Raw genomic sequence first — 72089 nt, forward strand, 5'->3', positions numbered from 1 at the left:
GCATAAGACCCTCCATTATATACAATCTTTCTTGCCTAACCCCCAATGGATTGAATGCTATTAGTGGAAATGGGGGCAACATGGAAAAAAAATCACTTTTTTGGCATCCCCTTTACTTTTCAAACCTCCCCTGTGGAGACGTGGGATTCGGTCCTTGCACGGATTGAAAAAAAGTCAAAGTAATGGATCTCCAAACCTCTTTCCCTTGCCAGTAAGTTTCATATTTTCTCCAAGGTAGTGGTTATGATGCATGTGTATATTCATCTTGTTGGGCTCCTTTGAAATCCTCATACCTCAAACTTGAGCATCTTTTGAGGGACTTCTGCTAGGCCTCTAATGCTTTGCATCATGGCTTTCATAGAGTGTCCTGGGATTTCTATTGCCTACCCAAAGACTCTAGTGGTTTTGGGCTACTTTCTATTCAAAAGCAAGGCATTTCCCTTTGTGAAAAGTGGCTAATTCAGGCTCTCACTGGTGACGAGGCCTAGAAACTTTTGTTGTGTCACTACATTTCTTTAGGCTTTGCTGTTAACTGACCAACCTACAAAGCCATCAAGCATAGCTTCGTTGAGTAGGTGATGGGTTCAGAGATGGGCTCTCCATGAACCAACAAAACTTGTGTTGGTTGCCTTTGTTTTCTATCCAAGGTATGCCTCTAGCCAAAATCTAGGAAGCTAGTGCTCTACGTTTATTTAGACAGGGCATCAAGACACCCAAAGATCTCTTTTCTAGAATTATTGTGAGTCTTTGCACATGGGAGGACCTGTAGGTGCAATTTTGACTTATCCATCTAGAATTCCAGATAATTGATCTTCTATTTTTTGTGGTGCCTCCTCATATGTTGCACAAGCTTGGTATTTAGTCATCTCGCCCATGGTGGAAGGATTGGAAGTGGTACCCTACCTCTCCTATGACCAACTAGAAACCCAAACTAGGTTACTGGTGGATGGTTCCCCACCTTCCTATGGTTGAGGTCCTCAACTAGCATTGGCATTTGTAGTCCTCTCATAAGACTTGGAGTCTTATATTTGCCACAGTATGGAAAGCTATCATGAAGCTGATGATAACTCACTTTTCTTAGTGTATTCTCTTCCAAGGGCTGCCTTTGGGCCCTCAACTCTAACATTTGGGTGTCCCGGACCCCAGATGTCCTTTTTGTGGGTTACTAGAAAACTTCCTTCTTTTTTTTAGTTCTACAGGCATGCCCAAAATTATTGGCACTAGATTCATGATTTTTTAAAACCTTTTCACCCAAAAGCCTTTTCTTGGCATATGATTGTTCTAGGAGATTTAGTCAGGCTCCCTTTTAAATATTCCTAGATTTGGCATATTTTCAAAATAGAGATTTTGTTTACTATTTGGAAAGACCACAATATAGTTTTATTCTCTCACAACTTTCTTGATATAAATGTTGCTATGTATGCTAAAGGATGTATTTTTAATAATGTCATGATGTAGATACAAGTACAAATATACAAAGTGGTGTTGGAAGTAGCCCACATGCGAGAGGTTCTAGCTCATTGGGAAAATGTTCCTTGCACGATTGCAAAGGTTCCATTAGATACTTTATTTGATGATCGTATTCCTCCTCGTGGTCACTGGAGAGGTCATAGTAGCTCCACTTACCACTCTCATACTCCTAGGTTATTATCTTCATGTCACTCTCCTAATGGTAGTTTTGGTGGTTGTTGCCATTTGACATTGCCTCCATAGAGGTTAGGTACAATATGGTCCTCGGTGGCTCCTCCTACTACTCCTGATGTGGGCTAGCCCTTTGTTCACAAGGACCCTTAATGGGCACTCCCCTGGTTGGATCTGGCTATCTCCCCTCCTAGGCTAGAGGGAGAAAAAGAAAAAAATGATGCAATTGCTACTGGTGTTGATGGGTGGGCTCCCCCTGAGCCATCCACCAACCTCGTTGATGCATGGACTTCTGATGATAGAGATCCCCCCTTGGCTGGCACTTCTCTTGCAACCTCAGGGCTTTCTTCTTATTTTTTTTTCTATTGCTCAGTCTTCAACCTTTGGACTTTTATGTTTTTTTGGTGAATAGTTGACATTTCTAGCCATGTGTCATTTGAACTTGCAGGGTGATCTCGTATCCCTTGGCCCTTTTTTTGTGAATATGTAACTTTAATATTTAATTAATAGAGAAGGGACTATTCATTAAAAAAATGTATTCAAGAATGGAGGTGTGTTATTCATCTTCCCATCCTAGGGATAGTTTCGTGCAATGGCATCTAGACCAAATATATCTTAGCCTTGAAGGTGTCTCATTATCATGAATGTGACATGTCTATGTTGTAGAATAATTTTGTTAAAATATAGTTTGAATAATGTTAGGAGAGTAAATAGGTAGTTACCTTATATAGAACTCACTAAATTGGATTATAAAGTATTGAGTGCACAAGAGAAAAATATTTTTAGTAAATCAAAGTTTGTTGGATTTTAGTTGATTTTTAGAATTATGTTTCTTTTTTTATTTTACCTTCTTTCAATGGAGAATGATGTTGATTCAATTGAATCTTTACATTAAAGATAATGAGGTTTACTTGGATGTATTATTTATAGTATCCAAGTGGGTTAGAAAGCTATGGGTATAGAGTACAAAAGGATTGTCTAAAATAGACAATACTAGCGATAGGGGGGAGGGGTTGAATCAGTATTGCAACACTTTTGCACCAATTAATAATCTCAAAAATTAACTACAAGAATCTTCAAAGAACAATAATGAAAATTTTTAGTGACCGCATAGACCCTGATTTAAAAAGTCAAAATTTGGATCTCCCACATGTCAATCCTTGTTCAGATGAATATTATATCTATTATGTTCAAAATGGTTCAACCAATTCAAAGCAGTTCTAAAGGTTCTACACGTTTCTGCAAATGCACTTGAGTTTAATATGTTTCATAATTAAAGTTCAAGATTCCAACATGTAAATTCAGACTCGAATTCAGGTTCAAACTTGAAGTAGTTTAGATGCAATAGTCCAAAGGTACACTAGTTCCTATGGTCATGATATTTCAATTGCCCAATCTGGTACAATTGATGCTTTCAGTTCAGACAGGGTTTAAGAAATTCAAAGTTTGAAATGTCCTCAGTTAAAACCTTAATATCTAGATCCAAGTTCAAATTTAGAGGACCAAGCTAGAGAGATCTAAATTGCAGGTTCAAAGGCTTAACCCATCATTTTAGAGACATAATCCCTTCGTTTGAATTTCTCAGTTCATGGGTGTGATTTCAAATCCAGAGTTCATGAATCCAAATAAAAGGTTCAATTAATTAAAACCTGCAACTTTAGGACACATTCAAATTCTATGAATTGCCCCAATGTTGGAGATGTATTGCATATTGCTATAAAACAATTCAAGGCAATAAACAACTACTCATTGATTGTATATCATAGGAATCAAATTCAAAGTGGATATTCTTGATAGGAAAGCAGTAAGTGATTTCTCTATCTTCCTAATGTTGAAGGTATTATACAAATCATCTAAGATTATCCCACAATATCAGGCATCAGATCTCACAGTCTGTCACGACCCATTTTGTGTGACCCCTACTATGTAGAATGAAGTTGATAGTTTTTTGACTCAGTCGATTAGGTTGGTTGACCTCAATCAGAGAATTTTATCTTTACATCAATTTGTGTGAGCTAGACATTAAGTTGTTATGTGTTCAACTTAAAACTATAGTTGATATGTTCTTGGTCGATATGTGTTCTAACTATATAACTTGTGGTTTTGGTTTCTTTATTTTATATGATGAAGACCTTGTTCAATTACGAGTGTTGATTTACTATGTATGGCTCAACTTGAGTTGAATGCCTTTATATTTTGTTTAGACTTTATTAGTCAACAATATTAGATGGATAAATTTAAAAGTTGCTATATTTATATTTGATTATGAAAAATGATTGATTAAAATTCATGTTCAAATTCGTGTGTAGATGGAAATTGAATGCTTAAAATTCATATTATGTAAATGTTGAGGAAATCATGAATTACGATATGAGATGTTTAGTTTAGTTTATTATGTAATCTTATTGATTGATTGACACTACTAATGCGTTGGTATGTTTGAGGTTGTGAGTGTGCAAGTACTGAAGGTGGAAGGGTGGTTGAGGTAGACGAGTTTAGCTCCTTAGCAGGGTTGGCCTAGAATTTGTATGGTTTAGTCACACAAACACACATAGTTATTTTATTTTATATTAAATCTATTTTATTGTGAATTTTAAATTAATTTAAATTAGTAATTAATAGTTTTCAATTTAAAAACTTGGTCATGAATTAGATAGAAATATTTAATGAGTTTTTACTAAGTAAATGTTTAATTATTATGATTATACTATTTTGACATATGTTTCATCGTGCAAACTATGAATATAGAAGAGTGGGCAATGAACTATTATTCTATTTAAAGTTTTTATCACATTTGATAGCCTATCAATTTTCTCCAACCGAACTATGAGAGGAATTAAAAACTTACATTGTTTGTGGCATAAAAATGGTGGAAAAGGGGAGAATTGTGAGTATTATAAGGAGGAGGAAGTTTTATGTTTAAGGAGAAAATTTTCATTAAGGACACATGTTTTTGGTTTTAAAAGGAAGAAACATTTAATAGGGAAGCCGCAAGAGAAAAGGAGACATGTGGTGGGAGAGGTAGTGATTTAGAGAAGGGGATGTGGAAGCCAACTGGGGGTTCTAATCTACATAAAACTAAGAAGTTTTCTTTTAGGGTCTGTTTGGTTTCTGGAAGATGATAGGAATTGGCTTTTTCAAAACCTGGATTTGAAAATTTGTGCGTTTGTTTCAAAATTTGGAAAATGGAATTAGCATACAAGACTTCCAATTTTGCCTCAAACCCAAGTTTTCCAACTTTCTACTAGCAAATAGGAATTGAAAATCAAAACCTGGTTTTGTTTTTTAAGGAGTGTAAAAATAATAGATTGGACTACTTTTTGAAATTTTCCTTCAACTCCAAGCTTATGCACATCACATGCATCTTCTGAGTGAAACAAACAGTTTCAGTAAAATCCAAAAATCAGAATGAAGATATGCAAAACCTTGATTTGGCTTAACCAAGGTTTGTAGAAATTTGGGTTTTTTAAATTCCACAAACCAAATGGACCCTTAAATAAAAAGATGTGATTGAATATAAACATGCCAAGCATGATGAATGTGAATAGAATTATAAGATGCCAAACATATAAAGTTAAGATAGCTCGAATAAGGTGCAAATTGGTAAGCTATACATGAAGTTATAGATTGAATCAATGCATCCAAAGGGTATAGTAATTTCCAAACTGGCTTTCCAAAAATTTTTTGTGGGGATTCTTTCTTAATTTATAGTGGCAATAGTCTTATCTAACATGTGTCACCAGTCACATAATGCCAATGCCATGATAATGTAGCCATCTAGAAAATAAAAGAGAAGAGGGGGTATGATCTACAAACAACGGATAAACAATTTCTCTTCTAATCAGTTTTTCAATGCCATCTGTCCAAGATGGAAGTTGAAACCTTTTAATATGATACAAAAATGTACTTGTATCCATTGATTATTAAGACTATAAAACATTAAGTTGAGGAGAAAAATGAGTCAACTTTTATGACATAAGGGAAATATGTATTTTCAAGTATTAGTCTTAATAACTAAAAAGAAACTTACCGAAAGAGAAATAAGTAGGTCTCAGAAAGCCAATGGGAGGGTTATCTTCTTTTTGGGAAAAATCTTTCATGCTAGGGGAGGAAAGAGGGTTGATGTTGATTTTTTGATTGTAATGCATAGGGAGAGGGCATGTTTACTTTTCATGTAGCTTTGTTGTGCAAGGCTTGAGCCTATGAGCTCACTCTTTTTGGTATTGAATAAACAAAGGAGGCATTCTAGAATTTTTGAATTTGTCACTATCTTCTTCGGATTATATTGAACTTTGTCTTGAATATAATATTTCTCAATGCCATTGGCAATATGAGTTTGGTTAATTTTGGAACTTAGTTTTCAAATTAAGCTACTTACTAAAAGGAAAATGTGTACTCTTTGTATTTTCTCTTTTAGTTGTAAGTGTTCATTTATCTTTCTATTTAGATATTTCACATCTATTCTGCATTTACGGGTAGATATTTATTTGCCTTAATTGCTTTCAGGTTAAAAGCATCTCTGTAAGTAGTTTTGTGAATTCGTTGGAAGCCTCACATGGGGACTTGTACCTAGGACAATTAAGAAGGGAGGTAATATTTGTATATCTTGCCCAACTATTAGTATCATTTTTACTTCTATTTGGACATTATAGGTCATTGTGTGTTGATCTTTTCGAAGTGCAAATCTTCTCAGTAACAAAAAAAAAAGCACACACAATAATGAAATCAGAACACCATGATTTGTTTTCAAGGAAACTTTGGCCAAGGGAAAGTCTTAGTGGGATGGTACCCAAAATTATGTACTCATTTGGAAATACCATGTTAGGATTTTTCACCTTATTAGAAGTCATTACATACATTAGTCCTTATTAGAGGACTTGATCTTTTTAGAGGTCTCAAACTTGTTAGAATTTGCATTACAATAAGAGCTCACTAATCAATAAGGACTCACTATCCAATATACAAAGGATAATAGCTACAATACCAAATTTATTGTTATGATGTCACAATGCCTAATTAGTCCTTGGTGTATTGTGCATATGATTTGACCAAACATTAAATCTTGCATCTGACCATTAATACATAATCATAGCATCATCAGTACATCATATACAAAGCTCACATGTCATATCTGATGGAAATAAAAGAGGAGTAACTGAGAGGGGAGGGGTGAATTAGTTGCTCCAAAAATAAATCCCAAATCCCTTAGATGTCAATACAAATAAAAACTCAGTGTAAACACAAATCTATTGTAACTCGAAAAATACACAGGTACTTAGTTTACATTAACAAATGTTGAAGCTAGGTAAATACTAAAATATCTTGATAAAATCTTATCATGAAAACCTTAAGATATTATATGTGATTGATATTACATTAACTTCATTGGAAATATATAAATAAAATAACATGAACACATTTGACACCAAGATTTTAACGTGGAAACCCAATTTGGGAAAAACCACCAATTGCAACTAGTTATTGATTTTCACTCTTTTGAAGTGAGCCCTGTTAGGAGCCAACTGAATTAAAGGTTACAAAACACACTGTTAGGTGTAACCCTATTAGAGGATTTAATCACCCTATTAGGAGTGGCCTTGTTAGAGGTCTTTAGACAATTCAATAGAAATGCCACCTTGTTAGAGGATTTACAAATGGCTATCAAGCCAACTCTATTAAGAGATTTAGATCACTACTACAATGGTTAGTGAGTAAAAATGAGATGACCTTATTTCTAATGCAACTAAATTGTTGATTACAAATCTCAATTCTGGCTTGTATACTTGATCCTTCCTGATCACATTCATCTTTGCAACTCACCAAGGATATTCTGCTTATCCTTTTAATTCACTTCCTCTAAGCATCATTAAATCTTCAATTATGTTCTTCTCATTCAATCCTCAACTTGACCTTATATTTATATCTTACACATTGTCAAGTTGGCTTGAATACAACTTAATTAATATTCATCTTCTTAGTCAGCTAGAACCAACAAACAATTCAATTTAACTTAATATACCAAAACAAGAAAATCCTTCGTTAGCCAACCCTTCTTGGTAGATACTAACTCAAAGCAATTTTCATGTGTTAACTAAGTGAACTTAGTTAACACTGCATATTTAAAAAGTCCCTTTGGTAACTGAGTGAGCTTGGTTAACAATAGTTCCACTCAAGATTTCCTTCATTAATTGAGTGAGCTTGATTAACACTCAACTTCTATAAACTTTCCTTTGTCGCCTGAGTGAACTCAGTAGACACTATCTTTTGAACTAGGCAAAGTTTGGAATGCTTAGTAGACATAGGAAATTGTCTTCAATGCCTGAGTGAGCTTAGCATACACTAACTAGTAATGATATGACATTTTGTGTAACATCAAAGACAATGCACAATTAATCAATTGTTTCCAACAATCTCCCTCTTTAACATTGATGGAAACATAAGATGTCATAATGCAATAAAATTTTAGAGCTAGAATAAAGTAAGGAGCATATCCTTAGTTTTAGTCTAATTCTTATCCATGAGAACTCCCTCTACCTTTAGTTTCTCCCTCTGTCAACAAACTTTTGCCTTTGATATCTCCCTCTTTGTCATCTCTTGAAGTGATAAAATTTCTATGAGATATGACAACAAACATCTCCCTCTTTGAAATCTCATGCCAAAGACAATATTTAGTATATATCAACGTACCTCATATACTGATTCATTTTCAATGTTCCTTTGTCAATACTACATAAACTAATTGATCTTCAACATGCTCTGGTTGATGCATCACTAAACTTCATTTAGTGAGATTTGGATAAGGGAATGACCCCTAGCTTACTTCATGGATACAAAAATGCATCCTTAGGTAATGTCTTATTAATATGTCTGCAATTTGCTCTTTAGTATTCACATATTCCAATCTGACATTTTTTTCTTGTACTAATTCTCTCAAAAAATGATATTTTATAGCAATGTCTTTGGTTTAAGTATGCATCATAGGATTCTGTGATATATTAATTGCACTAGTGTTATCATAGTATATAACCACTAGATCCTTAATCTCTATTTTCATACTTGCCAACAGTTGTTTGAACCAAACAATATTAGAACAATTAACTGCTACTGCCACATATTTTGCCTCTGCTATGGACTAAGAAATACAATTCTATTTCTTGCTTGTCCAGGATACTAGTCTTTTATCAAGAAAGAATGCTCCACCACTGGTACTCTTTCTATTATCAACACTTCCTACCCAATCAAAATTTGTGAATATTTTTAAATCCAAATTGCCTCCTTTTTTGTACCATGAACCATAGTCTTCAGTACCTTTCAGACATCTCATGATTCTTTTGATTGTCATCATGTGATTTTCTTTGGGATTTGCTAAGAATCTTGCCACCATACTGACTGCTAATGCAATATCAGGCCTTGCATGCACTACATACTACAATTTTCTAATCATTGATCTATATGTGGTCTGATCTATCTCCTTGAAATCATCATTTTTGGAAAGCTTTTGTCTAGTAGACATCAGAGTTCCAACTGGTCTTGAGTCTTCCATTCCAAATTTCTTTAATATCTCCTTGACATATTTCGATTATGTAATGTAGATACCATATTTCTTCTACTAGATCTGCAATCCAACAAAGAATTTATTTCTCCAAACATAGACATCTCAAATTCTTTACTCATTTCTTCTGAAAATGCCTTGCATAGGACATCATTTCTTGTAAATAAAGTGTCATCCACATATATTTCTGCCAACACAATCTTCTTGTGTGGTCCTTCTTTGGTGTACAAAAGACTGTTATCATTTGTTCCCTGAAAACCAATCTTTATCAAGTAGTTATGAAGTCTTTCATACTAAGCACTTGGAGCTTGCTTGAGACCATACAGAGCTTTGTGTAATTTGCAAACCATATCTCTTTTTCTAGGATCTACAAAATCTCCAAGTTATTCAATGTAGACTTCCTCATCAAGAATTCCATTCAAGAATGTAGATTTTCCATCCATTTGATATACTTTAAATTCTTTATGTGTTGCATATGCTAGTAAAGTTATAACACCTTCTAATCTTGCAACAGGAGCAAAAGTTTCACCATAATCAATGCCTTCTTGAGAATAACCTTTACATACTAACCTTGCTTTATTTTAGTAAACTTCTCCATCTTCATTTAGCTTATTTCTAAATACTCACGTTGTACCAATTATATTTTTATCCTTGGGTCTAGGAACAAGAGTCAAAGTTTTTTTCTTCTCTATCTATTCTATTTCCTCATTCATTGCTTCAATCAAACTTTCATGATCCAAAGCATCTTAACATTTCTAGGTTCAAATTCAGAAAGCAAACATATACCTTTCAATTTGTTTCTTGTCATTGTTCCATCTATCTTGTCTCCAATGATCTGATCAGGTGCATGATGCCTTATGACATATATTTCTAACATAGGTACTTTGGATTTGGATTTTGTTCTACTGATCTCTTCATGATCTTCTTGTTAGTGTAGTTTTTTATTTTTTCTATTTTGCTAGGTATTTCCTACACTTTTAATAATCTCGCTTAGGTTAATAAAGCATGTCTTATTAGGTGAATGGTTGTGAGGTGTCACCTTCCTACATGTGAGCATCCATTAGCTATCTTGGGAAGATACTTTGCTATCTTTAGTTCGATAGATGGTTTCTCCTCATTGGTTGGTGTTGCCACCTCCTCCCTCTTCTTAGCCTATATAAGCATGCTACCTAGCTTGTATTTGCATCTCTTATTTTTGTATCCTCGTAATGCTATTTTGCTTCTAGCATTTGCATTACTCTCTTGGAGACTAACTCTATGTTGCTATTTTGATTTTGTATCATTTGCATTCATAGTTTAGATATTTACTCTTTGCACTAGTTTTTTGGGTTGTTAATCTTTTCAGATTCTAACATGGTATCAAAGCTTTTTTATGTGCAAGAGTAGATTTTAGTTTCCTTTTTGAGAGATTCGGGGGGGGGGGGGGGTGGCTAATAAATTTTATTGTAATTTTTGAAAAATGAAGTATGCTCTTCTCTTGCATCTTTGGATGGTCCTGAGAATAAAAAAAGTTTTGACAAAAATGATTTTTCTCTGGGGTTTCAATCTCAAATCTGACAACCAACTTGCATATTTGGAGTTTTCAATCAGTATTGCAGGTTTCAACATGCCATTAATGGACTTAGGAAGCTGATCTAGCATTTGCATGTCATATTTTGGTTGCTGGGGTTGTTTCTTGATTTTTGGAGCCGTTATTTACTGTTAAAAGCATTTGATTTACACTACATCAACATCTTTTGTACATCAGCAAGGAAAACGCTTTCTGGGTTTCATTTGCAGCCTCGAAAAACCATCTGGGTATCTTTTAGATTTTGCATGCAAGCTGTATATTTTTCAGAATCAAGCATGAAAGGCTACAGCCATACCCCTCTCCGTTGGCAGTCGCAGAATTGAATGCAGTTTTCAAATGTCTCGTTCTTGCTCATACGGACTCCAATTTTGATGATTCTTGTTATAAACTTGGCTATTTTTTTGTCCTTTATCCACTAGTGGAGTTATTTTTTTATTTTCATGCATGAATTCTTTAGAAATTGCAGACTCTCAGCCATGACTATGCACAGTTCTCATTTTGGAAACTTTGGAGGATCATAACTTTCTCATATGACCTCGTATCGAGGCGATTCTTTTTTTGAAAGTGCATGATTTTTTGAGTAGATCACAGTGGTGCTATTTGTTTCCTTGATTATTGTGCCCAAGTTTCACTTTTAGCATATACTCTTCATGAGGGTTTGTAATGCATTGAAATCAAGACCACTAAGTATTTCTTTCTAGTGGTAGTTGTAAACGCACTAAAATAAAGTGCCAAATCATATTTCTTTTGGTGGTGGGGGGGGGGGGGGTTGTTCTTTTATTGAGTAAAAAGGGGGGGGGGGGGGTGCATTGTCGTGGCTGGGTTCTCTTCTTTTTAGCATTTCTTTGCATCTCTTCATCATGGATCAAACAAATATGCCCATCCTAACTCCATACAATTACTTTGAGTGGAAATCATGCATGACAATTCACTTAAGGAAAGCTGTATTAAATAGGATAACTATGGGACTTGAAACTGAACCTGCTAAAGATGAAGACAAGCATAAGTGGTTTAACAAATGTGATGAGGCATATGCAAAATTGTGTTTGTCTTTTTCTCCTGACTTGCTATTTGACATTGAGTCTTTGGATACACCAAATGAAGTATGGACAAAGCTAAAAACATTATTTGGCACACAAGATTCAATGAGGGGTCATATGTTGGAAAATGAATTAATTAGTTTGAGTCCAAGCAATTTCAACACAATCCAAGATTTCTTCACCAAATTGAAATCACTAAGGCTACAATTAAAACAATGTGGAATTGAAAAGAAGTATGAACAACTGATTCTCAGTATTCTCTCTAAGCTAAGTTTAGAATATCCTGTGTTTGTCTCTAGCTTCTATGCTACTAAGGGTGCACTTGGTACTCAATTCACGATGCCATCTCTAGATGATTTTGTTGTCAATCTCACTCGAGAACAGGACAAGCTAATCCAGATGGGCACTCTTAAGTCCTCTAAGTCACATGCCTTAGCAACCAACCAAGGCACAAAAGAACAAAAAGGACAAAGTAGTAACAACAATAGTAAGGATGAGAAACAAAATAATAGTGAGGAAAAGAAGGATCAGATACCAATTGCTTCAAAAGCAACTATTGATACCTCATCCTCTAAGGGCGATAAGCCTAAGAAAGAAAAGGTTAAATGTGCCTACTGTAAAAGACCCGGTCATGATGAACATAAATGTTTGAAGAAACAAATTGATCACTTGACATACATTCTTGAGAAGAATAATATTAGTGTTCTTGAGTCTATCAAACAAAGTTCTAATGAAGAGTCGAACAAGGCAAAAGAAAACAACAAGGGGAAAGGAAAGGGCAAAGCTCTTGTTGTAGTTGCTTCCTCACCATCCACTTGGGTTCTTGATTCGAGTGCTTCGCACCACATGGCTTCATCTAAGGAAGAACTTGCATCCTTGGAGCCATGTACTATGCCTTCTATTTGATGGGTGATGACACTCCTATTGAGGTGTGTGGGAGAGGGTCTGTTGATGTGGGGGATGGCACATTCCATGATGTTCTTTGTGTACCCTCATTATCAACTAATCTCCTATCAATATACCAAATCACTCACACAGGTTTAGGCAAGCAGGTTGAGTTCACTCCTGATTCAGTGGAGATACGTGAGTTGCATAGTGGTTCTGTAGTTGCAGTTGGGAGAGCAGATCATCAGTCACGACTCTATCTATTTTCTCACTTTGTTCCTGATCCTCCTTCATCTATTTTTCTCACTCACTCTAATGATGAGTAAATTATGGCATGAGCAGTTTGGCCATCTTAACTTCCGCTATTTGCATCAGCTCAACCAACAGAGCATGGTCATAGGGTTGCCTTCGGTTCAGTTCTCAAGAGGTGTTTGCCAAGGTTGCAGTATTGGTAAGTCATCCTAAGGAAAAGTTTGACAAAAGTAAGGCATGGAGAGCTTCACAGATACTAGAGTTAGTTCACAGTGATTTGGCTGGTCCATTTCAACATCCTTCTTTCAGCAGGGCCTGATATGTCCTCACATTCATTGATGACCTTTCTCGATATACATGGGTGTAATTTCTCAAATAGAAATCAGAGGTATTTGATCATTTTGAAGACTTCAAAATTTTTGTAGAAAAGCAATCTGGGAAAGCCATCAAAGTTTTGCGCACAGACAATGGTGGTGAGTATGTCAACCATTGATTTGAAAGATTTTGCACTTCAGAGGGGATTGATTTACAACACTTAGTTCCATACAATCCTCAGCAAAATGGTGTTGCAGAACGAAAGAATAGATCCTTGAAGGAAATGGCAAACTGTATGATTCACTCTAGATCTCTTGCACCACAGTATTGGGTAAAAGCCATTAACTGTGCTTGCTATATCCATAACCGTGTTCCTCACCGAGCCTTGAAGGGAGTTACTCCTTTTGAAGCTTGGAGCGGTTGAAAACCATCAGTTAAGCACTTTCAAGTTTTTGGCTCCCCTGCATGGGTCCACATTCCTACAGAGAAACGTAAGGCCTTGGATCTGCAAAGCAGAGCTTGCATATTTGTAGGTTATCCTGATGGTGTGAAGGGTTATCGGTTGCTCCACCCTACTACACATGAGTTATTCATTGAGAGGAGTGTTCAGTTTGAGGAGGGATCTTCAAGCTCACATTCTATCACTTCTCCAACTCCTTCTACCTTGACATTAGAGTCACTTGGAATACATGACAGATCTTTTGCTGAGTCAGATTCACCTGAATAGTCTTCTACCTCTACTTTTGTAGCAGAAAGTGATTCAGAGAACTCACCTCCTTCCTCTCCTAGTCATCATTCAGAGGTTAATGATTCCCCTCCAGATTCTCCATCTTCTTGCCCACTTTGAGCTAGATAGACCTTGCAGTCTGCAGGTGATTGGGTTGGGGATCCATCAGACACCAGGTGAACTTGTTCACAATTCCAGGATGCTCCACATGTCTTCATTGCTACTGCCTCAAATCCACAGTCCTTTCATGAGGCTTCTAGTATTTCTGAGTGGGATACAACTATGTAGGAAGAGTATAGTTCCTTGATGAGGAACCACACTTGGGATCTTGTCCCTCTTCCTAAAGGAAGAAAAGTTGTTCGATGTAGGTCAGTTGATAAACACAAGGCTCGCTTGGTCGCCAAAGGATTCTCCCAGGTTCCTGAGATTGACTACTCTGAAACTTTTGCGCCAGTTGCCCGAATGAATTCCATTCGAATTGTTCTTGCCATTGCTGCAGCTAATCATTGGGAAGTACATCAGATGGATGTGAAGAGTGCTTTTCTTCATGAGGAGATCTACATGGAGTAGCCACAAGGCTTCCTTCAGGATTCTTCACTTGTGTGTCATCTTCAAAAGTCTCTCTATGGCCTCAAATAGGCTCCTCAGGCCTGGTATGCCAAGATGGACTCCTTCCTTCTATCAGTTGGGTTCACTCAGTGCCATTCTGATCCTAATGTCTACATTTTGCAATAGGGTGATTCACTTCTAATTTTGGTTTTGTATGTTGATGACTTGCTGATCACAGGAAGTTCTTCACCCACCATTAAGGTTGTCAAAGTGGCCCTTTAGGAAAAATTTTTGATGACTGACTTGGACTTGTTGCATTACTTTCTCAGGATTGAGATCTTTCAGTCTCCTTCTGGGATCACCATCACATAATCCAAGTATGCTCTAGATTTACTCTCGAGGTTTCATATGGCTGACTGTAAGCCTACTCTGACTCCCTTCCTTTCTGGAGTCAAACTTGAGGCTCAATGTTCTTCTCCACTTGTTGATGGCACTTTGTACCACCAACTTGTTGGGAGTCTCATTTATCTGACTCATACAAGACCTGAAATCTCCTATGCTATAGGCATGGTCTCTCGATTCATGCAGGAGCCCCATGAGTTACACTGGAAAGCAACCAAGCAGATCCTTCACTACATTTAGGGTTCTCATAGTTGTGAGATTCACTACGTAGCAGGTATTGAGCTTGATTTGGTGGGCTACACAGATTCAGATTGGGCAGGTGATTCTGAGGATCGCAAGTCTACTTCAGGGTATAGCTTCTCACTTGGGTCAAGTCTTGTTTGTCGAGAAAAAAGTAGTCTGCTATTGCTCTGTCTTCTACTGAGGCTGAGTATCGGGGGGCTGTAAATGCCGCCACTTAGGCCATTTGGCTTCAACATCTTCTCACTGAGTTTGGTATCCAGATCAGATGACCATCAGTCATATTTTGTGACAACCAGAGTGCCATTCAGATCTCACAAAATCCAGTTCATTATCAGCGGACCAAACACATAGAGGTCCACATGCACTACATCTGGGAGCTCATCCATGGTCATGCCATTGACCTTCGCCATTGTCTGACTTCTGAGAAAATTCCTTCATCTGTGAGCTTTGCTGGGGGTGCAAGATGCTTCATCTTTTGGGGGGGCCTCTTCCTCTCACTCGGAGTCCTGACTTTTTTTTGTGTGGGGGGGTCTCTTTTCTCTCCCTTTTGGGAAATCTTATGTACATGGGTACCTCATCAGGCTTGACTTACCGGGACCCATTTCTACATCCACCTAAGCTTCAATTATGGGAGGGTGTTAGCGTAGTTTTTATTTTTCCTATTTTGCTAAGTTTTTCCTACACTTTTAATAATCTCGCTTAGGTTAATAAAGCATGTCTTATTAGGTGAATGGTTGTGAGGTGTCACCTTCCTACATGTGAGCATCCATTAGCTATCTTGGGAAGATACTTTGCTATCTTTAGTTTGATAGATGGTTGCTCCTCATTGGTTGGTGTTGTCACCTCCTCCCTCTTCCTAGCCTATATAAGCATGCTACCTATCTTGTATTTGCATCTCTTGTTTTTGCATCCTCGTAATGCTATTTTGCTTCTAGCATTTGCATTACTCTCTTGGAGACTAACTCTATGTTTCTATTTTGATTTTGTATCATTTGCATTCATAGTTTAGATATTTACTCTTTGCACTAGTTTTCTAGGTTGTTAATCTTTTCAGATTCTAACACTTCTATATTAAGCTTGGGTCCCACTATCTATGACTCGGGTCCATCAAACTTAGATTGCTCTAGCAATAGCTCGATAGCTTCCAACTGCAACTTGGGTCCTTCAAACTATGACTCAAGTTGCACTAATTGCAATTCAATAGCTTTTGGAGATTTTGGAGACTCGGGAGGTGAGGCCTCCTGATTTCTAGATAGATTTGGAAAAGTATCAAGTTCATAGTAAACAAATCTTCTGTAATCCTTAGGTTCTTTGTTGCTTTCCTCTTCACTCTTTTCTGTAAACTCGTGAATTCTCACAAGTACACTATCTATGTTTTATAGGTAGACAAATTCAAACATTTGTATGTTTTACTTTTGTAGGAGTATCCTAGGAATATTCCTTATCACCTTTGACATCAAATTTACCTTTCCTAGATTCTTTTAATATATAACATTTTCTACCAAATACTTTCAAGTAACTTACATTAGGTTTGTAGCCATACCATAGTTCATAAGGAGTTTGATTTGAGTCTTTTTTTAACTGTACTCTGTTCAAGGTATGCACTGGAGTACTAATTTCTTCATTCTAGTATTTGATTGCAACATTCTTTTCTATCATCAATGTTCTTGCACAATCCATGATGGATTTTCTCCTTCTTTCAGCTATACTATTCTGCTGAGGTGTACCAGGGGCTGATACATGTCTCTTAATTCCCTTTTCAATGCAGAATTCATTGCAAATGAATTCAACACCTCTGTTTGATCTCAAACATTTCAGCTTCTTTCCAGTTTTTTTTTCTACTCTTGGTAGATACCACTTAATTTTTTGAAAAGCTTCAAATTTTTCTTTTAGATACATTACAGTCACCACTCTAGAATAATCATCAAAAAATAGAATGAGTAACTTATCGCCACTGTAACTCTCTATTCCAATAGGTCCACATAAGTATGTATGCACAAGCTCTAAGACTTCTTCAAAATGATAGTTTTTTCTTTTGAAACTAGGTTTTCCCATCTTACCAATTTGGCAATTTTTGCATAGGCCGATATTAGGGTTTCTTAAGCTAGGAATACCTCTTACTCTTCTATTTTTGCTTATTCTTTACTAGTTTATCAAAGTTTACATGACATAGCCTTTTATGCCATAACCAACTTTCTTCTACTTGAGCAATACAACATGAACTTTCACTAAGATCTAGGTAGAATAGATTACCCTTTGTTTGTTTGCCAGACCCAACTAGATTTCCTTTCCCAACCAGCAGTTTGGCCTTCCCATTCATGAATTCCACCTTGAATCCAATATTATTCAACTGTACCACACTCAGTAGGTTATGCTTTAGTCCTTCAACCTAACAAGCATTGTCACATCTAAGTTTATTGGTTAATGAGATACATCCTTTTCCCTTTATGTAACAAGATTCATTGTTTACAAACCTCACACTAACACCATCATAATGTTCCATGTGCTCAAATTTTGTTGTCTCCAATCATATGATGTGAACAACCACTATCAATAATCCATGTAGCATATTCGCTAACATGAGATATAAGTGCCATTTTATTTTCTTCATCATTAGATTAATCTTTTACAACAATATACACCATTTCATCTTCACTTTTATCAGAATCTTTAGCCATAAAATAAGATTTCTTACCTTTGTCCTTGTAGTCCTTGTAGTTTTTGAATTCCTTCTTGCCTTTGTACTTATTGCTTTTCTTTTCATTCTTATCTTCTCTGTTTGGGCACCTTGTAGCAATGTGACCAACTTCTTCACAACAAAAACAAATTAGAGGAATCTTACCTTTGTACTTTCCTCTGTCTTTGGAATATTTCTTCGCAAGTAGGGCTTTAACAATTTCAAGATCATTGTTTGAACTTTATTCTTCTTCTCCACTTTTTGATTGATTGGCTTTTGATTTCTTATCCCTTTTCTTGAGTGAAATCTTGGCTTCAAATTCATACTCAATACCTTTGGAACTAGGGACATAGTTATCATAGTTATCCAACTCAAAGGTTGTCAATCTTCCAACCAGAGCATCCAAATTTATATTGCTATTTGGATCACATCTCATTTCTTGAATAGAAGACACTCTAATTGCATAGATAAGAAGAAGGGTTCTAAGTACCTTGCTTACAACTATTTTTTCATCAATGTCTCCTCCAAATGTCTTGATTGCGCTCACACTTGCTTTAATTTGCTCAACATATTTTGCAATGTTTTCATCTTCTTTCATCTTCATCTAATCAAATTGTCCTCCAAGAATTTTCACTTTAGCTCTTCTTACATTATCATCTCCTCCATAGATGGCTTTTAGTTTGATCCACATATCATGAGTTGTAGTACAATTTTTGACTTCATTAAATTTAGCATAACTAAGAGCATAAGCAATGTCAGTTATCATAATGTTATGATTTTTCTTTTCAGCAATATCTTCAACTAATAAAGTTTCAGTAGACGGAGTCTTGTATTCACTATCAAGATATTTGCATCTTGAATCATTGATAGTTGCCAAATGTAGCCTCATAAGTCCCTGCCATGTTGCAAAGTTATCTTGGTTCAACTTGGACCTTAAAACCTTCTTTGCATACACCAAATGCTCTAATACCAATTGATGGGAATAAAAGAGGAGTAACTAAGAGGAGAGGAGTGAATTAGTTGCTCCAAAAATACATCCCAGATCCCTTAGACGTCAATAAAAATCAAAACTCAGTGAAAATAGAACTCTATTGTAACTCGACAAATACATAGGTACTCAATTTATATTAACAAATGCTGGAGCTCGGTAGATATTGAAATAACTTGATAAAAGCTTATTATGAAAAACTTAATATATTATCTATGATTGATATTACTTTAACTTAGTTGCAAACATATAAAGGAAATAACATGAACACATTTGACACCAAGATTTTAATGTGGAAACCCAATTTGGAAAAAACCACCAAGTACAACTAGTTATTGATTTTCACTCTTTTGAAGTGAGCCCTATTAGGAGCCAACCCTGTTAAAGGTTACAAAATGCACTATTAGGTGTGAACCTGTTAGAGGATTTAATCACCCTGTTAGGAGTGGCCTTGTTAGATTTCTTTAGATAATTCAATAGAAATGCCACCTTGTTAGAGGATTTACAAATGGTTGTTAAGAAAACTGTATTAAGAGATTTAGATCATTGCTACAATGGTTAGAGAGTAACAATGAGATGCACTGATTTTTGATGCAATTGAATTGTTGATGATAGATCTCAATTCTGGCTTGTATACTTGATCCTTCCTGATTGAATGTATCTTTGTAGCTCACCAAGGATGTTTTGCTTATCCTTTTAAATTGCTTCCTCTAAGCCTCATTAAATCTTCAATTATGTTCTTCTCATTCAATCCTCAAGTTGAGCTTATATTTATATCTTACACATTGTCAAGTTGTCTTGAATGCAACTTAGAATAATTAATATTCATCTTCTCAGTCGGCTAGAAGCAACAGACAATTCAATTGAACTCAATATGTCAAAACAAGAAAATCCTACGTTAGCTGACCCTACTCGGTAGATACTAACTCAAAGCGATTTTCTTATGTTAACCAAGTGAATTTAATTAATACTACATATTTACAAAGTTCCTTTGGTAATCAAGTGAGCTTGGTTAACACTGGTTTCACCCAATATTTCCTTCATTAATTGAGTGAGCTCTTTTAACACTGAACTTATGTAAACTTCCCTTTGTTGCTTGAGTGAACTTGGTAGACACTGTATTCTGAACTAGGCAAACACTGGAATGCTTGAGAGACATAAGAAACTATCTTCAACGCTTGAGTAAGCTTGACATACATTGATTGGTAATGGTATGAAATTTTGTGTAACATCAAAGACAATACACAATTAATCAATTGTTTCTAACATTATCATGTTCTCGCCTACAAAAATTTTCCTTGCTTTATAGCTTTCCAAATTAATTATTCGGTTAATGTTTTCATAAAATGTGTGGACAATAACCAAAATCAATTATTTAGATGTTCTATCCATGGGTTAACATCTAGGATGTCATCCCTATAATGCGAAGTAATTTAATTAACAAGACAATTCAATTCCTTAGACCAATTTTTTTGATTACCAACCGTACTCTAATTTTTGCAATCTTAATTAGTCAACTAATTATACACCCAAAACATGTGCCAACCACTATCTCAACATAAGAGAACATACTTATAGCATATAAAGACTATCATTATCCAAAATTATGGCCATTACTTATTAACTTGCTAATCTCACTAAAAAAATCATTATGATTGTTTGCAGTTACTTGCATAGTACTTAGAAAATTTCCATAACCAAAATTTAATCAAAATTGGATCTTAAGTTAGGTGATCATTCCTACTATCTCGGTTGCCATCAATGAAGATATATGAGTTTTCAGACTAGATCATTTTCCAACAATCTCCCCCTTTGGCAGAGATGACAACACACAGTGAAAAATGATAAAGTGTCAATGTCAAAATTAAAACTTATCCATCAAAAACTTCAGTTGTACAATACTTCCTTATATCATTCTATTCTTCCTTGCTTCATATGATGCTATATTATTTCTCATTTAAAAAAAAAATTCACTGCTACTATCTAAACTAGTACTCCCCATTTGACATCAATGGAAAATAAGAATCGAAAAAGGGTTATGTACATAGCAAAAATTCCATTCAAAAGTATTACACAAACCTCAACACATTGATGAAGGGTGCTACCCTTAATACCACAAACACATAACAAAAACAAAGAAATAATAACAATTGATGAGAAAAAAATATGAGCTTCTTATTATCACCGCAAATGGGGAATTACAAAATGTTGAAATACAATATGCAAACCCACATGGATGCCTTCTTTACAATAATTTGCAACATAGGGCTGTAAACTATTGCCCAAAGTTGTCCTAGACAATATACGTGCATTCCTTAAATAGGCATTTTTACACCATCCAAGAAGAATCTAGACATCAAACCCTAATCCTTGAGATTGAATAACTTTAAATTTACACATAGAGTCATCCCAATACATCTTTGACACTTATTTTGGATATTTTGATGAGCCCAACTTCAAAATGCCATAAATTTCAAACTGTTACTTCGATTGGCTATTATAACCACTTTTAGGAATCTACAACTTTTGATCTACATCGCCCAACTTGCGAAAGCTCCAGTCAACCCCATTTTGGAGCCCATCCAAGGTCTCTAAGGCCTTCAAAAGTGAGCCTAAAGTTTTTATACCAAAATTGCACACCAAATATCCATAATAAATCTAAGAATACTCATGAGATGGAACTGAGTCTCAACTGGTAGGCTGATATATTCAAGATGAACATCCACCTCTGAAATTAGGACATTATGAGCTCATATGATGAACTTACTAAGTAGAAAGCCTCCATAAACAACAACTCTACACTGAGACAACCCTTATTCAACAAGCTAAAAGGAAATATTTTTGGGTGATGCAAGATTGCTCTTACACCCAAGATCCTCCTACATTACACATTTGCAAAATTTGCCTTGAGGGGTGCAAAATCCGTATCCCGTACCTTTTTAAATTTCTCTACATTTTGAATCTCACCATTCACCACAAATTGTATATGTTGCTCTCTTTGATGCCTGTACATCTATTGGCTTGAATTTTTCATTAGATTTTTTGGACGTCTTGAACAAATCTAACTCCTTTTATATAATCTCTAGTTTTGATGTGAGAAAACTTTGCAATAGTGAAAATATTTGGATTAACCTATCTCTTTGTCTTTGTAGAACATTAAATTTATCAAAACTTTTACTTATAATTTTGTAAGACTCTGATTAGCTTTCCCAAATGTTTTGCAATTTTCTCTAATTTAACTTCTTCCTCTTTGATTCTCTTATCTACATATTGAACTTGCTTGACTAAATTTACATAAATGATGTATAATTATTTTTCTTCATCTATACATCCCTTGATGTCCTTAATGTATGTATCAATTACTTTTGCATCATTGAGTATTGAAGCACACACCATAAGAAATTTCTCTGCAATGTAGTCATATTCTTCTTTAGCTTTATTAGACTGCTCTAGTGAAGTGAAATGCACATAAAACTCATTAAGAACCATATCTAGATCTCCACAACATTATTACATTAAAATGTCATCTGGATGGGTAATGCTTTGTTCAATCTATCTAATGTTTTGCTAGGAATCCTTGTATCCTTTTTTGATTTCTTCTCTAATTTCTTCTTGGCTTTGATAAATTCCATCATTGAGATTTTTGTTAAGGAATATTCATCATAACATTTTGAATCACCATTTTGTCCATACTAGCAATTGCTATACTCAAGTCACTTGCCAACAATATCATCATTCCTAATGAAGTTGGTGTCTTTGCTATGCTTTTCATTTTCTTGGTCTCAAAATTTTTTCTAATTGTGATGTTATCCTTAATGATAGGATCAATATGATTTATTATGGTCTAATATGATGGTGTATTAGATGGAGTGTCCCCCTACTCAACTATGTCTATTGTCACAAATGAAGGTTTACCTTGATCACCTTCCTTATTTCATCTTCTATTATGATTTCTTATTTTTTCTTTTTCTTCTTCTCTTCTTCTTATTACAAATATTTTTTGTCTCATTGGTTTCCTCAAGCATAATATATTGTATTTCATCATTAAAGATAAAATTAACCATGAAATATTTATTTTCCTTATCCTACTCTGTTTGAGATGAATCATGTGTTATGGAAACTTTAGAAAAAAAGAAGTTTGGTTGCTTAACAGTATTGAAAAATTGGTTTACACCCTTTGATTCCTTAGGAGGAATCACTATTTTTTCTCTAATGGTTATATCAATTGATTTAGCTATTAATGTACTCTTGTAATCAATTTCATCAAACACTTCAATAATTTATTTTTCAATTTCTTTTAATATTTCTTCATTATTCTAGCCATGATCTTAACAATCCTCATCTTAGTTCTCATCTTGGCTCTAGCCTTTCCTAAAATCTCTTTCATTTCATCCAATGTTACTACTGTACATAGATTATGTTATATTTCTTCTCCAATTCTTTTATCTTCTTCAAATGTTGATTGTCTTATAATATCTATCTTTTCATATAAATCATCTTGAACATTTCCTTTGATGTGTAACAAATTCCTTTTAAATTTTAGTAAATACTTAATTATAGAATCTCCAAGAATCTTTTGATCATTATATTCATACCTTGCATATTATTTCTTTAGTTCACCAATATTGCCTTCATTCTCAATTATGCCTATGATCTTCTTCATTTCAAGTTTCTATTTCTTTCTTTCATATTCCTTGCTAGTTTCTTGGACTTTTTTCTTTGTCACTTTTTCCTTCTCCTTTGCCTTAACTTCTTTCTTGGGATTATCAATAGTCTTATGCTTTGTGACCTTGTCGTTCTTAGGACTAAGTCCTTGAGCTTTAGTTTTTTGTCTTGTTTCCCTTCCTGGTGTAGGTTTCTCTAGTTTCTTTACTTTTTGATATCAATTATTGTTCCTAAGAAATTAGATTATTGAGAGGCGGGGGTTAATCAAACAAATAGTTAAAATTTTCACCTTATAAATGCTTAACTGATAATCAACTTAAATGCATCAAATAAAAATATCCATCACATAAAACCATTCACTCATTTGACACAAACATTTTGTTTATATGGAAATCTAACTTGGATCAAAACCATGGTGGGGGTTAGTACTCACAAATAATTTGTACTCTTCTAAAGTATTTCCTATTAGGAGTTTACAAAGACACTATTAGGTACCACCTTTTTTGGGGATTTACCTCTGGCCTTGTTAGGAGTACCCTTCTTAATGTACTTTGAACACTAGCTAAAGTGTCACTTTATTGAAGAATTTACAATAAGGACCTATTAGGATCCACCTGGTTAAAGGATTTCACTTGTTGCAAATGTTAGGGAACAATATAATAATTGATCTATAAAAAACAATACCTCTACTTGAATAGGTCCACTTAAGATCTCTATCTCTTCTCAAATCACTTCTCTTCTTCCTTCCTAGATGATACCTTCCACTTCTTTAGTCATAAACTAGACCACTATCAACAACACTAAACATGTCCTTCTTTTACCTATTTATACTAGTTTGTCTCATCCATCAACTTAGGAAAATCCTAAATGTATTATTATTGGGAAACATAAGTATCCTTCTTAAATCCAAATATCATAAGATAATATCTTATGTTACAAAGAGCTTTATACAACTGCACCAAATAATTCATAGTATTTTGGGTCAGAGGTCAAACACATTTTGATGTGTCATGAGCTTCCTTTAGAATCTACTCTACAAACTTGATCTTGATCATTGTGATATCAGATCATCACTTCTACATTTAAATCCATGTCACTAGATCACAATTGGTCCTCATCTAGATTCATCACAACTTCAACACCTATTACTTATGACTAGTTCACCTATCATCGCTTGAGAAATCATTCTTATTTAGCCTATCTATCATAGATTCACCTGTCTATTACCTCTTCACCAATCACCTATCCAACCTAAAAAGATCTCACCTATCACCATTACATCCTAGAAATTCTTTACTTGTAATAAAAATGTTTTTCTATCATAACTATATCAGGTTCACTGACTAGTGAACATCATCTTATGCTTACTTTACTCTATTTACCACATATTTGATAAACCAAACAAATCACTTATCATTTGTCACTAACCATTCTAGTAGTTTCGCACTTCACCAATCATCTCACTCTTCTCTTCATTGATAGCAATCAATAGTTTATTGAACCAAACAATATTGGAACAATTGACTACTGCAACAACATATTCTACCTCTTCTATGGACTGAAAAATACAATTCTGCATTTTTCTTGTCCAATACACTAGCCTTTTACCAAGAAAGAATGCCCCACCACTGGTGCTCTTTGTGTCATCAATACTTCCTACCCAATCAACATTAGTGAAGGCTTGTAACTCTAAGTTACCTCCTTTCTTGTACCATAAGCCATAATCTTCAATACCCTTTAGATGCCTCATGATTTTCTTGATTTCCATCATATGATTTTCTTTAGGATTTGTTGAGAATCTTGCCACCATACCAACTACAAGAGCAATTTCAGGCCTAGTATGTACAACATAATATAATTTTCCAATCATTGATATGTATGTGGTTTGATCTACCTCCTTGGAATCATCATTTTTGGAAATCTTATGTCCAATAGATATAGGTGTTCCAACTGGCTTTGAATCTTCCATTCCAAATTACTTTAGTATCTCGATATATTTAGACTAAGTAATGTAGATACCATCTTTCTTCTGTTGAATCTACAATCCAACAAAGAATTTTATCTCTCCAAACATAGACATCTCAAATTTTGTAGTCATCTCTTCTAAAAATGCTTTGCACAAGTCATCATTTCTAGGAAACAATGTGTCATCCACAAAGATTTCTATTAATACAATCTTTTTGTCTAGTCCTTCTTTGATATATAGGTCATTTTTATTATTTGGTCTTTGAAAACCAATATTTCATACCATTCTCTAGGAGCTTTCTTAATACCATATAATGCTTTATGAAATTGAGAAACAATGTCCTTCTTGCTAGGATCCAAAAAACCTTCTAGTTGTTCTATGTAAACTTCTTCTTCAAGAATCCTATTCAAGAAAGCAGATTTCACATCCATTTGATAAACTTTGAAACCTTTATGTGCTACATATGCTAGTAAAGTCCTAACATCTTCTAATCTTGCAACAGGAGAAAAAGTTTCTCTCGAGAATAACCTTTACAAACTAACCTTGCTTTGTTTCTTGAAACTTTTCCATCTTCATTTAGCTTATTTTTGAAAACCCACTTTGTGCCAATCACATTCATATCCTTAGGTCTAAGAACAAGAATCCATGTTTTATTCCATTCTATCTATTCTATTTCTCCATTCATTGTTCCAATCCAAATTTCATTATCCAAAGAATCTTTAACATTTCTAATTTCAAATTCAGCTACTAAACATGTACCTTTCAATTTGTTTCTTGTCATTGTACAATCAGACTTGTCTCCAATGATCTGATTACGTTTATGGTACCTTCTGACATATCTTGCTAATATAGGTACTTTGGATTTGCAACTTTTTTACTAACCTCTCCATGATCTTCTATATCAAGCTCGGGTCTGACTGTCTATGACTCGGGTCCATCAAACTTGGTTTTCTCTAGCACTAGCTTGGTAGCTTCTAACTGTGACTTGGGTCCTTCATACTATGACTTAGGTTGCACTAGTTGCAACTCGGTAGGTTCTAGAGATTTTGGGGACTCAGGAGATGAATTTTCATGTCTTCCAATTAGAATTGGCAATGTATTAGGTTCATAATACACAAATCTTCTGTAATCCTTAGGTTCTTTGTTGCTTGCTTCTTCACTCTTTTCTGTAAACTCATCAATTCTTACATGTGCACTTTTTATGATTTTATGAGTATTTAGATTCAAACATTTGTATGCTTTACTTCTATAGGAGTATCCTAGGAATATACCTTCATCACCTTTGGCATCAAATTTACCTTTCCTAGATTCGTTCGAGATATAACATTTGCTACCAAATACTTTCAAGTAACTTACATTAGGTTTGAAGCCATACCATAGTTCATAAGGAGTTTTATTTTAGTCTTTCTTTAGTTGTACTCTATTTAAGATATGCATTACAGTACTGATTGCTTCCTTCTAGTATTTGATTGCAACATTTTTTTCTATCATCAAGGTTCTTGCATAATCCATGATAGATCTATTCCTTTTTTCAGCTATATCATTCTGTTGAGGTGCACCAGGGGCCGATACTTGTCTCTTAATTCCTCTTTCAATGTAGAATTCATTAAACTCATTGGAAATGAATTCACCACCTCTTTCTGATCTCAAACACTTTAGCTTCTTTCTAGTTTCCTTCTCTACTCTTGCCAGATACCACTTAAATTTTTGAAATGCTTCATATTTTTCTTTTAGATACATTATGGTCATCATTCTAGAATAGTCATCAAAAAATAAAATAAAAAACTTATCTCGAACGAAGCTCTCTATTCCAATAGGTCCACATAAGTCTATATGAACTAGCTCCAAAACTTCTTCAAAATGATATAGGCATAGGCCCATATCAGGTTTCCTCAAACTAGGTATACCTCTTACTCTTTTCTTCTTGCTTATCTTGATTAGATTGTCAAAGTTCACATGACACAACCTTTTATGACATAACCAACTTTTTTTAACTTGAGCAATAAAACATGAACTTTCACTAAGATCTAGGTAGAATAGGTTAGCTTTTGTTTGTTTGCCAGACCCAGCCAGATTTCCTTTTCAATCCAGTAGTTTGGCCTTCCCATTGATGAATTCTACCTTGAATCCAATGTTATTCAACTATGCCACACTGAGTAGATTATGCTTTAGTCCTTCAACCCAGTAGGCATTGTCACATCTAAGTTCATTTCTTAGTAAAATACAACCTTTTCCTTTTATGCAACAAGGTTCATTATTTCCAAATCTAACACTTCCACCATCATAGTGTTCCATATGCTCAAACTTTATTTTTTCTCCATTCATATGATGAGAGAATCCACTATCAGTAATCGATGTATCATTCTTGCTAACATGAGAAAAAAGTGCCATTTTATCTATCTCATCATCTGATTCATCTTTTATAGCTATATAGACCATTTCATCATCTTCACTACTATCTGAATCTTTAGCCATAAAGTGAGATTTCTTACCTTTGTCCTCGTAATCCTTGTAGCTCTTGGATTCCTTCTTGCCTTTGAACTTACTACTTTTCTTTTCATCTTTGCCTTCATTGTTGGGACATCTTGCAATGATGTAACCAACTTCTTCACATGAAAAACAAATTAGAGGAATCTTACCTTTGTACTTTCCTCTACCTTTGGAATAGTTCCTTACAAGTAGGGCTTCAACAACTTCAAGATCACTATTTGAACTTTCTTCCTCTTCTTCACTTTTTGATTGTTTGGCTTTTGATTTTCCACTTTTTTTCTTGAGTGAAAGCTTGACTTCAAATGTAGACTCAATACCTTTGGAACTAGGGACATAGTTATCATAGTTATCTAGCTCAAAATCTATCAATCTTCCCACAAGAGTATCTAGATTTATCTTATTATTTGGATCACATCTCATTTCTTGAATAGTAGACACTCAAATTGCATAGATAGGAAGAAGGGTTCTAAGTACCTTGCTTACAACTTTTTTTTCATCAATGTCTCCTCCAGATGCTTTGATTGCACTTACACTTGGCTCAAAAAATTTTACAATATTGTCATCCTCTCTCATCTTCATTTGATCAAACTAGCCTCTAAGATTTTCTACTTTGGCTCTCCTTACATTGTCATCACCTCCATAGATGTCTTTCAGTTTGGTCCACATTTCATGAGCAATAGTGAAACTTTTGACCTCATCAAATTCAACATAATTAAGATCAAAAGAAATGTGAATCATCATTATGTTATGATTTTTCTTCTCAATAATCTCTTCAATTGTCAATGTTCCAACATGAGTCTTGCATTCATTATCAAGATATTTACAACCTAAATCAATGATAGTTTCCAAGTGTAACCTAATAAGTCCTTGCCATTCTACAAAGTTGTCTTTGTTCAACTTAGGATTCTCTCTTCTATAAGACATCCTAATCTTTAGCGTAGGTCCTTGAAACCTTCTCTACAAGCACCAAAAGCTCTATTACCAATTGTTGGAAATATAAGAGGAGTAACTAAGAGGGGAGGGGTGAATCATTTACCAAAAAAAAAATTTCCTTATATTTAAATACAAATCAAAACATAAAATTTGATTAAATTGTATTCTGTTGTTACATGGCAAACACACAGGTACTCAGTTAACACTAGCAAATACTATAACTCGACAAGCACTGAGAATCAACTGTAAGTTGGCAATAACTAAATATACTGATCTTAATGTGATTAAATTTATGCTTAACTTAGTTGCATACACAAAAAGGATATAGCATAAACATAAGTGACACCAAGATTTAATGTGGAAACCCAATTTCAAAAAAACCATCAATTGCAACTAGTTACTATTTTCACTCTTCTAAAGTGAACCTTGTTAGGAACCAACCTTGTTAAAGGTTACAAAACACACTGTTAGGTGTGACCTTGTTAGAGGATTTAATCGCCTGTTAGAGGTCTTCAAAACACTTCAAATAGAAATGCTACCTTGTTAGAGTATTTACAAATAGTTATTAAGCCAACTCTTATAAGAGATTTAGATCACTACTACAATGGTTAGAAAGTAGCAATGAGATGACCTAATTTTTGATGCAATTGAAGTGCTAATTATAGATCTCAATTCTGGCTTGTATACTTTATTCTTTTTTATTGAATGTATCTTTGCAGCTCCACAAGGATATTATGCCTATCCTTCAAATTTGCTTCCTCTTGACATCTTCAAATCTTCTATTCCTTGTATAGATTCAATCCTCAACTTGACCCTATACTTATATCTTACACATTATCAAGGTTGCTAGAACCAACTAACAAATCAATTGACCTCAAAATGCCAAAAGAGGAAAATTGTTTGTTTGCTGAACCTACACGGTAGACAATAACCAAAATAGATTTTCCTTTGTTAACCAAGTGAGCTTAGTTAACATTGGCTTTCATGTCAACTTGCTTTGTCTCCTGAGTGAACTCAGTAGACACTGCCTTCTACAAATTCTCTTTGGTAACCAAGTGATCTTAGTTAACACCCATTATCTTCCAACTTTCCTTTGTCTCTCAAGTGAACTCTGTTGGAATTTCTTAATGGGAAGAGTGCTTCTAAGGGGGGGGGGGGGGGGGTGTGAATTATAAGTACTAGCCTTTTCTTCCATTTTAAATCCTTAATAACATATAACTGAAATTAACATGCATGCATATAAACATTAAACAATCATGAGAAACAAACATGCATCACCACATAACACTTGAGATTTTGGTGAGCCAAAAACCCTCCAGGAATAAGAAGGTAAAACTGGGGTGGGGATGATACCCACAAAATTACTGTAGCAATTGATTTCAACCACTTCTGATGGTTTGCCCTATTAAAGGCCTGCCTTGTTAAAGGCTACAACACACTGTTAAACGTGACCCTATTAAAGGATTTCTACACCCTGTTAGGAGTGTGCCTTGTTAGAGGACTTAAGAACATTCAACTTAGAATGCCACCTTGTTAAAGGATTTACATAGAGCTATTAAACCCACCTAACTCAATAGGATTTCCAAATTCCTAATACAATTGTGAGAGAGTATTAGAATAATACACTTGATCTAATGCAATCTCTAATGCTGATCTTAGGCTCTTGATCTACTCTTCTATCACTGATCTCTGCTAGATCTGATATGCTAATTGTGTTCCTTGTTCTGTTCTAATCAACTATATGTGTAAATGCTATCTTTTCCACTAAATCTTTTACACCAATGTTCTGCAACGACCTTAATAGGCTTTGCTTTTTCTTCTTCTTTCAACTCACCTCAATGTTCAATGGCATCAAGACTCCCTTATAAATATTAGTGGTTCATTATGCATCCTTGATTCAAGTGTTCCCACTCAAACCCTTGAAATTCACCCATTGGCTGCATGCAGTCTCCAATTTTCTGATTGGCTGCATGAAGTCTCCAATTTTTTGATTGGCTGCATGAGGATAGCATAGGTGGTTGAGAGGATTTGATCTTATCCTTTTATCTTTTCATGAGTCATGCATAACCATTTTACATCTTGGCTTGCAATTGCACAAAATTTCATGTTGATCCTGCATTTCTCGACACATGAAGTAATACTTGATGCTCGACACCATCTATTCTAGATTTCTTGACATCCTTTTTAGTTCCTACGTTACTTGGTTCCTATTAGTTTTTTGCATTCAACATCCTTTGTAGTTCTTGTGTTACTCGACTCCTGTAGAATTACTATGTTACTCGACACCTATAGAATTCCTGTGTTACTTGACACCTATAGAATTCCTGTGTTACTCAGCACCTATAGAATTATTGTGTTACTCGGCACCTATTGGACTTCTGCTTTGCTCAGTACATATTGTCTTCTGATCTACTCGACACTATCTATAACTTGACATGTGTTAGAGTTCTGGCTCAACTTCCATTGTATACTTGACATGTATAGTGAATATGGTTAAGTGTGTTGACACTCATTTATTAATATTACTTATTTGATCAACAATCTCCCCCTTTGACATGAGTGTCAAAAAAACTTAACTGATCATTCATGATCCAATCCTTGTGTGTCCATTCTTCACTTGCCTAATTCACATACAAAATTTTAAAAAGATATTGTGAACAACAATATACCTTATGACTCCCCCTGAGTTGATCATGTCATGAATTCTAATGTCTTGTGCCATTGTGCCTGATGTTCTTTGTTTCTGACCTATTCTTGCCTTCTGATCCTGTTTAATAACCTCGTTATCTCCTTATCTTCTTGTTATATGCATTTCTCCTCCTTTAATATATCTCCCCCTTAGAATATTATCTCCTTCATTATCTCCCCCTTTTTTACACCGATGTCAAAGGGTTCTAAATAGTAATGCCATGCTTGGCCAAAAATGTCTTGTTTACCTCAAGGAGTATTTTGAGAGCTACATCCCAGTTATTCAATGCAATATCCAATGACTTGTGTTGGATTGCAAGCTCTGCTACTAGATCTACTAGTCCATCATGTGTAGAAATATTCAGATCTTTCTTGAGGACTGTTTCAGCATACATTTGCTCCTTGTGTAATACCTCCAAGTGAGGAGTGATAGAGGCTTGTATTTGCATCACCTTTTCTTTAATAGTGGCCTCTTCTGCTGATAATGTAGCTAATTCCCTCTGAGTGTGAAGCATTTCAAAAAATTGCTTCTCACTCTATGTAGGATTTGAGGGTAGTTGCATACTGGAGAGCTTGAGTTTGCTCTCAAGGTTCAAAATTTTCTGATTTATTTCTTGTGTGAACCTGGAAAAATCACACAATTTTCTATAAATGGAAAAGATTTTCCCTAGTACAATCTTTACCTTATCCAATTTCTTGGCTAGGTCAACCTCTCCTAAAATTATGTTATTAGCTATCTTTTGGTTGACCTTGCCTAGAAAATTCTTCTCTGACCATTCCATGAGTTTTATATTTGTATCATGGTCTTCATTATTTACTTGGTCAACTATATCAGATAGTTGCTCAAGGATTGGCCTGCTTGCATCTGGAGGTTGTAGGCTGAATGCATCCATGATGATATCCTTGATCTCATTCAATACCTGCTTGTATTTGTAGTCTTTCCTCAATGCCTCTTGCCTCCTTCTCTTATCCAATGCACTTTGTATTTCATTCATCTTTTCTTTAGTTAAAGTACTTGAATCACAATAGGGTATTTGAATTTCTTCATCAAGCTCAGGAATACCATAATGAATGGTCCTAGCTACCCTAGTAGAACTTGATCTTGGTGTCCTAGCTTGCAAGGTCAACATTTCAGTACTCGACTTCTGAATGGGTTTGGTAGGAGTTCCTATTTTTGGCAATTCAACCAAAGTTTGTATTACAGACTCCTCCTTATCCTGTGTTTCTTCCTTATCCTCTTCTTGTGCCATTGCTGCTGGGGGTGTACTTACTATCTGTACTGTTATACTTATATCTGCCCCTATTGTTGCACTCAGCTCTTGATGAGCTTGCATGGCTATTCTTTGTGGTGATGGAGGTAGTAAAAATGAAAGTCTAGTAATTTGAGTGATTTGAGGTCGTTGTTGTGGTGACACCTTGGCTTCTTTGAGTTTATCTACTGACTTTTGGAGCTCATCTACACTAACCAATATGGGGCTTGTACACAATTGTGCTTGAAGAGTCGTTTGGTCGAGGATCTTAGTGAGATCCTTTGCAGTTAGTGGATTGATGTTTTGACTTGAGGTGTCAACAACATCCTTAATCTTTATGATTTTTGCAAGTGTGGTAGTAGAGTGAGGAGGACTAGGAGGTGGAAGTTGTGTGTCTTGCACACTTTGCTACTCATTAGTATCTTTGCTTTCCTCCTCTTCAACCTTTTTCTCTACTTCTATCTTCTCTTCTGTCCTCTTTCTTCTCTCTTTAGGTTTAGCTGTGGCTTCTTCTTTGTATTCCTCTTCAAGGACATCTTCAATTTTCTTATACAAATTCTTCCATGATCTTGTGGTTCTCTGTACAACTTCTTCTATTTTATTTTGAAGTATAGAAAATGCCCTATACTTAGGTGTAAACCTTTTATTATGCATTTTGACTGCTCTATTTATCCGTTCCCTTGTCAAATTAGGCAGTATGCTTGCTAGGGTTGATTCTTTCATCTCCTTCCCCATTCTCAAACAAAAATGCCATCTGTCTTCTACAATTTTAGACAATTCCTTTGGCAATTGTCCATCTAGTTCAAGAGGTGTATACTTGAACTGGGCCATCATTGCATAGACTGATTCTTCTATTCTATTTTGTTCCTCTTTAGTGAACTTATTGAAGTCTATCCTTTTCATGTCACTTAAGTTTTCATTCCTAATCTTTTCACATAATGTATCAACTGAAGACTTAGGAGGATGACTTACCTTTTCAAATTGATCTTCCTCATTAGTATCAGGTTGAGCCACATATCTTTTTCTTTTCCTTGGCTCTTCCTGTGCCTTCTTGGTTGCTTTCTTCTTTGTGAAAGCTTCCTCTTTGTCTTTTTGTGTGGAGGCCGTTGTTGTAGCTCTGGTTTTTGGCTTCTTGGGTTTTGGCATGGCAGCTTTCTTTGATGTAGGCTGAGAAGTAGGAGGCATCTTTTCCTTCCTTTTGATGACTTTGCCTTTGATGGGTTCTTCCTTGGCCTCTTCTTTCTCGACACTCTCATCTTTGTCTTCACCTTGGCCTTGTGTCAATTCAAGTGGCCCTTGTTCTGGGTCATCTTTATCTTTCTCATCATCACCTTCTTCTTCATCATCACTAATTTCTTCTACTTCTCCTACTGCACTTGTTTCTTCAACACCAAATATCTTCTTTATTTTCTTTACTAATTTGTCCTTCTTCTTCACTGCTGTGGCTGTTTTGAGTTCGGTAACAACTCTTGATCTGACAGTGTCATAGGTTCCAAATGCCTTTGTAGTTTTATCCATCTCCTCTGCAAGTAGTATTGTGATGACTACTAAAGCTTGGTCAACATCAAGCTCATATCCCAATGGTCTAAGACATCTTACTCTTGGAAGGACTACTTGGATATAAGTATAGTCAATATCAACAAGAAAGCATATGTCATTTACATGTTGATTTACCAATGAAACTAGTATCCTCATTCTCCTTTTCATTGAGCTTTTAAAATCATCAAAATATATAGTCATTTGATCATCAAAGCTATCTCCCATTTGTGCAATGTAATCATTTATTTGATCAACAATTGTTTTATTCTGACTCTAGTTGACTCTGCCAAATGAAGGGAATTCCTTCATTACATAGAAGAGCATGCATACCAACACTGATCCAAATTCGCATTGTGCTCCTTTAGACTTTCTAATAGCTCCAAGATTTTCATTTATCTGCTACAACATGAGCTCTGCAAGGTCATAGGTGTGGTCTTTCTTTACAAGCTTATATGCCACATCCACTGCTATGTAGGGTAAATTATTCAACCTGCAGGAGTGATAAAACTTATGTGATATGATCCTTATAGAAAATTCTAGAAGGGGATTAGTTATGGTGTCTATGGTCATGCCTCTATTGTTGCACTTTGCTCCTGTGTTCTTCTTAATAGTTTCCTTCTTATCACTTCTAAGTATCTTGGGCTGATCTAGGGTTGGAAAACCTGTGACCCTGTGAACCATTTTCTTGGAAATCTTGATTGGTCCTTGCTCTAGCCAGAATGATCCATCATGAATTTTGCTAAGCACTATGCATATCCACTCAGTTTTGAATACGATTGGAAAAACTAGGGCTTTGGTTAAGCCCTTCTTCTCTATGATAGAAAACTCATCTTTTAATATACTTTTGTCACAGAGTTTATCATAGGTGTTGAAGATTTATAGGACTCCTATGGCTCCAATCTTATAGTTTTAACACTCACACACATCTTGAACCATAACAACTTTTTTTGGAATCATAGACAATGTACCTGCAGGATCATTTTTGTATGCTACCTCTGGTATGGGCCTAAACTTAGGTTGTTTAATCTTTTGGCTGACAAGTTGAATTTCATGGCTCTCTTTCCCTTTGGTGGACTTTGAACTAGATGCCATTTTTAAATGAACTAGGGTTTGACATTTAAAATAAACTTCACAAACTATACAACTCAACACCTGAAGGAAATAGCTGGTTAAATGCTTAAATCGCTTGGGTAGATGCTGAATCACTGAAAATCACTTGTTGAATACTCAAAAATTTCTTAGTTGTGCTTCTGGTAATCGCTCTTCATTTGAATTGCTTAAAATGAATCAATTTTCACCTTTAAGCATCTCAAAAACCTTGCATTTAATGCATTTTTGTACCTTCACCTGTCACTTGGCTTCCAAAGGTTTTTCAACTCAGCATCCACTCCATTTTACTCGACAGCTATTTTCACTTGGCATTGACTTTTTGATAACTCAGCAACCACTGCAGTTTTTACTCAGCTTCCACTTGACTTCTTAACTCGGCTTCCAAAGTAGTTTTACTCGGCAACCAAAGATAGCTCAACATCATCATTCAATTTTTTTCTTGGCATCTTATCTCATGCAAATTTATACTTTGCAGTGCTTCTTCTCTGTTTAAGGCTAATGTATGATACTTCCTTATATGTATCAGCCCCATAGGCTCATTTTGTGATTAGTTGGATGAGATATGATCACTTGACCTCTTGGGTGAAGTAACCCTTCCATTGGATGTACTTGGTCCATCCTTTTTTTGCCATGTCTTCTTTACATCTATTCTGATGTGTGCCTCCTCATCAACCTTTTCTTTGCCCTTATTTACTTCAGTCTTCGGTGACTTGGCCTTTGTTGGACAATTCCTGCTAACATGTCCAATTTTCAAGCAACTAAAGCAAATAGTTTGGTTCAACCATCTTTTATAGTTCCCCTTGAAATGTGTTCTTATGCAGTTCTGGGGTATATGTCCATACTCTTGACAATAGTGACAACTTTTCCTTCTATTGTAGTCCCAATTGTAATGGTGTACATAGTTGTCCCTTCTTACATGCTAATTTGGTGTCCACATAGGCTTTGATCTACATTCAAAGGCTCTATGTCCATACATCTTGGAATTATGGCAGTGTCCATCCAATCTTTATGTCCTTGTGACTTTGGACCCATAGTCTTGTGTCATGTGTCTTTGCTTATTACACTTGTGACAGTAACCCTTGCTTTTGGGTGTGTTTGGCTGATTGATCCTTCTACTCCTGCAAACATTAGCAGTATGCCCCTCTTTATTATAGTAATGAAAAGTGGGTTTAGAATCCTTACCTTTGTCACTTCTTTTCTTAGCACTCTTTTATGATTCCCCAACTTTAGTGCTGCTGTATCCAAGTCCTGATGTATCATGGGCTGATCTTGGGGATTTTAGCAACTGTTCAAAGTAATTGATAGCTTCACTTGACTTGTTGAGATTCTCTACTATTTATTTTTCTCTTTTCAATTCATTCTATAGTTGTTCATTCTGCATCCTCAAAGTAGAGATCTCAATATCTTTCATATTGAGTTCATGATGAAGGTTCATCAATTGGGCAACTGTATCCATCTGCATGTTTGAGATCCTTGTTAATTCAGCACATTTTTCTTCAAGTCTGTTTGCAAGATTTCTTCTGTCATTTTCCATCATGATTCTATCCTCAACTACTCTTTTCTTTTGCTCAGTGATTTCACATAGCATCATGGCCTATGATTCATGCTCTATCTTAAGATTTTTTATCTCTTCTGCTTGAACTCTATTTTTCTCCATCAGTTCTGCTATTGCTACATCAAATTCTTTGGAATCTCCTTTAGAAAATACTTGTGTGGTGTCAATCTCCTTGTAGTGAATATCATTTTCGGCTATAGCTATTTCCTTCCTCCTTTTCAAGGATTTTCTTAATTCCTCTCTAGCTTCCTCTACCTTGTGTAGAGTGAGATGTACATCTATCACTTGGTTCTCAATGATCTTCCCAAGTTTGAAGACTTACATCTTTAGATCTTTTCCTCCAAGCAGTTAAGCTTCTTCTTGAGAGAACTTAGCTCCGATACCAATTGTTGGAATGTATTAATGGGAAGAGTGCTTCTAAGAGGGGGGTTGAATCAGAAGTACTGGCCTTTTCTTCTATTTTAAATACTTAATAACATATAACTAAAATTAACATGCATGAATATAAACATTAAATAATCATGAGAAACAAACATGCATCACCACATAAAACTTGAGATTTTGGTGACCCAGAAACCCTCCAGGAATAAGAAGGTAAAACTATGGTGGGGATGATACCCACAAAATTACTCCAGTAATTGATTTCAACCACTTCTGATGGTTTGCCCTGTTAAAGGCTTGCCCTATTAAAGGCTACAACACACTATTAAATGTGACCTTGTTAAAGGATTTCTACACCCTATTAGGAGTGTGCCTTGTTAGAGGACTTAAGAAAATTCAACTTAGAATGCCACCCTATTAAAGGATTTACATAGAGCTGTTAAACCCACCTAACTCAATAGGATTTCCAAATTCCTAATACAATTGTCAGAGAGTATTAGAATAATACACCTGATCTAATGCAATCTCTAATGCCGATCTCAGGCTCTTGATCTACTCTTCTATCACTAATCTCTGCTAGATCTGATTTGCTAATTGTGTTCCTTGTTCTGTTCTGATCAACTAGATGTGTAAATATTGTCCTTTCCACTAAATCTTTTACACCAATGTTCTATAATGACCTTAATAGGCTCTACTTTTTCTTCTTCTTTCGACTCACCTTAGTGTTTAATGGCATCAAGACTCCCTTATAAAGATTAGTGGTTCATTATGCATCCTTGATTCAAGTGTTCCTGCTCAAACCCTTGAAATTCACCCATTGGCTGCATGCAGTCTCCAATTTTCTGATTGGCTACATGAGGATTGCATAGGTGGTTGAGAGGATTTGATCTTATCCTTTTATCCTATCATGAGTCATGCATAACCGTTTTATATCTTGGCTTGCAATTGCACAAACTTTCATGTTGATCCTGCATTACTTGGCACATGAAGTAATACTTGATGCTCGACACCATCTATTCTGGATTGCTCAACATCCTCTATAGTTCCTGCGTTAATAGGCTCCTATTATTTTTTTGCATTGCTCGACATCCTTTGTAGTTCCTACGTTACTCAACTCCTGTAGAATTACTGTATTACTCGGCACCTATAGAATTCCTGTGTTACTCGGCACCTATAGAATTCTTGTGTTACTCAGTACCTATAGAATTCTTGTGTTACTCGGCACCTATTGGACTTCTACTTTTCTTGGCACATACTATCTTCTAATCTACTTGGTACTATCTGTAACTCGGCATGTGTTAGAGTTTTGGCTTGGCTTCCATTGTATACTCAACATGTATAGTGAAAATGGTTAAGTGTGTTGACACTCATTTTTCAATCTTACTTATTTGATCAACAAACTCAATAGACACTAACTTCTAAACTTGGCATATATAGGAATGATTGGCAGAAACAGGGAACTGTCTTCATTGCTTGAGTGAGCTCAACTGATACTGACAGGTGAACATATGACTTTTTGTCTAACATCAAAGATACTACACAATTAACCAATTATTTTCAACAATAGCCCCAATTCTCTCTTGAAAATCATATACACTAATCCTTACTACAACACTCAATTCTCTATAATTATGCTTGGAAACATAGTAGGAATAGTAGGTCAATAGTTGGCATTAGAGAAAACACAATAGCTAATCATCATGCAATTAAATCATCACTCTTATCAACATCATCACATCATCAATTATGCCAATAACCTCCCCCTTTGACATTGATGGAAATAGACTTCATCAATAAACCTATTCAACAAAAATTATTGGATACAAATTGTTTCAACTTCTATCTTTACCTTTACTTTTGTTACCTCTCTTCTAAAAATTCTCCTCCTCCCACTGCACCTCCCTATACAAATCCATTCATATAGATTCTCTCCTTTGTTTGCACAAATCATCTCTTACCATACCATTTCCTCCTCTTCATCAATTCCTTCACTATTTGATTGATGACATTATGAAGTCATTTTCTCACTTTCTCCTAATGAAGTCACTTTCTTCTTCTTTGTTTCACTTTTTTCTGACGAAGTCACTCCCCAACTTTGACAACAATGTCAAAAGTGTCAATGCATGTAACACCTTGCCCATGAACCCAAGAGAAATAAACCTAACAAGTTACAAATTTTATAGAACTATTTTTTTTAAAGTTTAAACATTTCAAGACAACATTAATGTGGAAGCAATATACACACACAACTCAAGTACATGTAAGCAATTACAAATTAGTTTCAATTCCTTAAGGGTACCTTTAGGTTGAGTTATGTTAAAAAGTTTATATTAATTAGTTTAAGTCTCAAGTACAATGTCTTGTGATCATAAAGAAATAATAGATACATCATCTCACAAGAAAATGCATGAATACAACTAATACAATGTAAATACATCCAATGATTAACATCTATTACACATGTCGTAGGGTATGTGAAAATAAATATAAGTGCATCAATAGAAAGATCATGTTAGAAATTATTTAGAATAAATGGGAGGGGGGTGGTGAATCAGTTATTAAAGGTCTAAATGTCCTAATAAAACTTTTTTACTAAGTATAGTAAGCCTATTAAACCAACCATGCATTCAAGCTAAATATTCTTCTTAGCAAATTACTAAAAAATCAACATGCAGGTATAAGACATAAAAGATCAACACATAATACAATGATTTACATGGAAACCCAATTTGGGAAAAACCAACAGTAACATGCCACTCGTTTCTCACTCTTCTGAAGTGATGCCCTATGAAAGGCCTGCCCTGTTAAAGGCTACAACACTATTAAATGTGACCTGGTTAAAGGATTTCAACCACCCTATTAGAAGTGGGCTTAGTTAAAGGACTTTAGAATATTCACTTGGAATGTCACCTTGTTAAAGGATTTACAAAATGGCTATTAAACCAACCAAAGTCCATAGGATTTTTCCCTAATTGATACAATTGATAGAGAGTAACACTAATGGCTTTTGATCTGATATAACTCACAACATAACTTGTAGATTTTAGATCTTAATTCAACTCACAAATTTGTCTGGCTTTTAGTCTCTGTAGTTTTGACAACTTGTCCTCCTTTCAAGCTTTGTCTCCTTGAGTCTCCATGCTCATTGTGCCAATGCAATCACCTATCAAAGCAGTCTCTATACTCTATTCCTCCCTCTTGATGCCTTCTTCTTGACACCACACACTATCTTCAACCAACCACTCTTGCTTCTTGACCTGTAATTCCTTAAATAGAAGTCTAAAATACTTTTCCTACTCTAATCTTCCCACTCTTATTTTGGGTTCAAATGGATTAGGTAAGATACAATGTATCTACCACTTATTTTGTTTCTTCTAGAAACATCATGAAGAATCCATCTGTATTTTCCTAAAAATGGTTAACCTAAAATTCTATGCCACCAGCTCAACATCCTTATCCTCTTTCTGGTTCAAAATTTTCAAGGTAACAAACTTGTCAGCTTAGATCTGGCAAATCTTTGACTTTTCAAATAATATAGCAGCTCGACACTATTCACTTTCTGCTACTCGGCACATACTGTGTTACTTAGCACCAACTTTATTTTATTGATGCTTGAGACCTATTGTGGATTCACTCAGCATCAACTAAATTTTGATGATGCTCGACACCTATTACATTTCTATCTAGCTCAACAGCTGAACTTGCTCGAGACCTTCTATCTCACTCGGCACACACTAGATTTTGCATTTGCTTGGCACTTGATAATCTGCTCTACGTGATCTAACTTGCTCAGGACCTTTTGATAATTTTTTCAAGCTATGTAGACAACTTTGTTACAACTTATTCTACTAGAGTTTCTAAGTGTAACCAACCTCTATACCTTCAAGTGTATTATCAATACATCATGTTACCATTGTCTTAATTGGTCCTTGTACTCCATTAAAAAACTATAACTCCACCTTTCCCTTAGGTTCTTTTGTTACATCTTATTGATTAAATCATCTTCATCAATAAACTAAGTGATAGTACTTGGATCTTTTAAGCAATTGTCATTGCAAAAAATAGCAGGTTTGACATCAGTGACAAAAAAATGATTGGAAACATTCTTTATCAACAATCTCCCTTCTTCTCAACAATATCCCTCTTTAATGGTGATCTTTTCAATTATATTTTAACAGTCTCCCTCTTTGGCATTGATGGCAAACCAAACTGATCAACCAAGTTATCAAAATGCTAACTAGATTAATAACAATAAGTCAAATGCCAAAAAGAAAACTATTAGCAACTTTAAATTTCTTATAACTACCTCTGAAAACTCCCTTTTTCAAAGTATTAGGGATATCTCTCTTGCTAATACACTGTCTTCTCCCATTTTATTCTACTCCCTTTTACACGTTTGATCTTGTAGATTTGATTAGTTTCTCCTCTCCCTTTTTGTTCTACTCCCTTTTACACATTTGATCCTGTAGATTTGATCAGTTTCTGCTATTTCTCCCTCTTTGAAAACAATGCCAAAGATATATTATATCAATATCTTATCATGCAAGTGTAGCATTTTGTAGTAACTCCAATTTCTCCCTCTGTCACCTTGATTGTGATTTGTTTGGAATTTCAATACTTTAATTACTTTAGGAAAAACCTAAAGTAAGTATCCTCTACATCAATTTATAACATTTTAGTAATCAACTCATTTGATGAAGGGCAATCTTGCTATTACTCAATCAACCTTAGATAGGGGTATCACCCCTAACTTACCTCAAAGATATTCAAATGCATATTTAGGTAATGGTTTTGTGAAGATGTCAACAATTTGTTCCTTTGAGTTGACATATTCCATCTACACTTGCTTGTCATCCACCGATTCTCTTACATAGTGATACTTAATTGCAATGTGTTTTGTTTTAGCATGCATCACATGATTCTTTGATATGTTGATGGCACTTGTGTTGTCCCAATAGAATATCACAGGTTTAGTAATCTGTTCCTTCATACCTTGTAACATATGTTTGATCCATACAATACTGGTGCAATTGATAGCAGCAACAACATACTCAGCTTTAGTTGTGGACTATGAGGTACAACTTTACTTTTTACTAGTCCAAGTGACTAATCTTTTACCTAGAAAAATGCTCCTCCACTGGTACTTTTTCTATCATCTATATTACCTCCCCAATCTGCATCATTGTAGGCATTCAACTCAAACTTTTTAGTTCTCTTGTAGTATAAACCAAAGTCATCTATTCCTTTTAGGTACCTCATTATTCTTTTTACTGCCATAAGTTGATTTTCTCTTAGGTTTGTAGAAAATATTGCCACTATTCCAATAGATAGTGCAATGTTTGGTCTACTGTGTACAACACACTATAACTTTCCAATCATTGATCTATACATTGTTTGATTTACTCCAACTGACTCATCATTCTTGTATAATTTATGTCATGTTACCATTGGCGTATTGACTAGTTTTGAATCCTCTAAGAAAAATGTTTTGAGTATCTCCTTGATGTATTTTGATTGAGTCACAAATATGCCATGTTTCAGTTGTTTTACTTGCAATCCAATAAAGAATTTGATTTCCCCAAACATTGACATCTCAAACTCATGTTTCATCAGATTAGCAAAATCTTTGCATAGTGCATCTTTTCCTCCAAATATTATATCATGAACAAAGATTTTAGATATCAAAATATCTTTACCTTATTCTACCTTGATATACAAGTTACTATTGTCATTTGTTCTCCCAAATATTATCTTCACAATGTATTTGTGAAGTCTCTCATACCATGCTCTAGGCACTTTCTTCAAACCATAGAGTGATTTATGTAGTTTGCAAACCATATCCTTATTGTTGTCATCAACAAATCCCTTTGGTTGTTCTATGTAGACTTCCTCTTCTAGTATACCATTCAGAAATGAAAACTTTACATCCATTTGATAGACTTTAAAACCTTTGTAGGTAGCATATGCAAGTAGTGTTCTTACTCCTTCCATCCTTGCAACAGGGGAAAATGTTTCTCCATAGTTCAGTCCTTCTTCTTGTGCATAACCTTTATAGACTAGTTTGGTCTTATTTCTTGTGATCTCACCATTCTCATTTAGCTTGTTCCTAAATACCCACTTGGTACCAATCACATTTTTATTAGCTGGTCTTGGAACTAAGGTCCAAGTTTTTTTTTTCTCTATCTACTCAATCTCCTCTTCCATAGCTTTACACCAATCATTATCTTGTAGTGCATCTTTCACTATTTTGGGTTCAATCTTTCTTAGCAGATATGATTTATTTCTTAGTCCATTTCTTGTCATTGGTCTTGCTTCCTTGTCACCAATGATTTGTTTAGCAGGGTGATGTCTTCTCACATACTTGGATAGCCTTGGTTCTATCTTTGTTTCCATGTTTGGTCTTTTAGCTTTAGAGTCACTGTACACATCTCTTTCAGGTAGCTCAACATCTCTTTCATGTGTACTAATTTCAAAGTCAAAATGTGCATTATCTTCATTCTACAACTTGGCTTCTGAATGTAGCTTGGCATTCACTGGTTGTGACTTAGCTGATACTGAAACTTGCTGCTGATTCCCAACTTGGTTGGTAGTAGGCATTCCTTCATAGAAGTATACAAAGGATCTTTACTTTTCTAGTTTCTTGGATTCATCAACTTGAACTTTTGCATGCTCATCAAAGTTTACATTTGCACTCTTAACAATTTTGTTATTGTTAGTACTTAAACACTTATATGCTTTACTTCTAGTGGAGTATCCAAGGAATATGCCTTCATATTTCTTTGCATCAAACTTGCCATTTCTATAATCCTTAAGAATATAGTATCTACAACCAAATACTTTAAAAGTTTTTACATTGGTTGAGTGACCATACCATAATTCAAAAGGTGTTGCATTTGTACCTTTCCTGAGTTGTACTCAATTCAGGGTGTAGGTATCTATACTCACAACTTCTCTCCAGTACTTTAGAGAAACATTCTTCTCTATCATTAATATTCTGGCATAGTCCATCACTAATCTATTCCTTCTCTCTACAATGGCATTCTATGGGGGAGTTCTAGGTGTTGATGTTTGTCTCTTAATTCTTTTATCATTGCAAAATGTCTCAAATTCTTTTGATGTGAACTCTCCTCCTCTGTCTGATCTCAGAAATTTTAGACTCCTTCCTATTTATTTCTCAACCCTAGCCAAATACCACTTAAACATTTGAAATGCATCAGATTTTTGCTTTAAGAACATGACATTCATCATCCTAGAATAGTCATCTACAAACAATATTATATATCTATCTCCTTTGTAGCTTTGCACTTCTATTGGGCCACATAAATAAGTATGAACTAACTCTAGTACTTCTTTGGAAGTATAGGTTTTTCTTTATTTTTTCATATTTCCTAGCTAACACTGTTTGCACATTGTATTGTTAGACCTCTTTAGTTTAGGCAATCCTCTAACTTTCTTGATTTTGCTGATGCTAATTAGATTATCAAAATTGACATGACAGAGCCTTTTATGCCATAGCCACACATCATCAACTCTTACAATAAGACATGCAACATCCTCCATATCTAGGTAGAATAGATTACTCCTAGTTTGGTCCCCTTTTCCTATCAAATTTCAATTAGTGTCATAGATTTTGGTAGTTTTGTTTCCAAATTCTACTTTGCATCCTACATTGCCTAACTGTGACACACTTAGCATATTGTAGTTCAATTCTTCAACATAATATACATTATTACATGAAATTTTTTCTATAAGCTTAATAGAAGCTTTTCCTTTGATTAGACATGGAGCATCATTTCCAAATCTAACACTATTTCCATCATACTGAGTTAAGGTAACAAACTTACTTTTGTCTCCTATCATGTGATGCGAGCACCCACTGTCTATGATCCACCTATCATTTTTGTTTACACAGGTTACCAGTTCTGTTGCCTCATCTTCATCTAGCTCATCCTTCATGGCTGCATAGACTACCTCATCATCATTTTCATCAGAATCCTCTTCTTCAACAATGTAGCACTTTTTGCCTTTGTCATTGTAAGCTCTGCCATCATCTTCTCTTTTGTTCTTGTACTTGTTGCCTTCTCTGTAGTTCTTTTTCTGTGTGCATCTTGCAGCAATATGTCCAACTTCATTGCAATTAAAACATATGATAGGTATCTTACATTTGAATTTATCTTTTCCTCTATGAAATATTCTAGCCAACAATGCATCCAATTGTTCCACATGTTCTTCATATGTGCTGCTGTCATTGGATGCATATTTTATCTTTGTTTTCTTCTTCTTTGGTTTCACCTCTTTAGTGTCTTTTAACAACAGCTTGGCCTTCAAAGAAGATTTAAGATTCTCAAGTCTGTAGTTATCAAAATTAGATAACTCAAATGCAACAAGTCTTCCCACTATGCCTTCAAGAGTTAGCTTGTTTCTTGGTATGCATCTTAACTCTTGGATGGCTGAAACTATAATAGTATAGATGGGGAGTAAAGTTCTTAAGAATTTTCTATTGACAGTTTCATCATCTAAATGACCACCCAAACTTCTTATTGCACTTACTACTTCCTTTATTCTAGAGGCATATTGAGCAATGTTCTCACCTTCCTCCATTCTCATGTCATCAAACTTTCCTCTAAGGCTTTCTGTTTTTGCTCTTTGGACATTCTAATCTCCTCCATAAATATTTTTCAATACTTTCCATATCTTGAATGCAAAGGTACATCCCTTAATGTCATCAAATTCAGCATAGTTGAGGGTAGAGGCAATCTCCAACATTGCCTAATTGTGCTCCTTCTTTTTCTTCATATCTTCTGTAGTAGAGACACCTATTGGATCAACATATTCCACTTCAATTGAGGTTTGTGCATGATCACCTATTGATCCAAGGTGCATCTTCATTAAACTTTTCCATGCCATGAAGTTCTCTTTGTTGAGCTTGGTAACTTCTCTCTTCAAAATCTTGATCTTTTCTGCTTCTAGTACTGTTGTCACAAAAGTTTGCACCCTTGTCCAAAGTTTTTACCTAAGGACAAACTTTTGAAACATGGAAACAACCTCCAAGCCATGGGACTTGAACTGTGAGGTTGAGTCTCTGGAGAAGGCCAAATTCTTTTACTACTAGGGTGCACCTAACTACTCTTAGAGAGGAAAAGGGAGGAGTGCGTAAAAGAAAATCTACCTACTCTAACCTAAAGGGGTGATGCACCAAAATAGAGTGTTTGAACCAATCTCTACCCATACATGCACTATTGAACCATTATGACACCAAAATTTATACACATTCAGACTTGCTTTAATCTAGCAATCACATGTAGATCAAAAAACCCAAATAAATGACACAAGGAAAGAAAGATTCACTTATATACCATTCATAGGCCAAAAGAGATACAGTCATGCAAGATTGTAGATATCCACAATATAGCAATGAGAGGCAAGTAATTCTTGCACTTTACATTAATGGCTGGAAGAGATAAGGAAAAATGTCATACAGTTCAGAGGCAAAGGGAATTTACATTGAAGTTATAGAGCAATATCAAAGAAAACAGAGAAGAGTACTACTGTAACAAAATCTACAAAAATTGCCTTCATAGCTTAGGCATAACTAAGATGTTCTTTGACTAAAGTTACTCCACAACCACTGCCTTTAAGTCTTACAGAGACTAATCATATAGATCTAGGGCAAATCTAACCTTGGCACAGACTCAAATACAATGAAATCCAAAATCTTGTTGAAATAGGGCCTCGAGAAGATAGAAATAGTGCCATTAAACCATTCTAACGAGGTAGATGGATAAGATCAGAGGTGGTGGACTATTTCCTCCATTCACTAGGCCCAACATTCATTCGAGAGTGGTTGGAATCAATCTTGAAGATTAGATTGTGCAAGAAAACATGACTCCCTTAATTTCTAGCTTATGAGTCAGCAAAGTCAGCAAGTCAAACAAATCCTATAACCAAAATGAGCCATGTGGGCCAATGATTTCATTTTGTTTTTCCACCCACAAAGTCTCCACATGGTTGACCACCTTACAACTAATTGAGCCACCTTTTAAAACCCTGACCGTGGCGGCTTCACAACTATCAGCCTTAATTGTCAATGCCTTCTTGTACTATTTCCTTAGCTAGGTCCATAGGGACATGTGTCCTTTAGGTGCTTTCCCACATTTTTTAATTACCTTGCATCTTCATAAAGCAAGAAAGCGCTAATCATTGATCTCCATAAGATCAATGATCATGAAAGATCCTTTATTATACTGCACTTGACCTCCAAAATTTTTGGGCCCGTAGACCACTCACTAGCCACCTCAACAACCTTGCCTCCATTTGGAATCACCCTATGACCTATAAGTATAACTTGAACCCATAAAGACACGTGGTAGAAAGGCACTTACAAGAATTCCTTAATATCCTTACATCTTCATAAAGCAAAGAAGTGCCATCTATTGATCTTGGGAGATCAGATGGTCAATGAGAATCCATAGCTTGCTAATGATTTGTGTCAGTACTTGACCAATGAAGTGTCTTTCGTATGCCAACTCGACTGACAAACCTTTTCCATCTCTACAGTCAACAAGAGAATATATCTGAGCCCACCAATCCATGTGGCGTGACAATGCTTGCCCGCATTGTCAAGAAGTCTAACAAAACACAAAATGCGAGAAAGTGCTTGCCAATCAAATTGCCTACACCCAATAGCTTCCCCCTCTGCGGCCAACAAAAGGGAATGAACCCACCTGCCATGCAGGAGCGAGGCACTTGCCCGCATTGTCAGGAAGTCTGATAAAATAAAGAATGTGGGAAAGTGCTCGCCAATCAAACTACCATATCACCCAGTAGCCTCCCCCTTTGTGACCCATAAAAGGGAATAGACCCACCTGCCACGTGGCAGCTAGGCACTTTCCCACATTATGTAAAGGTAGTGCACTTTGATGAAGCGAGAAAGTTCTCACTGTAGATCTAGGTAAGATCTGACGCTGAGAAAAATTGCGGACCATGGAAAAAAACTTAGGAAAATCTTTTATTTGTTTATTTTTTGATATTTCCATTAAATATTTAAAAGTGGGAAGAGATCATTGGGTGGGCTCAGGAATTTGAATTTAAATTTTTGGCAAGAGGCAAAAAATGGCTAACATTTTTGGTGACTCAAAGGAGATGCAAGCTAGCTATGCGTATGACTAGTGACCTTATACATCCATTGGGCCATAGAGTCATAGAAAATATGGATCAGTGCATTATGAAACCCTAACCCTATCTTTGTGAGAGCAAAAAGCCTTGGAAAACCTACCCTCTATAATTGGAACCAGAGACCAAAACTTTTGCAACCTTCAAAACTTGAAAAAAATTGGCTATCTCATAGAGAGAAACTTGTGCTCATGCACTTCGTGGAAAGTAGGAAACCAACAAAAAGAAAACTACTCTACTTTTATACACAAAACCTTAACCCTCATTAGAAGCATGGTTTGAGATAGATCCCATTGACTGGGATAGGTAAAGTTTCACCATTAGGCTTGCTTAATTGAAAAGCATTGGCTTGGTTGCAACTGACAATTACATAGGGACCACTGCATAGTGTATCAAATTTTGAGTGCCTCCCTAGTTTTTCCCTGTTTTCATCCCATTTCAATACTAGGTCACCCTCCCTAAAGATTTTGACCTTGGCCTTCCTATCAAAACTCCTTTTCACCTGTTGCTAATGCATTTCTAGGGTTTGCATGGCCTGTTTTGTTTTCTCTTCTAGCTCCATCAACTCTGTCATTCTCACTATCATGGCATCATCTTCAATTAGCTCCAACTAATGAGCTAGTTCTAGGGATGGGAACTCTAAAGAAATTGGAAGCCTCACTTCTCTACCATATACCAACATAAATGACAAATTTCCTATTGACCTCTTAGGTGTTATCCTATCAGCCCACAGGGTTGTCTTCAAATTCCGATGCCAACACCTTTGGTTATCTTCTATTGTCCTTTTCATAATCTTAATTAAGTTTTTATTGGATGAATTAGCCAAACCATTTCCTTGCGGATAGTAGTTTGAGGATGTGCTCAAGTAGATATTATGGTCAACTACCCATGCACAAATCTAAGTTCTTACAATTTTTTTTGCATTAATTGAAGTGATGGTTGAAGGGGCACCAAACCTAGTCACAATTCCATCAAGTAATTCAACAACTAAAGATTCAGTGGCCTCCTTCAGTGCAATTGCCTCCATCCATCTAGTGAAGTATTCAGTAGTAGCCAAAATCCATTTATGACCAGAACTAGAAGAAGGATTAATAGGGCCTATGAAATCCAATCCCCATCGAGAAAAAGGTTGGTCCACCTAAATGAGGCAAAGGGGAAGACCTGAAATTTTTTGCTTACCAGAGAAGAAGGCACATTTTTCACACTTCCTTACATACTTATGACAATCATGAAACAAGGATGGCCAGTAGTAACCAACCCTCATGATCTTCATTGCAGTTTTCCTTGCTGAGAAGTGGCCACCATTAGGACCATCATGAAGCTCTTTGACCATTCTTTTAGCTTGGTCTATGTCAATGCATCTTAATAGGGTCCATTAAAATCTTTCTTGAAAAGGATACCATCAGCTATGACATAAGGAATTGACTGTAATCTATATTGTCTCCTTTTAGTTCTATCCAATCCCTGAGGATATCTATTGCCTACCAAAAAATTCTTCATATCATCCATCCAATTCCTCGGGTCATCATTTCTTGTCTCTTGTTGTTCTGTTAGTATCATAGCGACTTCCTTACATGATTGCTAAGATGATATCATCTATTTACATAACCCCTTCCCTCTTACCAGCTTGGTGATCTGGACGTCAACATCATAGTCCATTACTTTAGTAATCCAACCAGTTCTCCTCAAAAATATCTTTGCTCAAAAAGAAATCTTTCACACTAGCATTGGGTACTAACAAATGAATCTTATTATGAGATAGAACGTGTCTAAATTTCTTTAAAGCTCTAATGACTGCAAGGGCTTGCTTCTCTACATAGTTGTATTTGTTTGAGTGAAGAAAACAAAATTGCTATGGGATGCTCTTCACTAAAGAAGGCTATGGGATGCTCTTCATCTTTATCATTTGTTTGAGTGAAGACAACAAAAATTCTTGACTGACCACCTAGGGCATAAAGGATGAAATTATTTTCAAATTTTGGATTAACGAGAGTAGGACCTGAGGCTATTGCTGCCTTGATCTCTTCAAAACTCTCATTCCATTCCTTGGTCCATGCAAAGACCATATTTTTCTTGAGCATAGTTGTAAGGGGTTTTATCATGGTGGCAAGATTAGGGATAAATCTTCTCACAAAATTTATCCTACCCAAAAAACTTTGTAGCCCTTTCTTATGTCTAGGAAGAGAGAGAGCAAGTATTGCTTTTGTTCCTTTAGGATCAATGGTTAAACCTTCCTTAGATATAATGTGTCCTAGTCATTTTCCTTGATTGGTAGCAAAGACACACTTGCTTGGGTTGAGGGATACCCCAAACTCTCTACACCTTATGAACACTTGTCTGAGATGATCAAAATGATCTTCTACATTCTTTGAATACACTGTGATATCATCAAGGTAAACCAATACAAATCTTTCAATCATGTTCTTGAAGGCCATCTCCATTGCCTTCTGAAATGTAGCACTTGCATTGGTTAGTCCAAATGACATCTTACAATAAGCATAGGTACCCCATTTGGTAGTGAATGTAGTCTTGTATCTATCAAACTCTTTGACTAGCACTTGATTGTAACCAGAGAATCCATCAAGAAATGAAAACCTCTCTAAACCACTAACCTTGGACAAAATTTTCTCCATGGAAGGGAGAGGATGGTGATCTTTAAGGGAAGCTTGATTAAGGTCCCTAAAGTCCACACACAATCTAATTTCTCCATTCTTTTTCCTAATAGGGACAAGGTTTGCTACCCATGATGAGTGCTTGATGGGGAAAATTATATTGGCCTCAATCAATTTGATAGCACTTTTCTCATTAGGGGTTCAATTTTAGGATCCATTGGCCTCTATTTTTTTCTTACTAGTTTGACATCATCAATTAAATCTATGATATGCTGAAACAACCTTGGGTAAAAACCCTTTAAATCATCATACATCCAAGAAAATACATCATTAAATTCTTGACATAGATGAATAAAACTTTCTTGCTCAATTTCAAAACATACCTTCCCCATGTTTAAGGATTTTCCATCAGCAACCTTGATTGGGATGTGATCATCTTTGTCAACAGCTAGGTTCATGGCTTTGCTTCTTGCTTGGTCATCAGGATTGAAAATACTCTCTAAGGTAATGAGACCTTTAGGCAATTTGTTGGATCTAAAATTAATGATCTGATCACCATACTGATCCTACAGTCTCAATTGGTTTCTATTTGAAAACTCTGCTTCATTCTGCAAGAATTTTACAATTTGTTCATCAAACTCAAACACTTGCCAATGGATGTTGTTGTCAAGGATGACAGGCCTTACTACCATTTTGATTTGTTGCTTCTTCTTCTCCTCAAGATTCCCTGGCACATCATAAGATGCACCTATTGCTACAAGTCTATCATCATGTCTGTTTTCTTTTCTAGGGATGCTTTGATTATTAAATGAATTTAAACTTTCAAGAAAATCCCATACCCTATGTTTATAAGACTTAAGCAAACCATTCTTGGTGATATTCTAATTTCTAACTTGATTAATCACCAACTCACTATCCCCATATACCCTTAAGGCTTGAATACCTCTTTTTTGAGCGAGTAGGAGACCCTAAATCAAGGATTCATACTTGACCACATTATTAGTGCAACTAAATTAGAGCCTAAAGGAGAAGTAATACCTTTCTTGTGCAGGAGAAATCAACATCACACCCACCCCTGATCCATTCTTATTTCTTGATCCATCAAAGTGCATGTTCCATACCCCATTTACATCCTCTTTGGTCTTCATTAGATTGGGAACTAGAGCATCTTTCTCTGATATACAATATGTACTGATGCATGTCTCAAGGGTTTCTAACATAGGATCACACTAGTATGAATTAGCCCATTGATCTAAGAGAAAATTAGGTATCTCTGCTAGAGAAGTGGTAAGCTCATTCACTATGTCATTCTCATCCATTTCTAGGATAGTGTAATTCATATTTATGGGATTAGGGGTGAAAGGTTCTAAAAAACATATATGACCAATTAAAAGATATGTAACCACCTATTTGGGCAGTGAAGTCTCTTCACAGACAGATGGAAAAATGTGGCTTGACTTCAGCAACAGATATATCTTGAGTTACAATACAACCAGGGCATGCATGTAGGGCCATTTCCACATTCTTAAGGATCCCTACAGTCTTGACAGTACTACCATCCAACTGTAATACATCCCTAACAATGGGCTCATATTTCATTTCCAAAACATCAGCAACACACCTAGGCATCATTGAACTACTAGCCCTTGAATCAATCATGCAATTGCGGACTAGTTTGCCCCCTATAATTAGAGAAACATAAAATGGAGGGGTTCTAACCTTTTTACTTGTTTCTACCTCCTCTAATGGTTGTACTATGCTTGTGGCACTTCCCATGTTGCATGGCTGATCCTTTGGTTCAATACTTTCCAATTCTTGCTGCAGCAACCTCTTCTGCATGGGTATAGACACAAAAAATTCCCACATGGAAATATTCACATTTTTCTTCTTCATTTGTTCTACCACACTGAATGGCATATTAGGTACTTTGGTAGAAGCCTTGAGAGCTGCATTTGTAGGAGGTTAAGATGGAACAACCTAAGGATCACTTACATCCTTTCTGATATTATTTCACTTTTTCTGTTGAAAGTTATTTGATTAGTCATTTACAGCTTGTACATGAGGTACTGCATTTGAATTTGAGGCTTGATTGGGAGGAGGAGGGGGAGCATCTTCAATAGTTCTTCTTTTGCTCCTAGTGTTATGAGTGATGGAATCCTGGTTTACATTACAATGTTCTTCCACCTAATGATTCATAAAAGAACAATCCCCTGACTATTACAAATGGGCAACATTAGTAGACTGAGGGTCATTACATTGCTGTCTAGCATATAAATCTTGTGTAGTTACTGCTAGGAATTCTTTTGCCTTCTAGCACATCCAAGAACCATATGAATAATTAGAAGAAGGATAAAAGTCTTGGCCTTGAGCCAAGTTGTTTTGAGGGACTATGACCCTACTTTGGTTTACATTTGAGGTTGAAGCATGACTATTCGGCCTACTCTAATCAAAATAGTTATTTCCATAATTATGATTTGGAGGCCTACCATTGTTTGGAGTTTGATATTACAATTGATGAACCTTATTAACTTGAGCTTGCTACCTTTCCATAGTCACCACCTTGTTGGTCACCTTCTGTATCACCGAGAAGCTATCCTCCAACTTCTTCTCCCTGCCTTGCAATCTTTTATCTATGTTCAACATCATAGACTGCATCATCTCCTTGATTTCACTCATCCCATTTGAAGATGTGGAAGCTTGAGGGACTAGAGCAAGGGGCTATGATGTGGATGTAGTGGGAACATGGGCCATTGCTAGTTGGTGACTTGGGACATTAGGGAAGAAGGGCATACGAGGCCTTGGAGCTAGCTTACCTCCTTGTATTAGGGTGTTTTTTGACTTTATTGCTATTTCATAAGCATTAGGCAAGGTATCTCCTCCCATAGTTTGGATTCTAGTGGCAATGTAACTGTTAAAAGCTCTAAGGTAATGCAGGAAGGCATTACCAAGGGTAGGCTTTACTGAAGTAGGTATTCTATCCCATGTCTTTTGAAATCTATAGTTAAAATCAATCATACATTCATGGGGGGATCCTTTTATAGTAGTCAACTGTTCTAAAAGTGACAAATGGTCACTTTTATCCTCAAAGTGTTTACATAGTCCTACTCCTAGTCCATCCCAATCTGTTATAGAACCATGAGCCAAACCTTTATACCATTGTAGTGCTTTTCCTTTCAAGGATGAGGTTAGAAGCCTAACTGCAACATCATCTTCTGTAATACCATGGATATTGCAGACATTTGCAACTTCTTGAATGTGTTCTAAGAGAGAGATAGAAGTTTCACCAGTAAATTATGGTATACTTTTGAGTGTAGCTATTGGTATGTCATGACTTTGGGCCAATAAAAGAGGACTTCCACCATTAAAGGTGGCAAAAGCATGAGCTCTAGGCTATGCCATATAAACAAGTGATCTATTGATATGTGCTGATGGCAATCTAGGCCAAGATCTAACAATAGTAGGAGTAGAGATGGATCTTGCAGGCGTATTTGTTACTGTTTTACTCATGCCTAGTGATAAAGATACTCTAGTCTTTCTTTTTCTAGGATTTGAAAATGAAAGCTCTTGATACTAAAATTTACCTCTAGAAGATGCCCTTGTTTTAGCTTTGGGCATGAATCACTGCAACTTTGGTCTAAAACTAGATGTATTTGAAGCTCAAAGTTTCCAAGTACTTGAAGAATGAGCCTTTTGAAGGCTTAAATACCAAAGCCATTACTATCTCTTTAGTATTAGTCTTGAAATCTTCCTTTTGAAACCAATAGAGTTGAAATTATTTGAATATTAGTCCCACCAAGCATGCTAAAAATTGTTGCCAAAAACGTTTGCGCCCTTGTCCAAAGTTTTTACCTAAGGACAACCTTGTGAAACATGGAAACAACCTCCAAGCTGTGGGACTTGAACTATGAGGTTGATTCTTTGGAGAAGGTCAACTTCCTTTACTATCAGGGTACACCTAACTACTCTTGGAGAGGAAAAGGGAGAAGGAATGCATAAAAGCAAATCTACCTACTCTAACCTAAAGGGGTGATGCACCAAAATAGAGTGTTTGAACCAATCTCTTCCCATGCATGCACTATTGAACCATTATGACACTAAAAGATATACACATTCAGACTTGCTTTAATCTAGCAATCACAAGCAAATAAGAAAACCCAAATAAATGACATAAGGAAAGAAAGATTCACTTATATACCATTCACAGGCCAAAAGAGATACAGTCATGCAAGATTGCAGATATCCACAATACATCAATAGGAGGCAAGTGATTCTTGCACTTTACATCAATGGCTGGAAGAGATAAGGAAATATTTCATACAGTTTAGAGGCAAAGGGAATTTACACTGAAGTTACAGAGCAATATTAGAGAAAACAAAGAAGATTCCTACTCTAACAAAATCTACAAAAACTACCTTTATAGCTTAGGCATAACTGAGATGTTCTCTGACTAAAGTTACTCTACAACCATTGCCATTAAGTCTTATAAAGACTAATGATGTAGATCTAGGGCAAATCTAACCTTGGCATAGACTCAAATACAATAAAATCCAAAATCTTACTGAAACAGGGCCTCGAGAAGACATATATGATGCCATTAAACCATTTTGACCAGGTAGATTGATAGGATTAGAGGTGGTGGACCATTTCCTTCATTCAATGGGTGCAACATTCATTTGAGAGTGGTTGGAATCGATAATGAAGATCAAATTGTACAAGAAAAATTGATTCCCTTCATTTTTAGCTTATGAGTCAAAAAAGTCAGCAAGTCAAAAAAGTCCTGTAACCAAAATGAGCCACGTGGGCTAATGATTTTATTTCATTTTTCCACTCACAAAATCTCAACATGGTTGACCACCTTGCAACTGACTAAGCCACCTTTTAAAACCCTGACCATGGTGGCTTCACAACTGTCAGCCTTAACTATCAATGCCTTCTTGTACTATTTCCTTAGCCAGGCCCATATGGACACTTGTCCTTCAGGCATTTTCTTGCATGGTTTAAATACCATGCATCTTCATAAATCAGGAAAGAAAAGATCATTGATCTTCGTAAGATCAATGATCATGAAAGATTCTTTATTATATTGCATTTGCCTTCCAAAATTTTTGAGCCCACAGACCACTCAGTAGCCACCTCAGCAACCTGGCCTCCATTTGGCATCACCCTATGACCTATAAGTATAACTTGACCCCACAAAGACATGTGGCAACAAGGAACTTACCCACATTCCTTAACATCCTTGTATCTTCATAAAGCAGGGAAGCACCATCCGTTGATCTTGAGAGATTAGATGGTCAATGAGAATCTACAGCTTGTTGACGATATGTATTAGTACTTGACCAATGAAGTGTCTTTTGTATGCCAACTCAACTAACAACCCTTTTCCCTCTCTACAGCACAAGGGAGAATATATCTGACCCCATCGATCCATGTGGCACGATGATGCTTGCCTACATTGTCAGGAAGTTTGACAAAACACAAAATGCGAGAAAGTACCCACGAATCAAACTGCTAGCTCACCGAGTAGCTTCCCCCTCTATGACCCACAAAAGGGAATGGACCCACCTGCCATGTGGCAGCGAGGTGCTTGCCCACATTATGTAAAGGTAGTGCACTTTGATGAAGCGGGAAAGCGCTTGCCATAGATCTAGGTAAGATCTGATAGCGAGGATAATTACGGACCCATGGAAACAAACTTAGGAAAATCTTTTATTTGTTAATATTTTGATATTTCCATAAAATATTTAAAAGTGGGAAGTGACCATTGGGTGGGCTCAGGCATTTGAATTAAAAATTTTGGTAGGAGGCAAAAAATGGCTAACAAGTACCTTTAAACCAAATCAACAAATGGCTTTGATACCAATTGTTAGAAATGCTTTAGAATAACTGAGAGGTGGGGGGGTGAATAAATTATTTAAGGTCCAAATTTCCTAATAAAACTTTTTTACTAAGTATAGTGAGCCTATTAAACCAACCATGCATTCAAGCTAAACATTCTTCTTAGCAAATTACTAAAAAATCAACATGTAGGTATAAGACATAAAAGATCAACACATAACATAGTGATTTATGTGGAGACCCAATTTGGGAAAAGGCAACAGTAACATGCTACTCCTTTCTCACTCTTCTAAAGTGATGCCTTGTGAAAGGCTTGTCCTATTAAAGGCTACAACATACTATTAAATGTGACTTGGTTAAAGGATTTCAACCACCCTGTTAGAAGTAGGCCTGGTTAAAGAACTTTAGAACATTCACTTGGAATGTCACCCTATTAAAAGATTTACAAAATGGCTATTAAACCAACCTAAGTCCATAGGATTTTTTCCTAACTGATACAATTGCTAGAGAGTAACAATAAGGGCTTTTAATCTAATATAACTCACAACATAACTTGCAAATTTTAGATCTCAATTCAACTCACAAATTTGCCTAGCTTTTAGTCTATATAGTTCTGATAGCTTGTCCTCCTTTCAAGCTTTGTCTCCTTGAGTTTCCATGCTTGTTGTGCCAATGCAATCACCTTTGTGACCACCTATCGAAGCATAGTCTCTATACTTTGTTCCTCTCACTTGATGCCTTCTTCTTGACACCACACACTATCTTCAACCAACCACTCTTGCTTCCTCACCTTTCACTCCTTAAATAGAAGTCTAGAATACTTTTCCTACTCTAATATTCCCACTATTATTTGGGGTTCAAATGGATTAAGTAAGATACAATGTATCTACCCCTTATTTTTTTTCTTCTAGAAACATCATGAAGAATTCACTTGTATTCACCTAAAAATAGTTAACCTAAAATTCTGTGCCACCAGTTCAACATCCTTATCCTCTTTTTGGTTCACAAAATTCAAGGTAACAAACTTGTCAGCTTAGATATGGTGAATCTTCGACTTTTCAAACAATGCAACAACTCAATACTATTGACTTTCTACTGCTCGGCACATACTGTGTTACTCGACACCAACTTTATTTTACTGATGCTCGACACCTACTATGGATTCACTCAAAATCAACTAAATCTTATTGATGCTCAACACTTATTACATTTCTATCTAGCCCGACACCTTCTATCTCACTCAGCACATACTAGATTTTGCATTTGCTTGGCACTTGATAATTTTCTCGGTATGAACTAACTTTCTCAGAACCTTCTGATGAATTTAGTCAAGCTTTGTAGACAACTTTGTTACAACTTATTCTTCTAGAGTTTATAAGTTTAGCCAACCTCTGTACCTCCGAGTGTATTATCAATACATCATTTTACCATTGTCTTAACTAATCCTTGTACTCCATTACAAAACCATAACTCAACCTTTCCCTTAGGTGCTTTTGTTACATCTTATTGATTACATCCTCTTCATCAATCAACTAAGTGATAGTACTTGGATCTTATAAGCAATTGTCATTCCAGTAAATAGTAGGTTTGACATCAGTGACAAAACAATTATTGAAAACACTCTTTATCAACAATCTCCCTTCTTCTCAATAATCTCCCTCTTTAATAGTGATCTTTTCAATCAAATTTCAATAGATCATTAACACATCAACTAAATAGTAGTCTCCAAGATAGAAATAAGAATGATAAAGGTACATCTACTGTAACAAACATCCAACAACTGGCAATGTGAGCAGGGCTCAAATGGTAAGATGACACTACCTCATGACCTCGTGGTCACCTGGTCAAGCTTCTACTCCCACCGTGTAGGGAAGATAATGAATGATCCTTATACGACTAATCAATCATAAAACATTCCTAGGCAAGGAATCTTAATAATCAACAACTACCTCAATGGTAATACGCACTACTTAAGAAGATAAGATAATAAAATTAGAATTAACACTAAATCCAATACCAACATCACATATCAAAACATCATACATAAACCAAGTATAAATTGAATACCAAAATCATGAGATAAACCCAATGAATGATATCCACCTCAAGTTAAAAGCCACATGTCAAAACTACATCAACCATGAATCACCAATCACCATCAATGAGAGTAAATAGCCATATTAAATACATCCAATAATAAGTACACTACTAGAAAATACAAAATCTATAGAGGAGACTCAAACTATATTTTGGGGAGTACCATCACATGGTCAAACTAATTGAGTTACCCTAGCCTAGTCTCTTAATAGACCTCAGACCCTCAAGTGTTGAGTTACCCTGGACTGGTTACTCTAAACCCCAAACCCTCAACATAACATGTGGAACTAGAATGCCCTCTCAAGAAGACAAGGCAAACTAGTCATACTATCATCTCATTCCCATCTTTAGTCTATACAAGCACTCTAGTCATGGGCAAGACAATATCTCTAACTTATCTCTTTATTGTGTTTCCCAAAATATTAATTACTAGATTGTCACTTATTACATAACTTACAATAGGTTACCTAGGCACTGACCTCTTTGGGTCCCTAACCTTGCTACAAACCACTCCCAAAGACATGTACCTAGACAACCTCTCCTAAGTACATAAAACATAGTTGTGTCCCATACTACAACACCCATAATTATCAAACTCAATTCCTTAATAGGCAACCCAAAAATAAGTTGGTCCTCCCAACCCATGTAAACATAAAGGAAACTTCCAAATTGAAACACAAGTTCATCATAATTTTTGAAATAGAGAAATATCATAAAGAAATCACAAAGGTAGACTTATGGTGTACATCATAGTTGGCCAACTAAACAACTTATAGGAAAAGAACCATCATAAAAGATCGACATAAGACTACAAGTATAACCTAGAAGAAACACAAATAATCAAGTAACATAGTTAAAATCATTTGTTTTCAGAAGTCTGGTTCGGCCAAAGAACACAATTTTTATTACCAAGTTCAATATGGCTTTCAAGATTAAATATTGTTCCTATGACCTCAATATATATAAAACATAATCAAGGTCGCAGTCACAGACAAAAGTAAATGCTACAAATCTAAAGAATCATCATGTTAAAACCAATATTAAATACCAAACTTCATTAAGGTAATGATGGTGATTAATTATCAATATCCTGGGTATAGGGTACTAATTTTTAGAAATTTAATTAGTTCAAGTAATGCCAATGTTTAACAACTTCCAATTTAAAATAATTAAATTATAATCCAAATACAAAAATAATATCATTAATATATACACACACACACACACACACACACATATTTTAACCAAAATATTTAAATACAAATCAATTTAATTATAACTTCAATATATTTTAAAATGTTTTATAAAAAAAAATTAAAAATTTTAATTAAAAATAATAATATAATTTTATTTATTTTTAAATAATTTTCTTTTAACCCCAAAAAGGGGTGTGGCTAGTTGGCTACACACTACCCAAGGCAGAATGGGCTATGTTTAAGGTAGTCATGTGCTTCTCTTAAGAGCAGCTGCATGCTGTCCTTTGGACAACCGTGCATGGGGGGTGGTGTTGATAACAATTATTTAGTTGTATATTATCATTGATGTTACACAAATATTATACTCTTACCTAGCATTTTTAGTTGGAACTAAGTTAAGAAGACTCCACTATTTGCTGAGCAAAAGTTAATAAGAAGAGAAGTTTAGGAATTCCAGTGTAAGCCAAGTTAGGTCGGTTACTAAAGGAGTTCAGTGTAAATTGAGTCTGGTCGGTTACCAAGGAACTTAGTGGTAACTGAGTGACCCAGTTTTAGCTAACATTAGTAGATTAATTTTATCCATTTGTTGGTTTATGCAAGCCGACTCAATTATGTTGAATTTGATGAGGTCAAAGATTGTCCTACTGCTCACAAAATGTAGAAACAAGTTGCAAAAAATCTATGGAGGAGATGACAATGTGAGGAGAGACAAAGCAAAAAGTTTAAGAGGTCAATTTGATTAGATGAAGATGAAAGAAGATGAAAATGTAGAAATTGGCGATGAAAAAATTCATAGATCCTTGGATATCATGCATGCAAATAACCTAGTACAAGGACAAAGAAAGGTAGAGAGAGAAGGGTTTTCTCAATAAACAAGAACATTGTATTTGCTTGTACAAAATAGAATGGAATAATTTACAACCAATTAATCCTTATGAAGGAGATCGAAACCGTAATAGGGAAACCCTAAGACATAAATGACATTTAGTAATTACTAAATAATTATTAAATGAGAATGCAAGGTGCATAAACTAAAATATTAAGAAAGGAGTAAAGGTAATTTAAAAAATGAAATGAAATTAACCTTTTACTCTAACACCCTCCCTTAAGATGAGTAACAATGCAGCTACAAAAAATGCAAGGAAATTATAATACTGAAAGCAAATTTGGGTCCCAACAACAAGGCCTAATGAGGTATCCAATCATAATCAAATCTCTATGAAACAGAGAAATAGAGAAAACCCAATGGGAAAAACCATACTTCAAAAAGAGATAAAAAGGATGCACAAATGAAATATCTCAAGACTCTCAAGATCATAAGTACAATAAAACCCCCTATGGTAAAAGCTTCAGATTCCATAGCCCCCCCAGAATGGAAGAACTCCTATGGCAATGAACATACCAATGTGGCTCAAATCTGAAAGAAAAAGGGTAGTGGAAAAGGAGGTTAAAATCCCTAAATGTAAGGTAGAGTTGGAAGTCCTCGCTAATGCTCAAAGGATAATAACTAAGAATTCTGAAATGGAATCTCCAATGGAGGTGGGATAATAGGTGTATTGAATCTGTCATCTAAGAGGAGAGGTGTGTCCTCTAATATATCATCAACAACTATAGTAGGTGGCTCGATGAGTGGAGCTATGATTTAGGAAATGATAAAGAGTAATCTAGTGTAATAGATGGACTCTGAATAAGAGGTGGAGGTGTAGAAGTCACAACACTAGTCTTAGGAAAAACACATAAGTTCAAGCGACTTTACTTCACCACAATAGTCTCTCATGAAGAAGGAGAGTGAGTCTCTGATAGTGGAGATGGTGGACTATAATGAGAGAAAGAGTATAGATAGGAAGAGTGATCAACAGTCCCTGTAGTAACAATATTGCTTGTCTCACTATCTCTAATATGCACTGAGTCTTGTGCAAAGTCAATGGTCTTCCATGTCCCATTGTGTGCAATCTGATAAATAGAGAGAATGTAAGAGGACAAAGACGGAACACAATGTACATCATGAAATGTACCATCATCAATGCCAATAGAACCTTTCCCACATACAGTCATAATAGTGTTGTTCCCCATCAAAATGTGTGGAGTAAGAGAAGCCTCAAAAGAAGAGAACAAATCTTGAGACGATATTATATGGCATGAAGCACCTAAATCTAGTAACCATCTAGAAGAATGTGGAGTAGCAGTTGCATATAGTGCATGACCCTTTCCTATGTCTATGCCATCTAACAGAAACGATGATGAAGAAGATCTATGAGAAGTAGAAGGAATATCAATATTGCTCTTCGGAAGGAGAGTTGTCAGATCTGAAACCTATTTGGCATAGCCATCTAACTTCTTCTCATAGCAATATGACTCATCATGATTAGGATTATTATAGTAAGCATACTTCTGTCTTTCTAGCTTTGGTTTACCTCCCTTAGGAGGAGGTGGCCTGATGACTTGTGAGGGCTAGAATTAATCTAAGACTCTATAGAATATGGTTTATGTGTCTTCTCCTTCATCCTAGAAGATGCCCAAACTACCAATGCATAAGTCTATGAGCCTATGAGAGAATCCAACTAAGAGAGCTTAGCTTTCTCTTGAGTCAAATGATTACAAAAAACCTTGAAGGATGGCATGGTTTTGGTGGAATAGAAGGTAGAAGAAAAAATTTGAAAGTTTTTCCCACAACCCTACAATAAAGATTTCTTTTTTTTGAACTTCATCAAGAAGTCCTTAATGGAAGGAAAATAATCTGGTACAAGAGAGGTAAGCTCTGCCTCAATCTGAAGTGCTTTGAACTCGTTGATGGTACTAAACAAGTCATTGAACTTGTCCCATATTTCTTGACGAGTAGAACACACATCAAGAAGAAACTATAAACTATCAGATACTTGTAAAAAAATTAATGCCATTGCCTCATCCATCTTTTTCCTATTTTGCAAAGTCTAATATTGACTCTGAAATATTGGCTGCACAATATCTAAACAAAACAACAACCCTTTTGACCAGAGAAGTCATGTCATCAAGTCTTCCATGTGTGATAGTTATGAGGGGTCATAAGTTCTAGAAAAAAAGAGGTATCAACCATTGTATTAGAAGATGTTGGATTGTTTTGATTTTTTTTGGTTTACTAATGTAAATAACAAAAACAATAATACAAAACACCCTCCACAATACAAAAAACTGACCCTTAAGTGCTAGAAGGAATGTGTAAACAAGAAGGGAGAAAAAAATACTTTAGTTTTAGAATCACATGTACCTTTGAGAAATACTAATGAAAATAGAAGAGAATCTGGATAGGGCATAAGAAGAACTTTTTGGTGATTTTTCCAAATCAAAAAATGGAGCTATAACAAACAAGTTATGCCCCTTAGAAGATTGAATAAATCATTAGACTTCAAGCTCAAAAAAAGGTATCATTTTGGAAAAAAACCAAAAAATACCTACGCCATTTATCTATCTCTAAATAAGTTTTTTCGTGCTTCTTTTGGATCGAAAAAAGACCCCTGAATGCTCAAGTTAGCCAAAAACCTGATAGGGCCTCTAGATGGGTAATTCTTTTTTTCTTTTCAAAAACCCCAAAAATTGCCAAGGGGCTAAAAAATGGCCCTCAGTCCCCCACAGGACTATAGGCTTGGTGGGAGGGGTGGTGGTGGCCCGACGACAGAGGAGAGGCGGCGGTAGCCCGATGGCTGAGTGACGATGATAGGTGGGCAGAGCCGCAAAGGAACTAGAGTGGCCGATGCGGTTGGCCGTTGGTGGTGACTATGGCAGTTAGGTCTCAAAGTGCTTTGAAAATTAGAGACCCCCTTATTTTCATAGAAAAAGACCAAAAAATGCTAGATCTGTTACGTCAAACCCCCATTCTTCTTTTTCTTCAAATAAGAACAAGCAACTGCAGGCAAGGCTCTGATACCATGTAGAATTTGATGATGAACAAAGTTTTAGATCCTTGGATATCCTGCATGCAAATAATCTATTACAAGGAAGTAAGAAAGGTAGAGAGAGAGAAGGGTTTTCTCAATAAACAAGAAGATTGTATTTACTTGTGCAAATGAAAGAATTTACAATTGATCTATCCTAATGAAAGAGATTGATACCTTAAAAGGGAAACCCTAAGACCTAAATGGCATTTAATGATTACTAATTAATTATTAAATGGAAATGCAAGGTGCATAAAGTGAAATCTTAAGAAGGGAGTAAAGATAATTTAATAGTTTACATTAATTTAACCTTTTACTCTAATAGAAAACATTGCAAAATACAGTGAGAGAATCAAAGCAAGTGTGACTGCAATCAGAGCCTTAGAAGGAAAAATTTAAGATGCAACAATAGTCAATAAGGTATTAAGAACTCTTCTTCATATTTATGCAATTAGAGTTTCAACTATTCAAGAGATGAGATGTGATCCCAAAAGTGATATAACTTTGGGTGCTTTAGTGGGAAGATTAACAACTTTTGAGTTGGATAACTTGGATAACTATCTTCCTGGATGTCACAACATAGAATCAGCATTCAAAGAAAAACTAACCCTTGGTAGAAAGGGAGGAAACTCAAAAGGAAAACAATCTAACAGTGAATAAGATGAAGAATTCGATGATGATCTTGAATCCATTGAAGCCCTACTTGAAAGAAAGTTACCAAAAGGCAAAGGTAAATATAAAGGCAAAACTACATTGATTTGCTTTTCTTGTGAGGAAGTTGGTCACATTACTGCAAGGTGTGCAAACTATGAAAGTAAACATGATAGAAAATCTAGCAAGTTCAAAGGCAAGAAAGATTTTAAAAGATGCAAAAACTATGAAGACAAAGGTATGAAATCTTGTTATATTGCTAAAGACTCTAACAATGATAATGAAGATGAAATGGTATATATTGTTATTAAAGATGAATCAAATCATGAGGATAATGAAAAGATGGTTTTTATTTCTCATGTTAGCAAGAATGACACATGGATAATAGATAGTGGTTGTTCTCATCACCAGGGTAAAATTTAAGAAAGCTACCTCCAAATAAAGAAATAAAATATTGGTGAATCTCTCATTATCTTAAAAAAACAAAATTATTTCTATTGGCGAATCTCTCAATTTTTTATTCTAAATATGATTAATATTGGCAATTATTTTTGAATCATAATTTTTTTGTATAAAATATTGACGAATCTCAATAATAATAGGAAGTTCATTAATCACCATGGAATATTACAAATCAAAATTGAACATTTTTTTACTTCATGGAATATTATGAGAATCATTACATATACTTTAAATCAATAGTTAAAAATAAATATTGGTGATATATCCCTAAAGTAACTAATAATTATGATAATTATTGGTCAGTTCAATTTAATTTCTCCAATAATATATTATATTTAGGTAACTCAAATCTATTCATGTAACAAATATTGTGGCGAATATTTGAGTTTAAATTTTTGAATAAAATAAATTATTGAGCGATTTTAAATATTCTATAACCGAATTTTATAAAACTATGGCGATTGTATCAAATCTTAAATTATTAGCCAAATTACTAGCCAAAAAATTCTAAAATTAGCCAATTTACGAATATTAGCCACTAAATTATACCCTTCTCATCACATGATTGGTGATAAAACTAAGTTTGAGCACTATGATGGTGGACGTGTTAAATTTGGAAACAATGAATCATGCTATGTGAAGGGAAAAGGTTTCATTGCATTGACTGATGGAATCAGATGTGATAATGCCTACTAGGTTGAAGGATTGAGATACAATCTTCTAAGTGTGGCACATATGAAAAACATTGGATTCAAGGTAGAATTCATGAATGGGAAAGCTAGGCTTCTAGATAGTAAAGGAAACCTAATTGGAACTAGAAATAAGATAAAAAAGTATTTTTTTTTACCTGGACTTCACTAAAACTACATGTTTGCTAGCTCAAACAAAGGAACCCAATTCATAGACTATGGGAACTGAGTCTTAGATAGATGAGACCGAGTTGTAACCAATACAATCTAAATTGCAGCCAAAGCAACTTGAGTTAGAAACAATTCTAATCGAGTCTCAGATAGAAGAAGCCAAGTTGCATACATAGGAGATATTGAAGACCTTTGTAATGGAAGATTCCAAACCAGTTGGAGCACCATGTCTACTAGACATAAGTTATCCAAGAATGATGATTCAAAAGAGGTAAATTAGACTACCTATAGATCTATGATTGGGAAAATTCTGTATGTTGTTCATACAAGACCTAATATTGCATTAATAGTTAGTATAGTTGCAAGATTTTGTGCTACTCCCAGAGAAAATCAAATGATGGCAATCAAAAGAATTATAATATATCTAAAAGGAACATAAGACTATGGTCTATGGTACAAGAAAGGAGGGAACTTCAAGCTGAAATATTTTACTGATGTTGATTGGGAGGGAAGCATTGATGATAGGAAGAGCACCAATGAAGGAGCATTCTTTCTTGGAGAGAGGTTAGTATCTTGGACAAGTAAAAAAAAAATTACATCTCTCAATCTACAATAGAGGTAGAATATGTTGTTGCAACAATTAATTTCTCCAACATAATGTGGTTTAAGAAACTATTATAAAAAATGAAGGAAGAAATCAAGGATCTAGTATTTATCTATTGTGATAACACAAGTGCAATCAATATATCTAAGAATCCAGTGATGCACACCATGACAAAACACATTGAAATCAAGTATCATTTTCTGAGAGAATTAGTTCAAGATAAAGAGGCTAGATTGGAATATGTTAACACAAAGGAGCAGGTTGCTAACATATTTTCCAAACCATTACCTAAGGATGCATTTTTGTATCTAAGAGGAAAGCTAGGGGTCATTCCCCTATCTGATGCTCACTAGAGTACATGTTATTGATGCATCAACCAAACTACATTGAAGATCTATCCAATTGATGCAAAGAAGTTAAAGCTCATTGCATATGAATTAGTACATTAGGTACATTGTAAAAATACTATGTCAATTCTTTGGCATTTGATGTTAGAGAGGGAGAGAATCATGTCATATATTAATTGATCTGATAGAGTTTGAAGATAAGATGGTAGAGGGAGTTCTCATGGATGGATAGAGAATTAGATTGATGTTACACAAATGTTATACTCTTACTAAGCACTACCAGTTGGAATCAAGTTCAGAAGACTCCAGTATTGGCTGACAAAAAGTTTAGAAGAAGAGAAGTTTAGGAATTCCTGTGTAAACTGAGTTAGGTTGGTTACTAAAGGAGTTCAGTGTAAACTGAGTTAGGTCAGTTACCAAGGAACTCAATGGTAACTAAGTGACCCAGTTTTAGCCAACCTTCGACAAATTAGTTTTATCCATTTGCTGGTTTATGCAAGCTGACTTAGTGAATGTTATTTTTTATTTGAAAGGGTATTCAAGCTAACTTGACATTGGATTTCATATATAAGAAAGGTCAAGTTGTGGATTGAAAGTGAGCAAGAGGTGAAGAAGATAAGATGTGAATAGAGAAGGATATATGATTAAGAGTAGAGTATCCAAGGAGCTACAAAGAATATTTTGATCAAGGAGGATTTAAAGGATAAGCCAGAACAATGATTTGAATCTATAATCTGGTTGCTTCATAAATCAAGTCAATCATTGTTACTCTCTAACAATTGTAGCAATGAAAAAATCTCTTAACAAAGTTGACTTAATAGTCATTTTTTCTATCCTCTAACTAGGTGGCATTTCTAGATTGAAGTTTCTCGAGACCTCTAACAAGGTCACTCCTAACAGGGTGACTTAAATCCTTTAATAGGGTCACACCTAATAGTGTGTTTTGAAACCTTTAATAGGGTTGGCTCCTAACAGGGCTCACTTCAGAAGAGTGAAAAGTTGTAACTAGTTGCATTGGTGGTTTTTTCAAATTAGGTTTCCACGTTAAATCTTGGTGTCTCATGTGTTCATGCTATTTGCTTATTGTTTTATCTTTCTGCAACTAAGTTACTTAAGGTTAATACACATTAATATATTAGATTGTTTTGTTAACTGAGTTACAATAAATATTTAGTTCTAACCGAGTTGTGACTTTAAAGGAAGTTTGTATTGACATTTAAGGGATTTGGAATTGTTTTATGGTAGCTAATTCACCCCTCCCCTCTTAGTCACTCCTCTTATATTTCCAAAAGGGAGGGGGAGCACTAAAGGCCAATTTTATTATTATTAAAATAACATTATTTAATAAAAAAAAATTATTTATTTATTTATGAAAAATCTACACATACAAGCCTAGAGGTCGAACATTTTCCAGTAAGCAATTATTTTTATTTTTATTAATAATAACATGTAGAATTTTGAAATAAATTTCAACCTCAATTTAATGAGTTTTCAATCAAACCCTATCTCACAAATTCATTTTTCTCACCAAACTTTTCTTCTGTGATAAAATAGGAAACTATTTTCATTTAATCACATCTAGAAAATAGTCAAAACACAAACAAGATTTGAACACTAAATCAAGCATGAAGCAAACAAATTCTTTCTCAAATTGAAAATGTATTCACAAGATTGCAAAGCCTACATCATGTTGATGCTAAAATTTGACAACCGGATAAAAATTCCTACTGCAAGCAAAATCCTTCAAGCCACAAAATTCCCTTCTTTTCCAAACCCTAGAGTTTCTCTCCAAAACTTGTGTGTGTAATAATGACCCGAAAACCCTCTAATAAATAATTCTAATTACCTTTAGGGTTTCTATCCCCACAAGCTCTAAAATTATAATTACTTTATTTAATCATTCCTTTCATGCACAATTACTCACTTTTTAAATTAAAATATATTCTTTTATTTTTTATATGTCTTTTCCTCCACTTTATTATTTAAAGTAGTTTCATAAAAGACATTTATTTATTATTTAATTAAATAAAGATAACTTAAGTACATTATTTAAATGACACTAAATTTAAATATTTATTAATTAAATAATAATGCTACACAATATTTAAAGTCTAATATTTAATATTTAATTTAAAAATCCTTATAATGTAGTTTTCTAAATTAGGACTTTAAATTAAATATTTTAATTTAACTAAAATCCATATAATTCCAATAAATGCAAAATCGTTCTATTTTATCATTTTCCATTAAAAAAAAATTAAATAACATTTGATAAATCAATATCAACGATCAATCCAAGAATCATAATAACTAGTCTATTAGCCAAATCACCAAGTCAAAAGTTAAGAAATGCATAAGGAAAATCAACTAAAGCAAGAATCAGACCACATACACACAAAATACTGGCAGGTTTTAAAAAGTGTAGACAGTTTGTTACGAGTCTTTGTAGGACAAGTATTTAGGTTGTCTCTATGATTAGACCTAATCATTATCTTCCTATTCTCACCATTTGAGTATTGTAATAGGGCACACTCATCCTGGCAATTCAAGGAAGTCAATGTTTGATACCTGCATCCTACATAAAAGATGAGCATGTACATGTACATAAATATATCTATACTAAATAGACATTGGCAAGAAGTGGTACATCATGTAAATCCCAACTAGTAGGTGACTACAAATCCCTCCCTTAACCACATCAGACACATTAGACAAAAAAGTAGAACATACACACACACCATACACATGCAAGTATGGGGTAAGTGTCATATTAAATCACAAGTTAACTTATCAAATGCTCAGATATAATAATGCATTTCTATCAATACAAACATGGTCATCATTAAAGACATTTCATTTAACTTTTTAATGAAAGAAACCACATTTACTAACTAGGAATCATTTGAAACATCATTAATGCACAAGAAATCATCAAGATTAATAACACATGAAATTAAGTCAACTAATAAATCATCATTGATATATCTCTAATGCAATTCATGAAATAATATCATATAGTTGTTAATCTAGTATCTCTAAAACTAACCAATGCATGAAGTCGACCTAAAAGATTTTGACAATCATAAAAGAAAAGAAAACTATGGGTGGGCATTACAATGCACACTCCTTATCTATTCTAAAAAATTTGTTTCTCCAATACACCTTTTAATATGTAACTTCTCCCCCTAAGTAGTAGTATCCAAACATCAATTCAAATCTTGAAGATATTCAATGTGTTCACTTGAATTTATTCAACTGCATCTTCTTCTAGTTCAACTTAGGTAAGGGAATTACCCCTAACGTAACCTTTAGATACTCAAACATATTCTTGAGTAGTGGTTTTATGAATATGTTTGCTACCTATTCCTTTAGTTGGGACATAATGCAACATTACTTCTTTTTCCCAATACCATTCTCTAAGATAAAGATAGTTAATGGATATGTGATTAGTCTTAAAGTGCATTACTAGATTCTTTGAGATGTTTACGACACTTGTGTTATCATAGTATATAACCACTAGTTCAATTGTCCTCTCCTGTATTCCTTCTGGAATCTTCTTAATCTATATTACTTGTGTGTAATTTAACTGCAATAGCTACATAATCAGCCTCAACTATTTACTCAAATACACAATTATAATTCTTACTTGTCCATGAAACTAGTCTTTCACCTAGAGAAAGAATGCTTTATTAGTTGTGATCTACCTATCAACTACATTACCTTCCCAATCAGTGCTAATGTATGCATTTAATGTGAAATCTCCTTTGTGTCCATACCACAATCCATATTCTTTAGTTCCTTTGAGATATATGAAGATTCTCATTACTACAATCAAGAGGGATTATTTTGGATAATAGGAAAACCTTGATACTAATCTAACTACCCATGCTATATCTAGTCTTTTATGTATTTCATATTATAGCTTACTGATCATGGATATTTATAATGTCTCATCCACTTCCTTGGAATCATATTCTTTGGATAGCTTGCAACCTATTATTAGTGGAGTACCAATTGGTTTTGAGTCTTCCTATCCAAATTTATTCAATGTCTCCTTCACATACTTGGTTTGACTAATGTAAATTTCATCCTTAAATTGATAACTCTACAAACCTATGAAGAATTTGATCTCACCGATCATAGACATCTTGAATTCATTCTTCATTTCTTCTAATAATGCAATTCTTAGCATAGCATTATGTCCAAAGATAATGCCATTAACAAAGGTACACATTGCTTCTATCACTTGTTCTTGTGAATCCAATCTTGATCAAGTATGAATGCAACCTTTCATACCATGCTATAAGGGCATGTTTTAACCGTGCACAACTTTTTATAATTTGTACACCTTGCTCTTCCCTTTTGAATTATCAAACCCTTCAGGTTATTTTGTGTAAATCTCTTCTTCTAAGATACAATTTAGAAATGTTGACTTGAAATCTAAGAAAATTTAAAGCCTTTGTAAAAAAAAAATACAAGTAATATCCTTACCCCCTCAAGTCTAGCCATAGGTGAAAAAGTCTCTCCATAGTCTAATCCTTCTTCTTTTGCATAACCTTTGCAAACTAGCATTGCCTTATTCCTGACTACTCCACCTGCTTCATCCATCTTATTTATGAAAATCCATTTGGTTCCAATCACCTTTTAAACCATTGGTCTAGGTACTAAATTCCATGTTTGGTCATTTTCAATTTGTTCTACTTCTTCTTTCACAATCTTCATCCAATTGTCTTCCTTCAATGCATCTTGGTTATTTTTTGGATCAAACTAAGATAACAAAAATGTACTTTCTCTTTCCTTTCTTCTTGCTAGTGATCCAACAATGTTATCAAGAATTATTTGATTAGGGAGTCATTTAGCTTGACATATCTTGGTAACACTAGTTTTTCTCTAGGAGCTTCTTCAACTGCTTGGACTGGTTCTT

This window comes from Cupressus sempervirens, chromosome 10, assembly GCF_028749045.1.
Source record: "Cupressus sempervirens isolate cs-2001-9-10 chromosome 10, ASM2874904v1, whole genome shotgun sequence".
Classification (NCBI taxonomy): Eukaryota; Viridiplantae; Streptophyta; class Pinopsida; order Cupressales; family Cupressaceae; genus Cupressus; species Cupressus sempervirens.